General features: G+C 51.5%; 1 protein-coding gene across 4 annotated transcripts; it reads right to left on the reverse strand.

Moving 5' to 3' along the window:
- Positions 1–22,264: 22,264 nt before the first annotated feature.
- Positions 22,265–38,289, reverse strand: GLUL (glutamate-ammonia ligase). Of its 4 annotated transcripts, none has more exons than XM_085586749.1 (10): positions 38,014–38,289; positions 35,484–35,609; positions 33,049–33,254; positions 32,533–32,762; positions 27,447–27,637; positions 26,105–26,266; positions 25,699–25,845; positions 25,185–25,312; positions 24,828–25,027; positions 22,265–23,962 (listed from the first exon to the last, which is right to left on the reverse strand). In XM_085586749.1, exons 4-10 carry the CDS (start codon positions 32,664–32,666, stop codon positions 23,644–23,646), a joined length of 1,281 nt encoding a protein of 426 aa, XP_085442875.1. In that variant the 5' UTR covers positions 32,667–32,762; positions 33,049–33,254; positions 35,484–35,609; positions 38,014–38,289; the 3' UTR covers positions 22,265–23,643. The 4 variants fall into 4 exon arrangements, with proteins under 4 accessions (XP_085442875.1, XP_085442876.1, XP_021401710.1 ...); XM_085586750.1 differs by having other exon boundaries at positions 38,003–38,268; XM_021546035.4 differs by having other exon boundaries at positions 33,049–33,138; positions 38,014–38,252.
- Between the last annotated feature and the right edge of the window lie 29,615 nt (positions 38,290–67,904).

Genomic DNA, 67,904 nt, shown 5'->3' on the forward strand with positions numbered 1-67,904 from the left:
AAAAAAACCTCTCCAACACAGTGACCACAGCTCCTTGTCTCAGAAAGCTGATGGTGGAGGACTTCTCATGGATGCAGATAAAACACCTGGATCATGGAGAGCTCTGGGCTCTGCAGTGCTGTGCAGGAAATCCAGACACCAGATGTGACTGTCCCCTTGAGAAGGACAGTCTGGGGAAGGTCTGTGTCCTGCCAAAACCCAGCAAGGGGCTGGAGGTGGAAAACACCTCTTGGATCATCCAGCCCTTCCCATCCAGCTGGGTGTCCCCCACTTCCATCCAGGCCTGCTGCCAAGCTGTTCCCACTTCCAAACAACCTCCCTGCATCCCACCTCAGGATGCTTCGTGCCTGCTGGCCTCAGTTTCCCAGCTGCCTTGGCATCAGCCCATGGGCGTGAGAGCTCTCAGCAGGCATGGGGACATGTTGGAGATGCCATCACAGCAAGCCAGAAGGATTTGGTGACAGCAGAGTCCCAGGGAGGTCACTGAGACCTTCGGGGGGTGACATTGCGTGGGGGCACGTAGGGAGGCAAGGACGTGGCTGCAAACCCAGAGCTGGGACAGCCATAGGTACAGAGCCCGAGAGGGGATGTCAGAAGGAGATGTCATGGAAAATATTTACCCCGTGAGGTCAGTGCACCCTCGGCTGCTCTCTGCAGGGGACTTTGAACACAGGAGGGCAGACATTTCCCTTCTGCAGGACAGAGGCTGGGGACAGCAGGCACTTCAGATGAAAAGCACGAGTGGAAAGTTTTGTGCATAAGGTAAAGCAACTGAGCCATCAGCTGCCGGCCACTGGGTGCTTGCTTTTAGGGGAAACTTTGTGTTTTAGAAGAAAAAAAGGGTGGATCTCTGAGAAAAATAAAAACAAACCAAAAAACAGAGGAGATGTGGCAGAGCAGACCCATGAGCTGGCAGTAGGACATGGGGAAGATCAGGCACACTCTGGGTTGTGCATAGAAGGGAAAAATCATCCCAAAATTGTGTGATGGCTCAGAAAAAAAACCCAAAAAAATACCAGTCCTCATGTCTGGCTGTTTGCAGCACTAAAAATAGTTCTTGGCATCCTCTGCTCCTGGGGCTCGTCACAACCTTCCATGTTCAAGGCAAGGTTGGGGTGTTGGTCCTGCTCAATCCCATCAGTGTGTGCACCCCTGGAGGAAAGCAGTGTGGGATTGGGATTGGGATTGGTCACTGCTGGCTGCTCGGGCCACCTGAACCAGGTGAGGTCAAAGAATTTGGGTGGCTCAAGCAGAGAAAGTCATCTCCTAGAAGACCATCAGAAAAGGCAGATATTTCACACCTCGTGAGGCAGAGCTCTCAGAAGATGACTCCCAGCACATTTTGCTGGCCTAATTTCCAGGTGAAATCCATCTCCTGCCATTCCAGAGGAGAGGTTACCATGCTGATACATGGATCCCTGAGTTTTCCCTCCATCCTGGCAAGGGGCTGGCTCTGCTTGGATCGGCACAGAGAGAGGTGATGCTGATCTGGCCCTGTCCCCACCCACCAGGGACCCCTGCAGTGCCATTCCCACAGGGATTCCTGCCTGTGCCACAAAAGATCTGTGCCAGTTTTGGGTGAGCAAAACTCTTAGCAATGTTGATATCTCTGTGAAACCTACAGGACTGGGAAAACTCACTCTTTGTCCCTCATGGTTCTACTGAACCTTGGTTAAATCCCTTCCTTCTGTTGTGTCACACATCTCCAGCGTTTCAAATCATGACAGGGGAAAATCCTCCTGATGGCAAAGGTTTATACCACCATTACAAGAGACAGAAGGGGCTGAGGGCCTCGAAGCAGGGATCTGATACTCACTGCCCTTCCAGGAAGCATCTCTGGCCACCATTGCTGGCTGGGTCAGCATCCCAGGGGAGAATTTCTCTCTCTTTATTACAGGCTTCGATGATAAATTGATGATTTTTCAAGGGGACGGTGACTCAATCACCACTCACAAGTGAAAGGGACAGGAGGGCTTCCAGTGCTGCCAGAGTGACTCAAGAGGTGGGACTCCAGCCTTCCTGACTCACTCCCTGTGAGTCCAAGCCCTGCTGAGCTGCTTCCCTTGCATCAGTCACTCTGGAGATGATAAAGATATGCTTTCAAGATGTGCTGTGCTGTTTTAAGCCCCCACACATTCTCTTTTTCAAGTTTTTTTCCCCCTTTTTTCAGCTTTGGACTCACCATTTGCCAACTCATCCCTGCACTGAGCAAGCAGGGGCAGGGGTGGCCTTGTCCCCACCCTTCTCCAGTTTGTCCCAGTCTCATCTCAGCATCCCAGTGTGAGAACCCTGGGTTTGGTCAAGGGTCTCGTGTGGTGGAAAAGTCTCTCCTCCAACCGAGCCTCCAAAGAAAAACTCTGCAGCCTCTTGTTGTTCGGTCTCAAGGCAGTTTATTGAGAGTTATCTAAAAGATTTTCTTCTGGGGCTGCTGTGGTTTGCTCACAGCTCAGGCAGAGGCACACACACACCCTGACATCCTCTCTGACCCCGACTGCTTCTTCTCTCCCCCTGCCCAGGGCTGCTGCTGTCTTTTATATGGTACGTTACGTATTACATGTTTATAGTTTTCCCCCAATACCTACTATCTATGTTACAAGGTGCTTTTCTACTCTAAACCAATCTGTGAGTGCCAACATCACCGAGAACATGGAGGCAAGGAAGAGGAAGGAGGAAGAACAGGATCAGCCCACTTTCCTCCACCTTAGAACTTCTGACCCCCATGTACAAAGTAAAAACCCCCCTGTACAGGTGCTAAAACCCCCCTTGTACAATACTAAAAAAATTTCCCCTCTACTTTGTAACTACTTTTACTTTCCTATCTAACCCTTTGTGACTGCTTGTTCCACCTTCAAAGTTGGTAACTCATTCCATGGCTCAAACCCGAAATCACAGCTGTTTGCAGCTGGCTGCCAGGGTCTAAAATGCTTCTGACCAAGGCCTGGAACCTCTAAAAATGTCTGAGAGACGTTTTGAGTTCCAACATCCCAGGATGCTCGGCTCCCTTAGCACAAAGTGCCTGTTGTCCCAACAAAAGCCCCCCTGTGCCACCAGTGGGGTCTCCAGCACCAGACCCTCACTGCCCTGGGACTCTTCCAGGAGTGACAGCAGCATGGGGGCTGTCCCCTGGCCCCAGATCTCCACCCAGAGCCTGGCCCCAGCCCACCCATCCCTCTCTGGGCGCTCTGGTGGCCGGGACACTTGAGCCCCAGCTCAGCTGTTGGCCCCAGTCCATCCCCGAGCAGAGGGATGGGGATGGGGCCTTGCTCCAGGCTCCAGGGTGGAATTTCACTCACTCCAGTGACCTAGGGCCTGTGGCGTGCTCTAAAAATACAAATACAGCAGTGGGCAGCCCACCCCTGTCCCACAGAGGGCTGCTCGGCCAGGCCCTGCCTCCCTGGCTGAGGGAAGCTCAGCTGACAGCTGAAAATTAGGGCAAATTTTAGGAGATTGGATGTAGGGTGAGGAGCAGGGAGGTTCTGTGTGCCCCTCACACTCCCTGCTTTGCTAAGCCAGACTAGCCAAGCTCATCCTATCTCCCCATCCCTCTGGCCACCCCGCTGCCCCTCTCATCCTTCTGCAGCCAGGGACACAGCAGGGACACAGCCCCACCAAGAGCGTCCCCCGCCATGGTGTCCTTGTCCTCAGAAACTTCAGACAAGCCCCAGAGTGGCAGCAGGAGCTTTTCTTTCCCCTCCTCACCTGCTTGACTTCACGCTCCATAGCAACAAATTCCACCCCCATTCCTTCCTGCCCAGGTCTCCCTCTCCTCCCTCTGGGGATCGTCCATGCTCAGAACCCACATGGATGTCATCAACAGAAACCAAAATGAAAATTAAGAGGAAATGATGAGGAGCAAGAGGTGCTTGAGGGGGAGAAGGTGGGGACTGAGGGTTCCTGGAGGATGCAGGAACCTTCTGGGAGGAAGGGCATCCTCTGGTTTAATTAATGTGACATTTTGTGACTGCAAAACTCCCTTCCCACCCTGCTCCTGTCACACCTGGGGGCCCTGCCTGCATCCCCTTGTGTGCTCTGAGGACAGGGAGCCAAAGGGGACAGCAGGCAGCTGAGGTCACGGTTCTCCTTGAAATGTGGATGAAAAATTAAAATTCTACTATTTTTATACAGATTTGTACTGATGGTATGTTTTATTACAGCGCTGGATGCACGCTGGGATTTCTTATGCAGGGATTTTTCTTTAAAGGGCACGTGCACCCCTGAGAACTCTCATCCTTTTTTATTACTTTTAACTAATTTTCATATGTATAGAGTTTCACAATAGGTTTTTGCATATTTATTATGTTGATTTTGCATTACACTTATAGCTAGTTATACTTGTACTTAGTTTTTATTAGAAAGTATAGAAAGAACTCTTGGGTTGCTTTGCCTTGTCTGTTTTAAGGTTTGAGGAGTCTTTCTTCTTTTTTTAGTGCGGAAATTTGTATTCTTTTCTTTTTAGCTGGGGTAACTTTGTTAGTGTTGCTGTTACTAGACTAAACAGTATGTTTTCCTTATGTTAGCAAGCTCAAAGCGGTACATTTTACTTAAATCCAAATGGATTTCTACCTTGTTAAATTTTCACTCTGTCTCACCCTGCAGCCAGCAGCCAAGAGGAGCCTGGGGGGAGGGCAGCGAGGCAGGGGAGGTGGATTTTGGTGGGCAGGCAGACTGGGTTTTTTTTTTTCCCAGCAGAGAGCAGCCACCCCCTTCCTTGCCCCACTCCTCCTCCTCCTCTTCTTCCCTTGCTAATCTGTTTTTTTTAATTCTCCTTCCCCTCCTCTTGGCTCTGATTCTGCCCATCTCTAATGGAAGGGGATGGGTATAAGTGCTGGGTTTCCTCCAGCCCTGTGCTGTGAGGCTGCTCAGGTGACACCAGAGCCCCAGGCAGCCACTCCAGGGTGGGATATCCAGGAAAGGGATAAAGTCCTGCAGCCCAGGCTCTCCAAATGGGTTTTGGAACCCTTACCCCTGCAGGGGTGTGAGTCTGACCATCACTTGCAAAGCCAGGCATTAGGATAACAAGCCCTTTGCTTGCTCATCCTCCCTTTTCCCAAGCCCCTCCACGCCTCTGATCCCAGCAGGGCAGGCCAGAGGGAAGGGGATCCCTGCAGATGCTGCTCCAAAGCTCTCCTCCATCCTTGTGCTCTGTTTGCAGATGTTCTGAACTGGGATCCCATAACTGGCATCAAGCAATGAACCACTCCACAGCCAGGCCCTGCCCAGCCCTGTCTTTACAGCTTGGTAGAAATCATTTGTTGTCCCTCTCTTTTGGGAGCAGCATCACCCACAGCTGGGCTTTATCTGCTGCCCCACCTGAATTACCCCCATGACCTCCAGCATCGTGTCCAGCACCTCCTTGGGACTCCTGAGCGATTTTCTCTCTGATTTACTTTAAATACACCCCAAGACAGATTGTTTACACCTTTTTAGAGGGTCTTGTGTGTCCAAATCTTTCTATTTTTATTCCAGATTTCTTTCTGAGATAGACTGGAAGCTATCCTGAGCTGCCATTAGGGCAAAGGTCTCCCTGGGATAATTTTACACATTCAGGAAGACAAATTATAAGATCTAATCTTGCAAAAACCCCTGTAGTGTTTTATTGAGACAATTGCATGATTCCTTCAAGCTTCAAGCTGCAAGTTCACTCAAACCTCCTGGTTTTTTTTTTCTGGTGTACATTTTCCCCTTATAAATAAAGAGCCAAACAAAGCACCTTTGCTACCCAGTGGAAAATTCAATCTGGGCAAAGGTAAAAAAAAAAAAAAAAAAGCTTTTTAAAGAAATGGTTGGTTTTGCAAAGGGTCAGGACAGCGTCCACACCACGGGGTGGGCTCTGGAATATGGCTCTGGAATATGGGTGGCCAGTAGTGCTGCATGAAAATGAGAGGAGAAAGGGAGAAGGACGTGAGAAGGGCTGCAGGGAAATGCCAGGAGCACCCCCAGATCTCAGGTGACCCCTCCCAATGCTCAGCACTGCTGCCATGTGGGGATGGCTCAGCCTTGACGCCGTGCAGGGTCCCACACATGAGAAAACCCTGTCCCAGCCTTCCCAGCACAGGGACAGCCTGGGAGGGCCCCAGGCTGATGTCATGGCTGTGAGTAATCCCAGCCCTGCCTTTGGGATGAGGATCCCTCCCTGTGACCTCCTCAGACATCCCCAGCTCCTCCACAGGCTCTGTCTCTCTGTCACATTTATGTGTTGTCCTCCTCCTCCTCCCCCACCTCCCTCCCACCTTCCTTTAATTGCAAATATCGTGGAAGCCCTGGCAAAATCCCAATTAGCAGCCAGGCCCCTGTCAGCACCTGCTATCTCCTGCATGTGCTGTGTCCTCAGGAGCTGCTTCAAAACAAAGGCAGAAGGACATTGGCCATGGCAGGAGGAATTTTCCACTGGGTGGGTGCAGCCAGCCCGGGTCACAGGATGCAGTGCCCTGGCTTGCATCACCCACCAGCACCCTGAGAGGCATCTATGCCCACAGGCAGCCCCCTCCTGTGCTGCCCAAATCCTAGGGATTGCCCAAAAGAGGCTCAAACTGAAACATTCCCACCTCATTCCGAGGGGGACAGGCTTCAGTCTCCAGATTCACCCCACAGCAGCTCACTTGAGGCTCAGGCAGAAGGCTGTGTGGATGGGGTGGCTCCATCCTGTCCCTGGGCAGGGGACGTGTCTCTGTCCCATCAAGCTGCCTGCAGGGATTGTGACAGAGCCCAGACCTGCTGGGGATGCTCAGGAGGAAACGATGAGGAGCAAGAGGTGCTTGAGGGAGAGAAGATGGGGGCTGAGGGTTCCTTGAGGATGCAGACACGTCTGACAGGGAGGGCATCCTCACCTTTCCTGGTGGGGCATTTCCTCCCAGCAGCACACAGCATTCTCAAGCTGTTCCAAACCAGCTGAACAGATGGCAGGACACCCAAACGCCTTCCCCTCAGCCACAGGCAGTGAGATCCAGAGGGTCTCCAGGGCAAAAATCCACTGTCCACTCCTCTCTTGGTGGCAAGCAGCTGTCTCCAGCTCCCTGCCACTCCACATCTGGAAGGGAAGTGTGGGAATCCAGGGCTTCCCTCTGGCTGCCCTGGCAGGTCTGGGACCCTGGCAGGGGTCAGGAACTCCCCTGGACAGAGCCCCCAGAGACATTGGCTGTGATCTCTGTCCATGGAAAAGAGTTTTCAATCTTACAGGATGAATTACCAACTCTGAGTGTTTGATATGAGTAATAATTAAGTGAGGCACGGGTGCAAAAGTAAAATTTTAGGATTCTAGATGAGGGGTCCAAAGGGGACAAGATGGAGGAAATTGGGTGTGCCTTGTCCTTTTTCTCCTTCTTATGCCCTCCATGTCTCACTGTGGTGTTGGCATTTTTCTGTTGGTTCAGGCTGGGGACACACTGTCCAACGTAGGTGACAGATATTGGCACGTTATTGTAAATCCAGCCCAGGGAGTTTCTGGTATTTAATGTTTGTCACATCCCACTGAGGGCAGAGCCCCACACGCTGCCCTGCAGGACAGAGCTGGGCAGGGCAGCAGAACATGTGAGAGATCAACAGAATAAACAACCTTGGAACCAGCACAGACCACTTATGGCTTCTGCTTTGGCAGTGGGGCAGAAAGACAGAGACTTTCTACAATCTCAGAATCATCAATAGCTCAGATTCTGACAGGGAAGCACCAGGAAGGGCCACACTGGGCACTTCCCTCTGCACATCTGGGAATTGACAGCACTGCTTCATTGTGCTGGGGCAGGGAGGGTTTTGCTGCTGTTATTATTCCAAGCTGGCCCAGAGTCCAAGGGAAACAAAAGCTTCTTCCTTGCCAAAGGGAGCTCTGGCTGGAGGCAGCCACAGGAGACGAGGGCTGGGCTATTCCCTGGGCTCCTAACGCTGCATTTTGGTGTTTAAATTTAGCCCTAGACTGAAGCTGTGCAGGCACGAGCCCTTCTGGAGAGCCAGCAGCCTGGCCAGCATCAACAGAAACTCTGTGTGTGCCCTTCCTCTGCTGCGAGCTCAGCCCCCAAGCCTGCAGCCCCCAGATGTGCTCCATGGGGCAGATTCCTGACAGAAACACCCCAGAGAGCTCTGGAGAGCAGCATGGCTGGGCAAGGGTGCAAAAACAGCTCTTCTGGCCATCCAAACTGCAGCAAGACAAAGGAAGATGCCTGCAAGTTTTTCTCTCCTCGTTAAGCAGATGACAAAGAGAACTTCCCAGCAGTGAGAGGTCGGATGTGAAGAGCTCTGGCCATGCCCCGTGTCACCTACCTCTGTCCTGGGGCACAGAAAGCCCCTGTGTGGTGGAATCTGAGGTATTGATGATTCTGAGATTGTAGAAAGTCTCTGTCTTTCTGCCCCGCTGCCAAAGAAGAAGCCATAATTGGTCTGTGCTGGTTTCCAGGTTGTTTATTCTGTTTATCTCTAACATGTTCTGCTGCCCTGCCCAGCTCTGTCCTGCAGGGCAGCGTGTGGGGCTCTGCCCTCAGTGGGATGTGACAAACATTAAATACCAGAAACTCCCTGGGCTGGATTTACAATAACGTGCCAATATCTGTCACCTACGTTGGACAGTGTGTCCCCAGCCTGAACCAACAGAAAAATGCCAACACCACAGTGAAACATGGAGGGCATGAAGGAGAAAAAGGACAAGGCACACCCAGTTTCCTCCATCTTGTCCCCTTTGGACCCCTCATCTAGAATCCTAAAATTTTACTTTTGCACCCGTGCCACACTTAATTATTACTCATATCAAACAGTCAGAGCTTGTAATTCATCCTGTAAGGTTGAAAACTCTTTTCCATGGACAGAGATCACAGCCAGTGTCTCTGGGGGCTCTGTCCAGGGGGGTTCCTGACCCCTGCCAGGGTCCCAGACCTGCCAGGGCAGCCAGAGGGAAGCTCTGGGTTCCCACACCTGTGACTTGTGGCCTCTGGTACTTTGGGATGCCAGTGCTGGCCTGGGAAGGGAGCCAAGCCCTCTCTTCCATTTCATCACCAGGATCCATCATCCCCACCCCACTGCAGAGCACAGCAAACAGCCCCAGGGAAAAATGCTGAGCTCACAGCAGGTCCCCCTCTACATTTAGACCCCCAGATGGGAGAGGCACTGGGTTTTTACCTCCCAAATCCATAATTGGAAGGTTCCAGATGGAAGTTCTTGATATGATGCTCCATCACACCACCTGGGAAGCTGGGAATGGTCCAGAACCTTCCAAAAGCTATTGCCCCCCTGCAGCTGAGCTCTGTGGCCTCTGCCTGAACTGGCCACTGGATCAGAATGGGCAAATGAGGAATCAGGAGAAATGCTGCTTATTTGCTGGAGCTCTGCAAACAATTCATGTGGCCTTGTCCTCTGGATGAACCTGGTTTGATAAGGATCCTATTCATATTCCAGTGATTCCTGGAGAACAGAAAGTGAAGTGCAAGTGAGCCATCCTGCTCTTGTCTGCCAGGGAAATGCATCTGCTGGCTCAGAGCCCTGGGAAAAGAGAGGTGCTCCAAGCTTCTGAGGGTTTTCTGCACAAATCCTGTGTTGTAAAATATATATATGTATGTATATAAATATTTAAATATACTATATTAAAAAAAAAAAATATATATATATATATATATATATATATATATATTTCCACCCTGTAAATCAGGCAGGAGAAGGGTGGTGGGGAATCACTGGCTGAAGAGACAATCTGACATTCAAAGGGCACTAAAGGATGGGAATATCACACTAGATCTTTAGGATGAATGGCAAAAGAAAAAGAAAAAACAAATTATTATTTTACACACAGAATAGTAGAATAATGAAAACAGCTGAACACCCAATTTCACAGCTTATTACAATCCTGGGGAAGGTGATCCTCTCTCTGCACACAGCCCCCTGGGGATGAACAGTGTCTCACTGCTCTTGGGAGGGCTCAAATGCTACAGGGATGCACAGAAAGCTTTAGGCACAGTGGGAAACACAAAGGTACCTTTGGCTGGGGTGTTCCACCCTTCTTTTTTTCTAAATACTAATTAAGATTGGAAGAAAAATACATAACACTCATGGAAATACATGCTCCTCTCCAGGAAAAAGAACTGCAAGGCCACACAGCCATGCAGAGGCTGGGAAGAGCAGAAATGCTGACAGCTTTGTGCTGGAAATCTTCTCCCCACAACAACCTGTGTGTAAGGAGAATTAAGTGTAAGGAGAATTATGTGGATTCATGAGTGGCTTTAGTGAAGCTCACTGAGGAAGAGGAGTGGGAGGAAGACACTGTCTGCTGCACAAGAGAAGCATGACACACACATAATCCAGCTTAGCTGCCCTGCTGCAGTTTGGAGTGATCCTTAGGATCTGGGGAATTCAGATCAGCTGGATTTGCATCAGCTCACTGCCTCCTACAATCCCACCTTCTCCTTTGCAAACACTTTTCCTCTTAGCCACTTTCATTCCCTCCTCTCCCTGACCACTCAGTGCTGCCAGGAGCACTCACACCTGCAGATTGAAAAGGAATTCTGCTCCAAAAGAGCAGCTCTGGAAGAGCTGGGGGGGGTTGGAGCTCCATGACCTGCAGAAACCGAGCCCACGGCTGTGTCAGCTCTGCAGTGCTACTGAGGGATATTTGGGAATGCTGTCACCAAATGTGGATGCTCAGGTGGGAGCCCCATTGGGATTTTTTTCCCTGGGGAGACTGCACCAAGCCTGCCAGAGGTCAAGAAGCATTTGGACAACACTCAGGCACAGGGTGGGATTTTTGGGCTGTCCTGTGCAGGGACAGGAGCTGCACTCCATGATCCTCCTCAGGATATTCTGTGATCCTGGATTTCCCCAGGATGGGCTGTGCTCGGAGAGGAACTTGATGGTTTAACCCCTCTGATAAACCCGAAAGGAGAATCAGCAAGCTGTAAGCAGAAACAAGAACAATTTGCAGTTTTTGTTGCCCCAAATCACGTCTTTGCTTTTGTTTTGCAGGAACCCCTGGTATTTTTTGCAGACTTATTTGATAGAAAAAGGAAAGCGCTGCTGGACTCAAGGAAAGTGCCAGCCCCTCTCACTTATCTGTGTTTATACAAATACACACAACACCTCGCTGGGTTTGTACCACCCTGCTGATTTCCAGGCAGGTCTTCATGAGAACAGCTCTCCTCTGGTTCCACAAGCGCCTGAGAACTTTCTAAATAACTTACAGAAACCAGGGAAAATGCAATTGAAATGAGCAAAGGCAATCATCTGGCGTGGGGGGAAAAAAAAAAATAAAATCACATGCACACTGAGCCACATGCCTGGGGCTCTTCCCGTGGGGAAGGGGAGGCAGAAAGCCAACACTGGCCTGGACACTGAGTGTGTTCCATCCGTGGGGATGCTGCTTGGGAGGCTGGGAGGGCAGCCCAGCACTGCCTGCTGCCTCCAATCACACCACTGGCAGCTCTCGTTGCCATGGCCCTCAGGTCTGAAACTTTGGAAATTAGGTAAAAGGTCTAAACACCAAACTTTTTTTTTTTTTCTTTTTTTTTTTTTTTTTTTTTTGCTCCTCCCCCTCTGCAGTGGTGCCCCTTGCCTAGCACAATCCCTCTTCCTGCTGAGCCCAAGGAGGAAAGCAGCTGGGATGAAGAATTAACTCTCGAGGTCCCAGGGGTTTTCCAGTTAGGAGCAGCCATGGGAGACAGGAATGATGTCCCAGGGGAGGGGGAATGTGCCAGCAGATCGTGGTTCCCACCTGTCCTGGGGTGCTGAAACACCAAAGGGATTCATCCCATTCCTGGAGGGATTCATCCTCTCCTCCCCCAGCAAGAGCATGGATTTCAAGTGGGTTTCATGCTGGCGTAAAAAGCATGGCAGATCCCAAAGGATGGGATTTTTTCCATTCCCTGGGTAGAATTTGACATTTTTAAGGGTGCTAGACCTGGAGAAATCCATCTCCTCCCATTCCGGAGGATTTTTTCCATTCCCTGGGTAGAATTTGACATTTGTAAGGGTGCTAGACCCCAGAGGAATCCATCTCCTGCCATTCCAGAGGATTTTTTCCATTCCCTGGGTAGAATTTGACATTTGTAAGGGTGCTAGACCCCAGAGGAATCCATCTCCCGCCATTCCAGAGGATTTTTTCCATTCCCTGGGTAGAATTTGACATTTTTAAGGGTGCTAGACCCAGAGAAATCCATCTCCTGCCATTCCAGAGGAGAGGTTACCATGCTGATACATGGATCCCTGAGTTTTCCCTCCATCCTGGCAAGGGGCTGGCTCTGCTTGGATCAGCACAGAGAGAGGTGATGCTGATCTGGCCCTGTCCCCACCCACCAGGGACCCCTGCAGTGCCATTCCCACAGGGATTCCTGCCTGTGCCACAAAAGATCTGTGCCAGTTTTGGGTGAGCAAAACTCTTAGCAATGTTGATATCTCTGTGAAACCTACAGGACTGGGAAAACTCACTCTTTGTCCCTCATGGTTCTACTGAACCTTGGTTAAATCCCTTCCTTCTGTTGTGTCACACATCTCCAGCGTTTCAAATCATGACAGGGGAAAATCCTCCTGATGGCAAAGGTTTATACCACCATTACAAGAGACAGAAGGGGCTGAGGGCCTTATTTCAGTGTTTGTATAAAGCTGCACTTTTGCTTCCCTACAGCTGCACACAGTTTTGATGTTTCCACAGTCTTAGATCCTTCCAGCCCTGCTCGGTCCTTGCTTTTGAGTGGCAGCACTCATAAATTCCATTTTGAATTTGTGGCCATTCCCTCACCCTCCTGCCCACCGGGGCCGCTCCAGACGTGCCTCGAGGGCTACAGGAGCACCTCCAGCTCAGCCAGGTGGGCTGGGAGTGGTTTCAGGAGTTACCCCATTTATGTTGCTGCAAGGGGAGAGGTTGTTTTTGCAGGGGAGAGAGCAAGTGCCCCAAATTCCAGCTCTGGGAAGCTCTTGGCTGCTCAGCCAGCCATCCCCAGGCTTCGGGAGCGAGCCAGGCACCTCACTGGCTTGGGGCCAGCTCTTCAGGGCAGGGGAAGGGCCACAAAGGTGGCTTTGTTCCTCCTGCCTGCTCTCTGCTTCACCCCAGCCCTGCTGGGACACCTCCGAGGTGGAGTCGTCTTTCCATAAAAAAATCTTCAGCAGCATTTCCCAGATGCTGCATTGGGATCAGGCTCGTCCTCCTCCTGGAAAATTCCAGCCCAGGAGTGGTCCAGGCAGGGTTCTGACCAGGTGTTGGCATTAATCCCTCTCAGATACCCATCCCCATCTCTGCCTGTCTCCCTGGGACTCACCTCCCACCCGGTACTGTCAGGGTGAGGAGCTGTGAAAAGCACCTCACACATCTTCTCTTTCGGAATCACAGAATCTTTCAGCTCTGTTTACCCAAGAAAGGTGGATAAACTACAGGTGTCAAGTCCTTAAATCTGTAGGGAAAGGAATTATTCTCTAGCAGAACAGCTGGGGAAACCCCAAAGAGATGCTACCCCAAACCTACCTCATGTTTGAGATGGGGCGAGAGGTCTCCAAGCCAGGGCCTGGCCAGGAGCTCTCATTGCTGGTTTGAAGCTGGCCACCTGTCTGCTCACACATTTCTTGTTTTCTTTCCCTTGTGCCAGCAGCTGAACTGTTTGTTTCCCAGTGATCCCAGTGTCCAACAATGTTCTGCCTCTCCTGACAAACAGTGCCTTGCCCATCACCCAAAACCAGCCCAGCAGGCACTGGGCAGCACTGCTACAATCCCTCTTCATGAACAAATGAATCTCCATTTGGCACAGGAGCTACATTTAGGGACAGCAAAATATAACCACTTTTAGAATATCATCCTGTTCTTTATTCATGCTCTCAACTCCCTGCTTAGAAAAGCCCATCTGGAAACAACGAAAAAAAAAGCCCTTGGATATTAAGCACTGCAGCTCCTATCAAACATCAGCTGGGGCCACAGAAAAGGAAAGTAGGGGCCATATTGAGGAGGAATTTGCTGCCTCAGTCTGGTCTGGCTGCTCCCAGCACTGTTGGGTGGTTTGGGCACAGCGAGCTGGGCTGGGGTGGAATGGAAGCTCAAGGCTGTCCCACCAGAACGGGCTCCCAGGGCAGCCCAGCTCCTGCCCATCCCCATCCCTGTCCCAGGAGAGCAGCAGGAGCCAAACCAGGATCCACCAGGCTCATCCACCATGTGGCTGTTGGATCCAGGCTTCTCTGGAACTCAGGGATAGCAATAATTGCATTTTCCCTGCAAACTCTTTTGGATCCCGATGCATTTGGGATGCTAAAAACATGCATCCTGTGCCTCACTCCTGCTTCCAAATACAGAGCTGCTGTGCAGCACAGTGTTCTGCCTCACCACCTGCAACAGAGCACCAGACCAAACAAAAATGTCAAAAAACAACCCCCAAAAAATCCAGACCTGAGGGGCCCAACCTTGCTGAGGCAACAGTGAGACTGATTTTTGGGTGTGCAAAATAATGTTCCTCCCAATCTGTACCAGGGTAAAGAGTTGGGAAGGAAAAAATTAGAATTGGGAGAGCAAAAATTAATGAGGTGTCTTCCCCTCCTCCCATTCTGTCTCGGGTTTAATGGTTGGAAAGGGCTCAGCAGATGCCCACAGCTGGCAATGCAGATCCATGCCAGGGAGCCATGAGCCCAGCACACCCAAATAAACCCAGGGATGGGGCAGAAACATGCTAGACAATAAACCCTGGGTGAGAGCAACCAAGTCAGGCAGCAGAAACCATCCAGGGATGTAATTTAGTCCATGCTCCCACTGCTCCTGTGTTGAGGGGCACATCCACGTGTCTCTGGAGGAGCCACCTGGATCCCTGCAGATTTGCCAAGCTGGAAACAGCCAGCACAGGTACAGGGAACAGCATGGCCGGGACACAGGAATTTTTTTTATTCCGAGAAGGGTGCAGGGAGGTGCAAGGCAAAGGGAAATCGCTGATAAGTAGAGGGAGGATGGAGCTCTGACACCAAAGGTCCCCTCAGGACTAAGAAACAGATCTCTAGAAGGGGAGAGAAAACAAAACAAAAGAAACCTCTCCCCTCTAAACAAAACAAACCCCCAAAAACCAACCAAACAAACAAAACCCAACAAAAAACCAAAACAAACAAACAAAAACCCAAAACCCCCCAGGTTTTTCTTACAGAGAGAAGTCACATGTTTCCTCATGACTGGAATATAATGAATGGCCCAAAGAAATATTCCAAACAAACAACCCAAAACCCTCTCATCTGAGCATATTCTTTGTCTTCCAGCCTTCTCCTGTCCCCAGCATCCTTCTCATCCGTGTCCCACACTGAGCTACCCATTAGTGGGCAAACAGAGCAGAGGGACAGGAGGCTCGAGCTGAGGATCCAGAGGAGATGCAATTCTAATTAACACAACTTTTCTTCCCAAGTCCTTCTGTGCAAAGTTCAGGGCTCTGGCAGGGGGGTCCCCCAGCACAGGAACGAGTCCTGCCCATGCCAGGGAGACGGGCCAGCAGTGCCCACAGGCACATCTGCTCCTGCCTGCTGTGCTTCCCATGGCACTGACGTTGAAAACAAGCTGTTCCCAAGCCCAGAGGAAGGGCTGGCACCTGCCCAGGGGTACCTGGCAGAGGGAGGCACAGCGGATCCCACGGGACGGGCACACGGTGCCGAGAGCACTTCCCAGAACTGCGGGATGTTTTGGCAGGGCTGGGGATCTGCTCTTGCAGCATGCTCAGGCAGAGTGCAGAAATACACACACACAGCTCCTACTGCCCCTGGTTTTTTGGGTGCAGAAGAGGACTGTCCAACAACAAGTGACCCACACGACTAAAATCTCATCCAACAGCAGCCGAGCTCCTCATCCTGATGCTCCCACAGTCCCCTGAGCACACAGGATTATTTCAGCACCCCAAAATCCTCCCAAGCCCCAGTCTGGGAGCCCAGTTCAGGATTGCACCACTTTCCCCCAGCCCTAGATCTGGCCCAGCTCTGCTGAGAACACTTGATCTCCTCCCCGAGCGCTGCCAGCTGGGTGAAATACAGCTGCTGCCTCAATAGCGCTGCTGAAAAAAAAGCCTGACATTATTCACAACAAAAAGACAAGCATTGCTGTGCTTGCTTTAGATTTCATGGGAGTAGTTCCCACTGCTCCATGGGCAGGGGGAGAGAAACAGGGGGGAGATGAGCAGGGGGAGCTGCTGCATCTCAAAGAGCTCTTTGGGCAAAGCTGCCACAAGCTCCCACCCAGAACATCCCGTTCACCTGCAGAAGCCGTGTGGTATCGCTGCCATCCCCCTACCATAGAGATCCTTGCTTTGCCAAGACCATCTTGTCCAGCAGAAGCTCCCATCTTACAAGTTCCATGATTTTCTCCAGCCCAAGATCACCAGCAAGCTGAGGGAGAACTTGCCAGGAGAGTCAGCCACAAGGAGAGGTGGAAAAGATGGAGCCATTTAATCACCTTTCTTACCTTTGTTACCTGTCTGGGTGGAAAATAATCTGAAAATACCCTGTATTTCAGAGCAAGTGCATAGTTTTTGGTCATTCAGCCACCTGAAGCCTTGTCCTCCAACTTTCAGATTAAGTCTAGCTGTTCCCAGGTAGGCTCCCATTTTTCTAAACAGAAATGGCAATGGCATCTGGACAGGATAACCCTGAGCACAGCTATTCCCACCTCAAACCTGGGGGATTGCTCACAATCCCCTAAAAACAAAACCACCTGAAGCTTATTATTTCACTTTTAAGCTTCTTGCTCTGAAGTTCATCAGAAAATTACAAATTAGCATTTAAATCAGCAAGTATGTAGTGACTTTGGAACAATGCCAAAGGATCATTTGAGGGTTGAACTGGTGCCTTGACTGAAACGATCTTTTCCTGTTTGCATCAAATCCAGAGTCCAGACACTCTGACAGAACTTTTTAACACATTAAACAACTTTTCACACCACTTTCAATATAATTGTACTTACGAACCAACCACAGATTAGTTTATAATGTTACAAACAGGATTTGAGCAGAATAGAAAAGGCATCTGTAAATAAACAAGATACTTACAGGTGATAAAAGATTAGAGTGAAAAGGAAGGAAACCATCCTGAAGAGTGCAATGAATGACATGGAGAAGCACTGGGCAGATTGGGGTTTGTGGTTGAAAGAAATGGTCCCAGAATTTTTCCAAATACCTGCTGGCCACCACACTTCCCAGAATCCAGCTCAGTAGGGCAGGAGGCTCCTGTTCCCTTGCTTTCCCAGTGTTTTAGGCACTTTGGCCAGGTTATGGCTCAGGACAGAGGCAGCTGGGCAATTCAGCAGCTGCTCAGCATCTCTGCAAGATGGATGGGTTGGAGCCACAAAGCTCTGTGATGAGAAATAACAGCCTAACCCCGGGTCTGATTAATATTTCTCATTTTAACAACATGTTTGGCACTGGGAGAAGCTGCCAGCAAAAACTGTGGAGTCTGGTGCCTCACCCACCCACAGGACATGAAAACAACAGTGCTGACAGCTTCAAACCTGCCTGGAGGGTGAGGACCTTTCCTTCTGAACCCTCATGCCCAGCCAAATGGGGTCCCAAAGGTCACCAGTCCCAGCTGCAGGGGGTTAGGGCAGTTGGGGAGCCACCAAACACCCTGCCAAGCACCCATTTCTGCCCTGCACCCTGCCAGGATGGTGCCCACAGGACCCCTGGGTGCAGGATCTCTAAATCTTTTGTTACCATATTGCACTGCAGGGCTTATATTTGTAAATTTGAAGAATGGATTACTTAGAATATTAACTATTATTTGCCAAGGAGGAGGTAGCCTTCCTGCTTTGTTGTTTCCTCTCGTAGCATCAATAAAAAGATCTTTGGTGGGACAGGAACCACGTCCTCCAGATGGGACACTGGGAGGGCAGCCAGTGCTGGGACAGGTGAGAAGTTTCTTGCCACCAACGTGGTCTCCCCCAAGCTGTGTTTTCCATGCCAATCTGCCATTGTTTTCTGAGGCTGGGTTTGTGGGAGCTTCCATTCCCATTTTCCTGCCTTACCAGCATTTTTGAGCAAGTGAAAGTGAGGCCATGGAGGGCAGAGAGTTCAGCAGGGAAGGGCAAGGAGAGGCCGGGGCCACCCATCTTCCAAAGGGTTTGCTGGGAGGAGACCTGGGCACAGCCTGTTGACAAAGGAGCTCCCGAACAAACAAGCTGGCTCCACCTGGGGCAAGGGATTAGAAAACTCGGCACAGCCCTCGGATTCCTCCCAGCCTGGGGCTGGAGGCAGGGATTAAACCCTGCGCTGAGGAATGTGGCTCCTTCCCGCTGCCGAGGCCAAGTTGGCACCGCGTCCCCACTCAAGACTCGGCTTACATAATGCAGCTTATGAAAGCAAACTAGCACGGCCGTGCCAGCCTGTGGGCAGGCCAGGATGGGAGGAAGGAAAGGGAAAGAAAGACGTTTTTTGGCTGAGGTGAAGCCTTGCTGCCCCCCCGCCCCCCGCAGCGCTACCCCAACCCCAAGGGGAAGGAGAGGAAGGCGGCAGTGAGGGAGAAGGGCCAGTCCTCCTCCAAGCCTGTGAAGAGGTCCTGGTGCTCAGTCTGGAGCCACAGGATGTGGATTTTCCTCCCCAGTTTGCCTCTCTGACCCTGGGTTTCTCCTCAGTCAGGCAAGTTCACTTTGAGGTCAACCACTGCAGGTTTTTGGGGGGGATAACATGCAAGAAGCACCCCAGCCCCAAATTCCATTCCTTCTGAACACAGACACCTCCAGAGGCAGCTCGGAGATGCTCTGACCCACATCATCTCCCACTGGGAATGGAGCCCCTGGACATGATGCCTCAGTGGGGAGAGCAGTAGGGTTGTGGCTGCCCAGAACCCTCTCCACATGTTCCCACCAGAGATCAGTGCACAAAAAGGAGGAACAGTCCCCAAACACCCAGCACTGGCTCAGGGTGGAGTCATGAGGATCAGGCTGAGATCACCACTCATGAACCAGGCAGTTCACAAGTGACATCTTCAGTCATCCCTCAGTGACTGACATCCCCCAGTTCAACCTGCGTGGCCTCAGGAAGAACTGATCCTGCTGATGGGCTGGCCCCTTTGTCAGCAAGCAAAGAGTCAGGGTTCAATTTATATCCACACCAGACGTGCTGAAAGTGCAAATGGGTCATCAGTCCCAGCTGGAGAGCCTGGAGAACCACTCTGGGGGTGGAGGACCCACTCAGGAGCCAGCCCAGGTCTGCCTCTGCATCCAGCTGGCTGGGGAAGCCAGGCAGGCCTAAGGAGATCTTCCCTCTCAAGAGCTCCCACTTGTTCCCTGAGGAGCTGTCCTCAGTTAATCAGTGACTGAACAAGGGGGATGAGATCCTGCCTCAGCTGGAGCTGCATTGTGGATGTGTGTGATGGCAGGAGTCCCCTCCCAGCTCTGCCAGCTTCCTCAAAGGGCTCACACAAGAAATGACCACATCTGACCTTTCTCCAGCACCCTCCTAGAGCATGCCCTGGCCTCCTTCGAGGGCACAGAGAAGCTCCAGCCACTTCTCCCAAGGTGGAAACCTCATCACTTTTATCAGCTGATGAACTGCAAGTACAGATCTCAGCCAGGCCCCACAGCAGAGGAGCTGCTGGAGCTCCAAAAGGCATTTCAAGAGAACAAAGCTGCTCTGATAACAGCAGCTTCAAGCCCAAACAGAGGCTCTTGCAGAGCAAATCACCCCCTGAGCAGTCTGTGCCTGGGGCTATCCCTTCCCATCCTCTGTGGGCAGAAGGAGCTGCAGGACACAGCACCCCAGGACGAGGGGAAAACACAGAGTGGAGAAATAAAAGCACTTTCACCCAGCAACTTCACCCTCTGTGCCTCTCTTCTCCCCCAGGTAAGGGCATCCAAAAGACAGCTCAACAAATCCTGACCCAGCTAAAGCTGGCTGATTCTTCCTCCTCCTCCTCCAGATGTGCTCAGCCAGAGGCTGTGCCAGCCTGTGAAGGCTGACCTACCAACAAAAGGCAATCAAGGAAGATCAAATAGCACTGGAGAACTCCCACAAAATAGTAAGGGAAGTGGGATGGGGATACTGGAACAGCATCAGGGCTCTCTGGGAGTGGGAAAGGGCAGGAGAAATCCAAACAACCACGCCTGATGCACCAGGCTCTGCAGAAAGGGAAAATCCCTCGTGCCCAGGCAATAACTGAGCTGGCACAGCCTGGCACAAAAAGATGCTTCGAGTGTGATCTTGATTAGCTCTTGTGCTCCAGGCTGTGTTTGAAGGGAGCTGTGGCTAATCTTCTTTTGATTGCCTTAAAATCCAGCTGTGGGGAAAAGCCTGGCATGTGAGCAGATGTATTAATGGGTTAGGGGCAGCCTTGTCTCCTAAGCTGGTGTTTGATTAAAAGGGAGCACAACCAACAGGCACTTCAAAAAGCTGCTGCTATTTTTGGCTGCTTCATTTGGAGCAGTTCCTGATGCTTGGATGTGCCCAGCAAACCCTTTGGGACTGATCCTTGCTATATCATTATTCACATTTTAAGGATGTGTGAGTACGGAGAAAAGAGATTCGCTTCCTCCTGAGAGGCTCAGATCAAAAGTCAAAATGTTTTCTATGAATGCATAAGACATAAATTCAGCTTCTGAGGGTTTCAATCTCAATTTGTAAGAGCCCCATGGCCTTAAGAGGAGGCCTCCTTACCCTACAGAGCTGGGAAATGGTGTTTGGGTAACTACAAAGCATATTCAGCAAGCAGGCTTTAGGCAAAAAAAGTCAGAAAACAATGTCTGGAGGGAATAAATTATTTTTACCCCCCTTCTAATTCATTATAATATTTTTTTTTTCCCTTATACTTTTAATAATGATATGAAAAGCCATTTCCCAGCACACTGTTTTTCTGACCTTGTTTTCAGCCGGGTAATTGTGCAGTGAGTGGATAAATGCTTTCTCAGCTGAGAACAAGAGGAACCATTAAGCATCAAGCTCCTGACCTAAATTTATGTTCAGGGCAGCTGGAGGAGCACAGGACTGATGCCTGCTCCCCTTATCAGCCTGAGGGACACCCCAATGGCACAGGGAGATGCTGTTTGTCCCAGAGCAACCCAAGGAAGGTGCCCCTGCCCGTGGCAGGTGGTTGGAACGAGATATTTAAGGTCCCTTCCAAATCAAAGCATTCCATGATTCTATGGCAAAACACAAAAGCTGTTGCCCATAGGCTGCTCCTGTCTTGCTGATGCTTAGTGGCCAGAACTGAGCTATGTCTCCTTTTCCCAGTTTTTTTATTCCCCAGGAGAAAGGGTCTCTGGAGGGAGATTTAGCCTCAATGATTCACAGTGTTTGGAAGCACAGGATCTTTAAGAAAAACAAACAGAAAACCAAACTGTGTCTTTTCCTTCCTTCTGTGCCAACGCTTGTCGGAAAGTTCCCTGACTTCAGGTGAAATCTGATTCTTTGCTCTGTAACATTTTCTTGGAATGCATAAGAAACAGCAGCTGCCTTGCCCCTGAGCCCAAATCAGAACAGAAGTTCAAGATTTCCAGGCTCCTGAGTTACCCCTGGGTTTGTTTTGGCTGCGGCACCCCAGCTCCCAAGTCCTTGTGGCTGTGCCAGGGTGGGAGGAAAGGAAAGGTGTTCACTGTGCTTCTGCTCCTGTCACACCAAGCACAGGGACAGGCTAATTCTGGGACTGTGCTGAGGAGGGTACTGCCTTCAATGTTCCCCAGGAGGGACATGCAGGAAAACAGCTGGTCCACAAAAAACCCGATGGCAGGAATGGCCTCATCAGCCCAGCAGGATGCTCAGGTGCAGTTAGTCCAGATTTAAAGGTGGGAATGGTTAAAGCATCCTCTCCTGAGGCAGGCACCTCCTGGGGAGCTGGGGAGTGGCACCACAGGCTAAAAAAAAGGACCAAGGGAGCAAAGTGACACGTTTCTACTGCTTGGGTTATTTCCCCAAATGACTGGGTTTATGTCAAAGGAGGACGAGCAGCATTTTCTCATTTATCTCAGGGAGAATGGGAAAGTTTCTTCTTCAACAAAGCTCCCTTTTAAATTAAGTCTGCTGGAGTTTTGTTTTCCATAGGATTTCTATATCCTGTAGAACTTGTGAGGAGGAGGCTGGGAAATGCACAAACATCTGTAGCAACCCCATAACCCTCCCTATGGACACTCACAAGCCCAGGCCCTTTCCCATCCAAAAGAATCCCATTCAAGCCACAGAACCAACCACTGCTGACGAATTCCCATTTTCTGGAGAGCACACATGGATTTAAAGACCCCTGACCCCTCCAAAAAAAAAAAAAAAAAAAAAACAAAAACAAAAAAAACCCACAAATGAAAAGCCACATCTACCCCCTATCAGAGTCAAAATCCTTTCAAATGGTGAAGGCAACACACGTACAAAAAGAGGCTGCAGAGGTCATATTGAAGGTTTTGTTCTTTTTTTCTTTTTTTATTACAAAAAAAAAAAAATACCCAACAACAAACCTATTCAGAAGAAGTCCAAATGCAACGGAATATAACTGGCACCATCTAAGATACCCAAGTGTAAAATCCTGGAACGTCTGAACCCCCCAGCAGCAGCTGGGAGTGCCAGGTCTGGCTGGGAGGGACAGGTGGCCTCTCCCTTCCCTTCTCCTAGCCCCCATCATCCTGGCTGGGTGGCAGGCAGCCCGAGAGAGCCAGGACACAACAGTGGCATCAACGGTCTCTGTAAAACCATTCAGTCGGAGAAACTAAGAACATGATGAAAAAAAAAAATCTAAAACTTCTTTTTTTTTGTTGTCTTTTTTTTATAATCTTTATCCAAAGCCCTGCTTTAGTGACATGCTAGCCCTGCTGGACAGGTGACACAGCCACAGCTCCGTCCAGAACGCTGTTGACCAGTCAACTCTTGGTTCAGGACACCTTCCTCCCGCTGCGAGGGTGCCACGGCCACCTGAATTACAGTAACAAATGCTTCTGCAGGCTTCCTGCTCTGGGAACCCCCTCCTGCAAGCTCCACGCCACGCTGGAACAATCTCATCCCAGTCTCCCTCCGAGCTCACCCTCAGTCCCACCTGCATCCGACTGCATCCGCAGGAGCTCTGCCCGCTCCGGCTGGATGAGGCGCTGGAACATCATCTCTTCAAGAAAGAAACGCTTTCATATATAATTTTTTTTTTTTTTTTGCTGTTTTTATATTTAAATACAAAAATACTACTTCACTCTGTGTTATGAGCCAGAGATGGGTTGACTTCCAGTGACAGAACCAAGAGTTCTCCTCCATGCCAGAAGATTCCCAGAAACCTCAGAGTGGCCGGAGGGCGACAGTGTTCCCGTCATGTCCCCATACAGGCAGGAGCAAACACACAGCTCCCATCACCACAGCTCCCATCTTCCCTTCTCCACAGAGAGGCACCAACCTCAGACATCCATCAGTCTGCAGAGAACCAGCAGCGGGGCTGGCCCCCCAAATCTGGCTCCGTTTTAAGCTTTCTCCTCTCCTACAGGCTTTCTGTGTGTGCAGTCTGTCCCTGGAAGCCACCGGATCCCATCGGATGTACACATGAATTAGACAAAAAAAAATAAAACAGTGGTTAAAAGCTCTCTAACACCCCGTCCTCCTCCCGTCTTCTGAAGAGTCAACGACAAACAGACACGGATAAAACTAAACCTGCCCTCCTCCCCACCTCAAGACAACAGGAGTTACTGAGACACGGAACATGTTATCTTGTACCCTCGGGATTACAGCTAGAAGGGAACTTTAGGGGCGCGGGGAGCGCGGGGGGAGGCAGCGGCGGCGTCCGCGGGGCGCAGTCTGCTTAGTTCTTGTACTCAAAAGGCTCGTCCCCGGTTTCGTTGAGGAGACATGTGCGGACCAGGGCCTCTGTCACGGCGTAGGGGTCGCAGTTGGCGGAGGGCCGGCGGTCCTCGAAGTAGCCCTTCTTCTCGTGGCCCACGTTGCGCGGGATGCGGATGCTGGCGCCGCGGTTGGCCACGCCGGCCGAGAACTCGTTGATGTTGGAGGTCTCGTGGAAGCCCGTCAGGCGCCTGGCATTGTCCAGCCCCCCCTTGGGGTCGTAGGCACGGATGTGGTACTGGTGGCGCTTGCTCAGCTTCTCGATGGCCTCCTCGATGTGCCTGCAGACGGAGGGAGGGAAGGGCGGGGGTGGCACAGTGAGGGATGGGACGAGCTGAACGCCTCTGGATCGTCGTGTCCAAGCGACAACGAGATTAATGGTTGTCCCCGAGGCACTTTGTGCCCCACGGCCCGCTTGGCTGCACATCCCAACACAGGGTTTCTCTCCGCTCCCGCTGCTGACCCAGAAAAAGGGTCCACATGGCCCCAAATCCCACAGGTTACCTAGGGACTGCCATCTGTGAGACCAGTCAAACTTCCCTCTTCCACCTGCTCTCAACACTGGCGTTTTTATTCATGAAGCTCACAGAGCCATGGGCTGTCCCGTTATCTCAGGGCAGCACTAAGATTAAGGCAAAAAACCAGAACAGCCAGGATGGATCCCTCCACACAGCTCCAGGGACACAGGGTCCCTGAGTGCACTCAGCACAGCAGTCCCGTGCAGGAACTCACAGTTTGCATTTTTAGCATGTTCATCTTTTAAGAAAACATGGCAGCCTTGCCCAGAAGAAGCAAATGATCTTTCTCTTTCATCACGTCTATAAAAATATCATTTAAAAAGCCCTGTGCTGAGCTGGTTTGTTTGTTTGTTCCCAGCACTGGGAGGTCAGGAGCTGGATAGGCTGTTAGGGATAGCTGCATCCTGTAGTTCCAGCAGCATTGTACTGCTGGCTGAATTGCCCAGCAAGCATCAAGACAAGAATGTGTCATTATTAAAAAAAAAAAAGATACATACTAAGAAAAAAAGAAACCACAAAAACAAAACGACCAAAAAAACCCTATCCAGAAGACTCAGATGTCACACCAAGCACCAAACTCCCGTGTCATCCAAAATCCTGCTGCGCAGTAAACAAGCTAAACACTTACTTGAGACCCCCTTCTTCCCTCATGCTCTTGGTGCTGAAGTTGGTGTGGCAGCCAGCACCGTTCCAGTTCCCAGGGATGGGTTTGGGATCGAAGGACACCACGACCCCGAAGTCTTCGCACACCCGGTGCAGGATGAAGCGCGCGATCCAGAGGTGATCCCCCATCTCAATCCCTTCGCATGGTCCCACCTGGAACTCCCACTGCAAGGAGGAGGCGTCAGGGGCTCAGTGGGGTGGAGACAGGCACCTCCCACCCCGTGATGCTGGGCACAGCTCAGAGCAGGCAGACACGGCTCCTGCTGCCTGGGCTTTTTCCACGCTACTCTCTCGCTCCCTGAGGCATCCCAGAATGATTTACCTGGGCTGGCATCACTTCTGCGTTGGTTCCTCCGATTTTCACACCGGCATAAAGGCACGCTCGGTAGTGGGCCTCGACAATGTCCCTGCCATAGGCTTTGTCTGCCCCTACACCGCAGTAGTAAGGACCTGCAGCAGCACAGGGAAAAATCCAGTGAAGACCCAGACCCAGCACACACAGAGAACTCTTCAAAAGCCCCAAGATGTGTTCTCCATGGAAGAACTGGCAGGTTAGAACACCGACAGAGAGCAAATTCCCCCCGAGTTTAAGTTTGCCCCTGAGTTTAAGTCCTCTGCAGACCAACAAGCCAAGCAGCAAATCTGGACGTGGCCAATCCCCACCTCAGCCTTTCTGTGACAGATTTAATCTTGTGGTTAGTTTTTGCCAATATTCCGCTTTCTACCGTCCACCTTTGGTTCTAGGAGCACCTTGGATCCCTCAACTCGCCTGAAGCTGTGGCACACAGATTTCAGTTCAAACACTCCTGACTTGGTCCAGGCTCCCAAAAGATTACCTTGGGGTCCAGGGAAGCCATTGGAAGGCCAGCCAAAGGGATGTCCATCTGTCCCCAGGAGAGTGTACTCCTGCTCCATCCCAAACCAGGGGTGCTGGTTGGACACCATGTCCATAATCCTCCTGCAGGTGTGCCGGAGATTTGACTCTGGAACGGAAAAGTGACACAAGGCTCACGAGTGATGCCACCTCCACTCCCCATTTCCACTTATTTTACAGTTTGAGTCCCAGCAGCGTTGAAGAATCCCAAGCCCAGCCCTTTGTCCATCACCAGCACTTTGTTTGCCCTCTATTTCAAGTTATTTCTGTGTCATGCTAAGGGCACAGACAGCATTGGGCAGGTCTCCCATTCCCCTTCCTGGGAAAACCACCTCCACCAGGAGAAGGGAGAAGGTCCGTTCATTCACCTGCAGACTGACGGTTGTATTTGAAGACCTCACAGAGAACAAGTTTATTGGGGTCCTTGCGGAAAGGGTCCCGAAACATGGCAGCAGGTCGCAGGTACATGTCACTGTTGGAGCCTTCGGACTGGTAGGTGCTGGAGCCATCAAAATTCCACTCAGGGAGATCTGGAGCAAAGAGAGGAACCAGCCACAGTGACCCGGGGTCCCAGGATGGGCTCCCTGCTGCCCTCCAGTAAGACAGAGGTGAAGATGCTCATAGAGAATGGGTTTAGTCCCAGCTCAGCCGATTTCATTCCAAGTGGGGGAAGCAAAAAAAATTTTAAGAAAAGAAAAAACAAAACCCAAAACAAGCAAAAAAAAATCACGAGAGTGCAAGTCCCCAGCCACCCTGGAAAATAACGAGTTGCTGGGCTTCTGGCCAAGCCCGAGTGAACAGAGTAGCACTGAGGACATTTCCTATGTCACAACAACTACAGGGATGAGCAAAGCACCCAGTCCCCTCGGCTGGGAGAGGGCAGACCACGAGCCATCTTCCAGCTGTGGGAGTGAAGGGAGCCATGCAATACTCTCCATCACACTACGAGGCCTTAAGAAGGCAAATCATAGAGAGGTGGAATCTCCTATGGAAGGGGAGCGTGGCCCCTTGCCCACCCCTCCATCCTGAGCACTGCCCTCCACGTCAAAGGCCAGAACTCCACCGGGGCAATGTTATCTCCCCCATATCCCACGGGGAAAGAGGGAGGAGGGGAAGCACAAAGATTTCAAAGGAGCTGTGCCAACCACTCCCTCAGAGGGAAAAGGGGAAAGGAGAGAGGGGGAAAAAAAAAAAAAAAAAAAGAAAAGAAAAAAGATAATTCTGCTCAGTCACACACAGTATTTTCATTTCATAACTGTCTCCAGCCAGCTCCATGGCAACCTGGGGAAAATCCTAATGCTATTATTGTGTAAGCTGGGACTGTTTGTTCTGAGGGACACAAGCTCTTAATTACACCGGATAGCTCCATTCTTTCCCCTGCACTTTCTTCTGCCAAACTACTTCCGGCCAAATCGAGTACTCAAGAGTCAATGGGCAGCCAAGCCCCTGCCAACAGCCCCCAGCCCCTGCCAACAGCCCCTCCACGGCAGGGACAGCACCAAGGACAGGCTCCCAGCCCCAGGCATCTCCCTGAAACTCCACATCTGGAGAGCTGGGAACATTCTCCTGCGGTATCTGGGGAAAGAGGTAACTGGAAGGGCGCAAGGAGGAACGTCTTCCCTAAAAACCATCCTTCTGCCACGGGAAGAGAGAAATGGCATCCTTCCTCCACCCAGGGAGGGGCTAGGAGCGCTGCACCTGCCCTCTCACCTTCCAGGCTCTTGGGCTCGTGGTCCAGCGTGCGGGTTTTGCAGCGGAGGTGCTCCCCCGTGCCGTCGATCCAGATGTACATGGCCTGGACCTTCTCCCCCTGCGGCAGCTTCATGTACATGTGCTTGATGGCTTTGCTCAGGTGGGAGCTCGCTGAGGTGGCCATGGCTGCAGTCCTGATGAGGGGGTTCCTGCAGGGGGGAAACACAAACAGCCCCAACTGTGAGCCCTTTCTTTCATGCCCACATTTTTCAGCCCCCCTTCCCCACCCGAGGCCAGGGAGGAGCACGGGACAGCTCGGCCGCAGGGCTGGCTGCCATCTCCAGTGGTTCCCTGTCATTCCTTAGGGAGAGCACAGCAGCTCAGGCTAGCCCTGCTCCAGAAACCCTTCATTAATACCCAAACTCCTGCTAACAAACCAGAGCAACAGACTTCTAAAGGGCTCCTTAGCCCCACATGAACTTTTCACCTCCACACTCTGCTCAAGAGCAAAGTTAATGCAAGGAGAGCTTAGCTGGGGCTTTCTTAATAAATCTGCATCATCGAGGAGGGCTTTTCTGCCCTTCTCAGCCCAGCTGAGGTTATCCAAGCCCGGTCCTGTGGGTCCCAGGCTTCTGCCCGGACAGAAACTCTCCGTTTCTCTCTTTGACTGAATCTGAGACCCACACGGTCCCAGGGCAGCAGGAAAAGCAACAGGCAGCACACGCGAGCCCTGAGCAGCCCAGGCAGCAATGGGGGGGGGGGTGGGATGTGCTGGAGCGGCTCTGGAACCAGCGGGTGGGAGCTGCAGCATCCCCAGAGCCCTGCGAGCCAGGCTCCTAACGCCAGCCAGCCCACTCGTGTCCGACCCACAGCACCGGGCGTTTTCCAGGAGGCCTGGAAACGCCAACAGCTTGGAAATGCGGACTGACTTGGCAAGTCTCTCCAGCACGCCGCTGTCCTGCGGGGGGGCTCGGGATGAGCCGGCCCCAGCCCACCCCGCCGCCCTGCCAGAAGCATCTCCCACGCGTGCACCTCCCGCGAGCAGCTGAGGAGCCTCGTGGGGTTAAAAAAACCCAAAACACCCACAAAAACTGCAAAGGGAATGTTTTCAACACAAAACTCAAGCTGCCACTTCCCTCCCCCCACTCCCCCCCTTCTCCTAGAGGAGGAATTTTCCCTTGGAAGATCTGCCCGCCGGGCATCCCGGGGCCGCCTCCCCGGCGCTGCCGTGGCCGGGGGGTGTCGGGCAGCGGCAGCCCCGTGTCCCCGCGTCCCCCCGGGCCGGTACCTGCGCTCGGCGGCGGCTTGGGCGGGCGCGGGGCTCCCACGCTCGGCTCCCGGGGCCGCGCCCGCCGCCCCTTTATGGCGGAGCAGCGCCGGCCCCGCCGCACCGATTGGGCAGCGGGCGGGACGGGAGGGACACGGCGAAAGGGGGGACAGGGCCACCACCCCGCCTCCCTCCTCCTCCTCCTCCTCCTCCTCCTGCGGCCGCCCCCCCAAAGGGGCGCCCGGGTGGAAGGGGAGGGTGCGTGCGGGAAAGGGAGGGGAGAGAGGGCAGAAAGCGGAGAGGTGGTCTGGGTTTGGGGTCTTTTGAGCAATGCTCCCGGGACCGGAAAAACAACCCCTCGTCCCCCTTGGGCAGGCGGGAGCGGATCCAGGGCTCTCGGCGGCGTTTACATTAGCCTGCCTTGGCACAGCTCGCAGGGATGGAAACCGGCCGCCCCGGGAGGCACCGCAGCTGCACCGAGCCCCGGGCACAGGCTTTGGGACAAACGCCTCGGTGCCCCGCTTCCCCTCGGAGGAGCAGGTCACAGCCTCCAGCAGCTGGATTTGCAGAGCCTCGCTGCAAGGATGGCTCACTGTCACTCGAAGGGGGAGAAATCCCCCAGCCCCACCATGGCAGCACCCAGCAAACCGCAGGCAGTGCCCAGTATTTTTCCACAAATCGCTTGTCCCATCTCCCGCAGCTCGGTGCAAGTCCCAGCCCGGATCCAAGGGGCAGGAGAGCCACGCCAGCAGGAGCAGACAGAGCTGTCACCCCTGTGTGCACATGGCGAGGCCACACGCAGGTCCCAGGGTGGGCACACGCCACCCACACGCCTGCCACGGAGCCACAGGATCCTGCTCTGCCCCGTGCCAGCCCCAGGGAGATGGCACCAACCCTGCCATTCCTCCAGAAGCTGGAGCCTCCTGGCCATCACAGCCACTGTACAGCCAGAGTCCAGAGGGAAAGTGGCCAGGGAGAGCCGGATCCTCGGGCGGGAGGAGGTGGAAGTGCTGGCCGAAACCAGGCTTTGATTTCTCGCCCATCTCAAGAGCCAGATCCTCACCCTCCCTGCGGGAACAACTTGGCTCAATCCTCAGCAGCACCTTGGAGCAGCCATCAGTGTGTGGCAATCGCCCGAGGCTGTCCAGAACAAGGTGAAATTCAGGTGCTTTTCTCCTGGAATTGCTTGGGCAAGGCAGAGCCACCGAGCATTGCAACAGCCTCCCCTCGGCACCCCAGAAAGTGCCTCCTGCCAGCAGCCCAGCTCCCGCACCCTGTGCACAGAGAAATGGCTCCAGCACGCAAACAAACGTGGTGTTTTACCCACGGAAATGAGCTCAGGAACTCACGTTCAGCTGTGGTCACCCAAATGTAACAGCTCAGCTGGAGTAAAAGGAAGCAGAGCAGGAGCTGGTGCCCAAAATAGCTCCCATAAAGGGGATAAAGCAGTGTCCAGCCCTCTTTCCTAGACTTAATCTGAGAGCTCTGATAGCTCCAAATTCTTGGAATTACGGTTGCTACCTGTTAATTTCCCAGTAACTTTATCCACTTCTGGCTTCGAACACACCCAGATGTTTACAAGAGGAGGCCCCTGAGCGGTGGGGTGACCCCTGTGCCCTGCAAGACTCGGGGCTGGGCAGTTCCAACCAACCCTGAAGGCAAGCAGGGAGCAAAAACCCACGGCGGGGCAGCAAAGCCCAGCCGGGGAGAGCCCGGCAGGGTGGGCAGGGCTGTGATGGCGGGGATGGGAGGATGGAGCTGCCAGCCCGGGAGGGTTTGCTGGCTGGCTGATGCCCAAGCCCCTGCGCTCGCCCCGCTCGGGTTCAGGAGCCCGCGGGGAAGCGGCAGCCGCGGACCCAGCGCCCTCTCCCGGGAAGCGTTCCGGGGCTTCCTCGCTGGGCTCACCCGCCTTGTTTACCGCCTGCCTTCCTTCCCCTCCTCCCCTTCCAGCCTGGCTTATTTTTTTTTTTTTTAATATTTTTTTGGGGAAAGCCTGCTGGGCTGTGCTTTGTCCCAGCTGCGTGTTCCAGTGACCCGCGGTGTCGCCAACAAAACCCTGCTCGGGGGGGAGCTGGGCAGGGCTCGGTGCCAACAGGTGACACCCAGGGCTGGACTGAAATCCGCCTTCAAAGGGCCACAGGCACAGACAATGTCCTCCCCTTGCAGGGGCGAGTCCCAACTGGCACAGGTTTTTCCTTCTTCCTCCTGTTATTCGTGGGAACACCTTTATTGGCCTGGCCCGGCGCTTCCCGCCGGCACAGTTTGATATCCTGAAAGAAGTGCCAAGGTTGGAAAGTGGCTGCTGAGTTATAAGGGGTGGGCAGTCCATGCCTGGGCTTTGCAGCCTCCAGCTTCCAAGGCAGCTGGGCAAACCCTCAGGGACAGGGCACAGCCGTGTCCCTGTGCTCTCCAAGGAAGATTTGGGGACCAGGATGAGTTTCTCTCAGGTAGCATGAGACATGCCTCTCCTTTTCCAGCTCCAGCCAGCAGCCAGGCAGTAAAGGATCGAGGCTTCCCTCTGCACTGTGCCTTGCTGAGGCTACTGTGACCCATCCCTTGTCCATGTGTCCCCATCCATCCCTGCCTTCCATTTGGGAACACCTTAAAATGCAGAAATGTCACACCACTGGGGGCTAGGGGGGTGGGTGGGAAGAGGAGGGTGGCAACTTGATGATTAAATAGACAGGATATGAAAATTCCCTGTGGCTCCCTGCCCTCAGGGGCAGGTGGCTGATGGCTTTTGGGGACTTCCCCAGCACCGTGATCCTCACCACAGACCCTGGGATCTCAAGCCCAACAAGACTGCAGCCCCTGAATGCTAAGCCCAGGTACCCATTGGTTTTTCACCAGCACTAAAGAAAAATTCCGAAATAGAAAGGAATGCTGTTATTTTGGGTTTTTTTGTGTTTTGTTGTTTTTGGTTTTTTTTCCCAACAGAGATGTCACACAAGGAGGAGGAATTGCCCATTCTGTTGTGATGGTTAGGTCCCAGGAGGAGGCTGCACACACCCAAAATGCCCCAGCCTCCAGCAGTGACACAGCTGGTAGGAAAGAGGGGTGGGCATAACAATATGGAATCACAGAATGCTTTGGTTTAGTTTGCAAGGCACCTGAAGGTCATCAAGTCCAACCCCCTGCAATGAGCAGGAACATCTTCAGCATCTCTCCTCTCCCCATGCTCAACAGTCAAGACACTCCTAAACTGAGCTAAGTAAGGTGGTTGTAGTCAGGTAGGGTTGGGCTCTTTCTCCACTGACAGAACCAGAGGACACAGTCTCAAGCTGCACCAAGGGAAATACAGGCTGGATATTAGGAAGAAGATTTTACAGAAAGAGTGATAAAGTTCTGGAATGGGGAGGTGGTGGAGTCACCATCCCTGGATGTTTTTAAAAACAGACTGGATGTGGCACTGGGTGCCAGTTGAGGTGTTGGGGCTGGGTTGGACTTGATGATCTTGAAGGTCCCTTCCAACCCAGTGATTCTGTGAATTCTGTGACTTTCAGATGCATCCAGGGAAGTGCTTTGGGCTGGGAGGTGCTGCACGAGGAGCCGAACTGCACCCAAGTGACCTCAGCCACGGGCTGCCTGTCCTGGCATCACCTCCATCCCTGCCCACCCCTGGGCACATCTGGACCCACGACAGTGGCTCCTGGTGGCCTCCCGAGGTGCTCCCAGGCTGGGACGCCTGGAGATGAGGCACGTTTCACCCAGACTAGCAACAGCAGGGCTGGAAAAACCAACCCAACAGCCGAGCAAGCGCTTAGCTCGGAAGCGAGCTCACACAGGGAGCTCACCCTGGGGTGTGGTGGGTGCGTGCCCGGGGAGGGGGACACTGACCTTGTGCAAGCAGCGGTGGCCGAGCGGTCTCCCCCGGAGCGCTGCAGGAGGCTGACGAAACCCCCCAAGGCAGGCAGGCAGCAGCTGCTGGCCCTGGCTGTGAGCAAACATTGCACGCTGCGCAGCAGGCCCATGCTCCCTTTGAAGATGCTGCCAGGGTCAAGGGTGGCCGCGGGCTGGTGGCCAGAGGGCTTTCAGCCTTTCCAGAGCAGCAGATCACCTGGGCTGCGCTAAAGGGCAGTTTAGGAAAGCAAATGAATCGGTGCGGAGGCACACGTGGAGTGAAAAAAAAAAAACAAAACCTCCCTCCCCATTCCGCTCCCTGGACCACGCACAGAGGGAAGAGGGAGCTTGGGGCACGGCCCCCGGGACAGCCCAGGTGCTGCCATCTCCCTGCCCACCCCGTCCCCGTGCCCACCGCTGGGCTTGGCACCCTCCCAGGAAGCCATGGCAACGCTCCGTGCCCCAGCAGCCCCTTGCCCAGCTCCAGGGGCATTCCCAGCGGGCATTCCCTACCTGCTGTGCTCCGCAGAGCTTGCCGGGGCCCCAGCGCCTTCCCCCAGCACGTGCTGCTGTGCTCGCCTTCAGCAGCGGCCCGGGGGGAAGCTGGAAGATGAGAACATCAGGGGCAGGCGGGATTTGAGACCCAGGAATTGCTTGGCTCAGTTTGCTCTGTCCAAGGGTGGAGAATATCCCAGGGAGCGCTCAGCACATGCCTTTCCCTGCAGTTGGAAATCGGTCACACTGTGCATTGGCTGGGTTGTTTTTGTTGGGATTCTTTCCCCCCACCCACGCTGAGTTTTCTTTTTTTATTATTGTTCACACTGTTAAAAGCACTCCCAGCCAGGTTGGGGCCGTGTTAGCTGTGGCTGGCACCATTAATTTCAGCCTAACGCGCTTCACATCTCTATAAGTGAGAGTGCAGAAATCCTCAAACTGCTGCCTAAGTGGATGGAATGGTGGATCCGGGCCTGGCATTGTAAATTATAAAAGAAAAAAAAAGTTTATATATATAAATAAATTAATATTAATTAATTATAAAATAATTATAAAAATAATTATTAAATGTATAAATTATTAATTATAACAGCAAAGTGCCACTGCCCATGTCCCTCCCTTGTGGCTGAATCAGGTCCCTGTCCTGCCACAACACAAATTTAACCCGGGCTGCTGAAGTCAACAGCCCCAGAGGCTGGGGTAAGGTTACACCAGTGGTTCTGCTTCAGCTGGAGGGGAGACAAGTGAAGGCAGAGCCTGCCACAGGGGCTGTCAGGTGTAAGGGACAGTCCCAAGCAAGGAAACCACAGACAGATGGCAACAGGCTGCAAAATACTCCCCAGGGAAACACCAGTGGTGTGCTTGCTGAGCAAACAGACTATGCACTCAGGAGACTGAGCATGGAAATCACATGTGAAAAATCATTTTAGTGTGTTCAAGAAAGGAATTCATATTTAAGGCTGAGCTGGAATTCCTCAGCCTTGGGCAACTCCAGTTTTAAGGCACTGTGGGCCTAATGTCCTATAAACTATTTATATGAAAATAGCATGAGGCTATATAGCGGGAAAAAATCCCAAATCTTGCCCCAAAAGCTCATGGTGGGGATATAATACTTATGCCAGAGGGGAGAGCAGGTTTGTGCACTCAGGCTGGAGTTGCTCAGATTTCTGGCTCTCCAAACCATCACCCAGAGCCAGAAGCAATGCTGAGAAGTTCGGGGTGTGTGGGAAACAACCCCCACCCTCCTGATGGCACCCAGAGGGACAGGCTGGGCTGCTGGGGGGGCTGTGAGTGGCCACTGACCCCAGGCTGACATTGTGTTTGGGCAGCCTTGGACTTTGCCACGGAGGGGAGCAGTGCCAGTGGTGTTGGGCAAGGAGAAAAACCCAGCCCATCCCCTCTGGGAACACGAGGCTCTGCCCCTTGGCACCTCAGGGCTGCCAGGGGAGGGCTGCTCCCCACGTCAGGGCCAGGGGACAGGGGTGATTCAGGCTGGGGCAGGGGGCAGTGAAGCCTTCCTGACCTGTTGTGTGTTGCAACCCTGCCCTTATCTTCTTATGGAGCCCAGCCACCCCCAGCTTCCTTCTAAATCTGGGCTGTGCTCATGTGTCCGCTTCTTTTTTTCAGACCATTCTGTTTTTTTTTTCCTAAACAGCCACCCAGCTCACGTGAGCTCCTCATGTGAGGAGACCATGTGCCCTGGGAAAACCTGGGAAGCTGCAGCCAGGAGAGGAGAGCCCCACCCTGGCAGACCTCTTGGGGGTCTTCTCTTGGGGAGAAACTCGGTGGGAATGGCTCTGTGCCCTCCCACAGCGACCAAGTTAGCTAATTCCTGCTCACAACCTTATTTATTTTCCTGGCAGAAGCCATCACAGTCCCACTGAGGCCAGTTCAGAGCTGGATGAGCACCCAAGGAGCCACCCCAGCCTCTGAGGATCCTACTGGGCATCTGCTCAGTTGCCAACTGGAAAATGTGATTTTTTTTTTTTTAAAGTTTTGATCTTTCTCTGAGGATTTCAGAGTCTTTTAGGTGTGAAACAGCCACCACTGCAGTTCATTCCTAACCCACGCCCCTCCTCATCTCTTGGGCTCAGCAGCAGAAATCTGTATGGATCCCTGGTAGGAGCTGCTCCTCCCCAGGGTGTTCCATAACTCCATCCCACAGCTCTGCCTGGCACCACTGGGACCAGCAGGTGTTTTGTGGCTCACAGCTGCCCCCTGCCCACAGCAGGTTGGGTTTTGGCACAGGGAGCAGCCCCAGAGTCCCTTCGGAGCTGTCCCTGCTCTCGCTGGCGGTGGCTGAGATGCAGAGCCCTGCTGCTGCTGCTGGGATCAGCTCCGCGTTCCTGATGCCACAGCGCCACCTCCTGAGGTGGCCTCGCTCCTGGGGACACTGTGGGACACTGTCCTGCCCCCAGGTCTGGTTACAAAGAGCAGGATCATCAAATACCCACCTGGGGAGCGGATTCTGCCTCCTGCCAGGGAACAGGTCACTCCTGCTGCAGGACGGGTTCCTTCTTTTTCTCCTCCTTCTCCTCTTCCAGCTGGAGGGTCTCCAAAATCAGGTCTCAGATCTAGATCTGATGAAGAAAGACAGCTGATAAGAAACGTGGGCCTGGTCTGTTTGGGGCAGACACAGTGGGGTGTCCTGTGAAATTCTCATCCCGAGCTGAGCAGACCACACCCAGCGACAGCGACCACACCCAGAGCTGAGGTGTCACCTGGAACCTGCTTTGAAGGCAAGAAGTTTGCCCCAACAGGGACAGGGGAAGGGTTTCATTTCAGGACTGCCCGAGTGCAGGGCTGGTGATTTAAAAAGTGACATTTCACAGCATCACGGGATGGGTGAGGTCAGATGGGATCACCTGGTCCAACATCTCAGCTCAAGCAGGGTCCCCTGAGCTCAGCACTGAGGATTGTGCCCAGGTGGTTCATGAATATCTCCACTAAGGGAGGCTCCACAACCTCTCAGGGCAACTTGTTCCAGTGCTCAGTCACCATCACAGTAAAGAAGTTTTGCCTCATGTTCAGGTGGGAATTCCTCCGTTCCAATTTCTGCTCATACCATTGCTCAGCACCACTGAGAAGAGCCTGGCTCCCAGCCTCTGGAAGCCTGTTCCATCCCTGTTCAGGCACATACAGACACTGCTCAGATCCTCTCTCAGTGTTCTCCTCTGCAGGATAAGCAGGCCTGGAGGGAGCTGCCCTGAGAGCCCTGGAGCCCCCCAGGATCACCCCAACAAGCACGTCACAATCGGGGTGGCACTTTGGAACACAGCACTGGAACACTGCAGCACCACGATGACTGCTGGCGAGTTACCCTTTGCTGGGGGCTTCAGCCCCTCTAAACACACTCCAAAACGTGAAAAAAGGGGGAAGAAAAGCAATATTAAGCTTTGAAATCTAGGTCCTCCCTGTAACAACAACTGTGCCTTGGTGGAAGAGGGCATTTCCAGGGGCATCCACTCAGCAGCAGGCTGAGGCCAGCCCACCTTCTTGCATCCAGATCTTTCAGACGTGAATAAAACTTCACAGGGTGGTGGGAGGTGTTGGGCACTGACACTTGCACTGAGTCCTGGGTGGATAAACTGTGTTATGCCCAATGTAAGGCAGAGGAGCTCAGCTTGTGCCCTGAAGCCACAGCACCTCCCTTCTCCTGTCCTAGGGATGCCACCACGTTTGTGCCCAGCCTCTGTGAACCACATACCTTTGCTGTTTGGGTGCTCCTGAACCTGGTGCTTTCCAAACAGCCTGTGGCACCCATCCCAAAACACATTTCACAGAATGTCTCAGCTCCAAATCCTCCCCCTGCACAAGGACAAGCTTGTACCACACATCCCCTAAAGCGGATTCCCCCCCAAAACTCCTCCTTTGGCTCACAGCTGGCGACACAAAGCCCAGGTAACTTTCTCTGCTCCCCCTGTAGTGTTCACAGCCTTCACAGACATGGGGCTGCTGCTGCAAGATTATGTTTTTGTTGATTTTTTCAACATCTTTCTGAACCTTCCCGTAAGCCCACTCTGCACCATAAAACCTGGAGCCTTTCAGAGCTCTCCTCAGGTGAACTTTTTGTGGCATTAGAGGAAAACTGGGAGTACACTGCATTCAGACTGGGAAATGAGGGAAACCTGAGGATCTCAACTTGGAAATAGAGGTCTAAAAGGGAATTTGATGCGCTTTTGTGTAGTGGGAACTAACCAGAACAGCTGGGCTCCGGGCTCCTCTGCCACCCTCCATCTCTTTCAGCTCTCCCTTTCCTTTTGGATCCAGGTTTTTGGGCAGACACTCCTTTACATCAGTGGCACGGGCCGGTGGTGCCTGTGGCCAGCGCTGCCGAGCCAGCTGGTGAAAACGAAACGTGCCCCTTGTTAGAACGGAGGAGTGGGAGGAAGGGGGAGGAAGGGCACAGGGCAGGCGAGGGAAGGAGCCGGCTCGGCACTGCCGAGGCCCCTCTCGGGCTCTTCTCTTCGTGCCGCTGGGCGATCATTTCACTGCCGGGCGTCATTTCGCTTTTAAGCCCTGGGCGGAGCGCAATCCATTTAAAGTCCTGCTGCACTTTATGGGGTCTATCTATAAACAGCGAGAGCTGGAGCGAAGGAGACCGTGTGTGGCGGCACAGAAGGACACAAACATCAGCCCCTTGTCCTGGATTCCTCCTGAATTCAACAGCAGCAAAGCCCTGGTGCTCACCGGGCTGGCTCAGCCCTCCCTCCCCACGCGTTCCCCGAGCCCCCCAGCCGCTTGCAGCGCTCGGATCCCAAAACAAAAAGGAAACCCCACTGCTCTGGAAGCCCCCGGGGAGCTGCCATGCCTGGGCTCTGGGGAGGCGGGCGAGGAGAGGCAGGGGAAGGAATCCCCGCGGGCAGCCGCGTTCGTTCTGGCGGTAACTCGAGTATCCCCCTTGTGCCTCAGCACCAGCACCGCCATAAAGCAACAGGGCGCCTTCCCCACCTCCTTCCCCTGCAGCACGGACCTGCTACTCACCCTCACGGGCAGGCAGGCTCCTTGCTCACGGCTAATCCTCTCCTTGGGCAACGCAGGATGCTCTCCCGGCTTGGCTGGAAAAGCGTCGTCTGCCTGCCTTCTGCAAATCCAGCCTGTGCCCCCACGTCGTCCCCTGCCAGAAGCTGCTGGCTTTCAGTGGCTCGGGGGGAGCAGGAGAATCATCGCGGCACGGAGGGAAGCGGGGCGGCTTCTCCTCCGCGCCGGGTTCCTCTCCCTGCGGGGCTGCCGCTGCCTGCCCAGCCGCGCCTCTGCTAAGGGTTAGGAAGGCGTTGCTCATCCCATTTTTAGCGATGCAGCAGGTCCCGATGGGATGTGAAGGATTTACTCCACCACGGGGATTGCTAAGTACCTGCCTAGCAGGGTTTACCGAGAGGTCCGGGGGTGGAGAGCATCCTGGGGCACGGGAATCCCAGGTGCCGATGGTTTGGGTTTGCTGCTGGGCAGGAATGCCCTGGGAAAACAGGCTGTGGTCTCTCTTACTGGCAACAACCCTGGATTGTGCTCACTTTGCCCCTCAAATGAGCGTTCTCGGTCCAGCCAGATACTTCCTCAGCCTGTGTGTGAACTGCCACTGGAAAGAAAGCTGTGGCAGCAGGAATACAGGTTCTCATTTCATTAAAATAAGCAAGTCACCAAGTCTTTTCCCGAGTATATTGCTGCTGCTTCTCCAGTCGGGTTGAAACTCAAAGCTGGAGGAAGTTGAGGGCGAGCCCCAAACTCAGGCAAGAAAAGATGGGCATTTGCAAGGAAGGGAGGCACAAGAGCTGAACAAACTGTCCTTGACAGGAGCGAGTTATCCCTGCAAACACCCCGTGTGCATCCCACAACCTGTCTGAAACTCCCAGCTCTGGGTGATTTGCTGGTCTGCCTCCAGCAGCCTCTTTCAGGGTGGGAGCTGGAGAGTTTCCTTGGGATCTGGCAGGCAACCCCTGATGCCATCGGTGCTCTGTGACCCACCCAGAGCTCCTGAACTGGCAGAGTGCTGGGCAGTGCCTGCTGGAGAGGTGCATCAGTGGGAGCCAGGGCATGCAGCACTTCTGTGCCTTCATCCAAGGAATGCCAGGTGGGCACGGGATGCTCCACACCCCCCTCCCCGCCAGCCACGGGCCACCTGCCTGGCAGGACGCTGGCATAGAGCTGGGGGCATGGATAAGATCCCAGAGAAAGCTTTGGAAGATGAGCCAGCAGCAGAGCTGGGAAGGAGATGTGTCGCCCTGATCCTTAAGATTTTCTAAAGCCTTCTGAGTTTACATTCTGTTAGAGAACTTTCTCACACAACTTTCTGCAAACAACCTATTGTTTTGCATTCCTTCATAGAGATGGAGAAATTTGATGTACTGGTAGTTTGTCCTGTGTCATTGGAGAGGTGGCACCTTCACCCTTCAATCCACTGTCACCTTTGGAAAAGTATAAATGCTGGAGTCAGAAAATAAACTTCCTCTTTTTTACCTTTGCAATAGCAGCAGCTCGTGTCGTGCTTTCATGTGTCCTGTAGTGACAGAGATGCACAACCGTGGCTTTGCTCTGCTCTGTTCCCTCAGTTCATCCAGGTGATGTTTCCTTCTGCTTCATCCACCCAACTTCATCCCAACTCCCATGGTGATACTTATCTCTTCGAGCCAGGTCTCATGAGCACTCAGAGAAAAGTACCACACCTGAGGTAGCTCAGGTGGCATAAAAGTAGCAGGATGGCTTCTGTGACAGTGTTGGAAGCATAAAAGTTTTAAATAAAGGCAAAATAACAAAGCTCTTTACAGAGAAAAACCGAGCCAGGGCAAGAGGTTCTTGCTCCTGCTAAAACACTTCGCAAAAGCGATTACTTCATTTGTTTTCTTCTTTTTTCTAGTGAATTGGTTAGGTGGGACTTTTTGGCTTCTGTTCAGTTGGCTATCCTTAAGTTTGAGGTGAAGTCCTCAAAGTCTGATAAGGTGTCTTTTAACCAAATTATGGAGAGAACTTCTGGGCTTTTTTCCTTTTTAAGGGGACAAAGGGTAATTTCTTCACTCCATCAACAAGGGGCACATTCCTACACACATCCCTGGTCTGATCTGTAGGGGAAGAACTGATCGACTTCTGGCTCCTCACTGAAAGGCTCCTGGGTCTGCACGAGTCAGAGGGAGCTGTTCTTGTCCCTGGTGCACAGGCTGAGAGCCACTCAGCTGCGTGAAGCTCCAGTTTTGTCACCTTCTGCACTACCATCCATGGTGAGAGACACAGGAGCTGGGATGAACCCTGCTCTACAAGAGAGGGGGTCTTTCCTGGCTGCTCCCAGGGGGATGGGATGCCATCCCCTGCCTGGGGAACAGCCTGCTCGGAGCCATCTCCCCGTTGTAATTCCCTGCATCCATCTCAGGATCTCTTCTAAAATCCAGGCACATCCAGTCCATCAGCAGCAGGAGGGAGATCCTAAGCAAGATGCAGGAGCAGGTGCTTTTTATCATTCAGAGTAACTAAATTCTCCCTAAATTCTTCGTGTACTGCAAGATGGGAATGGAGGAAGAGGAATGGTGCTGGCCTTTGCTCCAGGAATATCAGGAACGTTTATCACAGGCCGGCTGGCAGGAGCCCCCAGGCCTGGCAGAGCCCCTCCCCACCATGCACATCAAAAGGAGCCAGGGTGAGTCAGGGCTCTACTGCAGCCAGAAGGCCAAAGCAGAGGTCTGGGCTTTGGTCAGGAAGGGGAGAGGCACCCAAGAATTGAAAATGGCCACTTTTCAGGTGAAAGCAGAGAAGCAGCCAGGGCCAGCTGGAAGCAGGGAGGAATTGTGTCTGTATAAGGATGCTTTGGGATCAATACCCCAGCAGTCACAGCATCCTTTGGAGCATGCCTTTGGAGGCAGAAGAGGAGCAACATTTCCTGGAAGACCTCAGTCCAGTGTAGAGCAGGATCTAGGAAACCTCTGTAAGGAGAAAATCCTCTCTGGCCTGCCTCCCTGTGCATCCCCTGCCTGGCTGCCATCCCTGAAAAAGCCATTCAAGACCTTGGATTTCCTTCCCTGGGCCCTGAGTGCTGAGGCCTATGCAGGAAGACCCTTCAGAGATTCCCTACAGCACCAGAACCAGCCCATGGAGACTCATCTTTTGGACCTGTGGCATGACCTGGAGGAGTTTCTGCCCGTGGTGCTGGTCTGCAACAGAGAAAACAGCTTCTTCCTGCACCATTTGATTGGTGAAAAGATCTGCAAGACCTGCCTGGAGGACAACAACATTGAAAAGCTTCCCTTGGAGGGCAGGGCTCTCGTGACTTTGTGGAACCATCTGATGTGTGGAGAATTCTCCCCCTGGATATTCAGAGCCCAGAAGGAGATTTTCAAGGTTCACAGGGGTGCTGGCAGAGGTCAGGCTGGGGGGTACAGCTGGCATTGGCACCCCTGTGGTGGTGTGAGGGCTGTGGGGGTGTTTAAGAAGTGAAGTATTTGGAAAATTAAGAGGAGGAGGGATTAGGAAGGGAACAACTTGCTGTGGACCAGGCCAGTGGAAAGGAGCATCCCCACTGGGCAGCAGAGCAGGGCTGAGCAGCCACTGAACATCCCTGGTGACCCTGGCTAGGTGCACATGCCAGGGGCTGGGGATGACAGGGCAGTGTCCATCCTTTTGCACCCATCACTGGTTCCAGCACAAGCCCAGTAAAACCCATTTAGAGTCCCAGCCCTTCTGGGCAGCCCAGTGGACCGAGCTGGATGTGCAGGTGTGTCCTGGGCACGCCAACAAGTTGTGAGCCATCCGTGGCACCAGCACTGTGACCATGCCCGAGGACAATCCCCCTTTGCTCCTCCCCAGGTGCTCTGTGGCCTCTATGAGGAATTTCTGGCCTCTGATGACAAGACATTCCTGCAGTTTATGGTAAGGGAATGCACAGGGGCATGCTTGGGGGGTGTGCAGGCTCCAGTGGGGATGTGAAAGGTTGGAGAGGGAGTGAGGGAGGGAGGAGAAGCCCAGAATTAGCTGCAGTGGTCTGGCATCCCACGATATCCCCAGTCAGTGCTGCCACAGGGTGACACAGCAGATCCTACCCTGCCCCAGCTGCCTGGAGCAATGATCCTTAACTCTTCCAGCACAGCATCCCACTCAGCTGGCAGCACTGCAGGCACAACCTGCAAGAGCTCCCCTGGGACAAGCTGTGACCCTGCCTAAAAGCTGGGAGAAACATAATTGCAGGCTTTTATGGTAGGCACCGGTGAGCCCAGCACTTCTGGGAATTTATCTCCCCTTTTTTTCCTTGCCCACACTATTAATGTGTAATTATTACTGCTATTAATGTGATTCATGTGCATGACACACATGGGATGACCCTGCCCCAGCACCAGTGCCTAGCCAGCACAGGGAGGAAGAGGCCATGTAGCCTTTTAGCCTGTGACTCAACCACCCTCAAATTTTCCATATATTTTTTTTCCACCAAAAAGGATGAGATAAGAAATCAGAGTCACACAAGCTCTCTTCTCAGACTATTATTCCTCCTGGCATCAGAAATCCCATAAAACCTCCCCAAATTCCAGCATTACACCCAGAAACCTCCTTGCAGGCAGAACCCTCTGAGCATCCCACCTGCACTGGTACCTGCACAACCTGTCACGGAAATTTCTCACTGCAGATGATGTTCTTCAAACCAACTGTGTAAAACCAGCAGCTGATCCTGACAATGTTAAGGAGAGGCTGCCAGGGCTTGGTATCCTGAAAGACCTGGCTCCCAGAGCCTCAGCCAGGGAGAGCTGAGCATTTTGGAAAAGTCAGCTGGCAGCTCCTGACCCTGACTCATTAAACTGCTCTTAGTGGGAAGTTAATTAGCTGCCCAGGCTTTTAAGCACCTCTTGTCAGGGAAATCTCCCCTCGGAGGCCAGAGCTGGTCTGGGAGTGCAATTAGCACTTCAGCAGGCACCAGGGCCCTGCTGTCTGTGGGCACCATCCCCTGAGCCAAACTCCTCCTGGCGCTCCTGCTCCGCTCTCAGGGGAGCTGCTGGCGGCTTTGCAGCGTTATTTAGGGTTATTTTTGGTGCCTGCTCTCAGCTCCCAGCCAGGAACCAGCCACTCTACCCCTGCTGCTTGGCGAGCTGTGTGAACTGTCCGTGGGGAGAGGCAAAACCTGCAGCAGGGTTTTGGGGGGAATGAGGGAGGTCCTCCCAGGGCACCAGATGGAGCCAGCCCTGGTGACAAAAGCCAACAAAACAGCACACGAGGCTGCCAGGCTGCTGGGGACACCTTCAGGGTAGTTTCAGCCCTCCTGAGGGGATGCTGAGCCCTTCAGCAAAGCTGCAAGGCCGTGTCTGGCCCACCTCTGGCTGCCTGTACATCCCAGCCTGCTGGAGCTGAGCTTTGTGCTCTCACAGATTCCTCCCAGACGGCTTCAAGCTCAAGCAGAGGTCTGAGCTGGGCAGGTTTGCATTCTGAGGCACAGTAAAACACGTGGGTGATGCCTTGTGAAGGCTGACCTGGGACAGAGACTAGAGTGAGTTAAAGAATAAAGCTGGGATTTATTAAGAGGCCTCAAATAGATCCACCTTGGGCAGCACAACGTAAAATGGCCACAAAATGGACAACTGGTCACAGGGTATGACCCTTTTTTAACTTCTGGTCCATTTGCACATTGGAGTTTATTGTCCAATTCCAGCTTTAGCCCAGGCAGTCCCACTTGTTTGTTTTTCTCTCTTCAGCCCACGTTGTTTGTGCTCTTGGGCCTGAGATTTGGATCATTTGTCCTTGGTCCCCATCCAGAGAAGGAATTGTTTTGTCTTCCTACTTTGTGCAGAGAGAGCTCAACATCCCCTCATATGAAACTCAGATCCACACACTAAAGCAGCCCAGAATCTGAAAAACATAAAAGCTGAACCCTGAGGCATGATGGGCGCAGTGCTGGAGATGGAGAAGGTGCTGAAGGTGCTCTGTGCCATCACCCTGCCCTGTTCTCACCACCAGGCAGGGATGTCCCCATGGCCGAGGTGCCAGGCCAAGGGGGACATTTCCACCTGTCCCAGAGGATGAACCAGTCCTTGCAGCTGAGCCAGGCCTTGCATGGCACAAGGAGCTTGGAGGGGGTGTCTTGGTTTGAAAAGACAGGAGTCTGAAGGAAGGCAAGAGCCTCCTGTGAAATGGAAAAGGTAAACCCCCTCCTTCTGAATTACCACAATTTTAAAAAAGGCTCTCAGGCAAAGATATGGGAATAACAGTTCTTTATGAGGAGAAAAACTAAATAAAAAAAAAAATAATACTAAAAACATGTTATTAGTACAAACAAAACTAGTGATAGAGTCAGAAACCTGACACCCTGAAGAGTCAGGGTGTTGGTAGTAGTCCAGTTAAATGGTGGCTGCTCCTCCTGGAGTGGCAGATGAAATGCTGCTGGAGTGGGGATCTCTAGAAGGGTGGAGTTTTCTCTGAAGGTCTGGTAGTAGTTGGGCCTCATCTTCCACTGGGAATTCAGCAGAGAAGAAGCTGCTTCTTTGGAAATTAGGCTAAGTGTCTGACCAGTGTCTCAAAAATGCTGATTTTATGCAGGTAGGAATGCTTGGCTCCTCCCTCTGGGTGGAGCATCTCACAATGGGATGATGTAACTTTACCAGTCATGCAGTGAGTCAGTCATTCAATGGCCATTAACAGAAGATATCTCCTCGGAGTGAGACGTTCTTGGAAGAGATAAGAAAACTGCCCAACCTCCAACAGATGGCAATAGAATACCTGTTTGTCTTACAAGCCAGGACAGGGGGTTTCCTCCAAGCACTGGCAATTGTTTGCTGCTGGGGACCTGCAGAAAGGGGGCTCCATCCAGGCAGAGCTGGAGCAGCTCCTGGGCAGCGCTGGTGAGAGGGGGTCTCCATTCCTGGTGGGGCTCACATTGGCTGAAGGCAGTAAAGCATGTTTTATGCTCTGGTGGTAGAACTATACAGGTGATGGACATCGTGGGGTGGGTTGGTACAGTGGGGCTGGGAGCCTTTGTGTGTAATGAAAGCTTTGGCAGCTTTTCTTTCCTGTCAAAATCAGTCAAAACTATCCAGCAGGATTTTGGACAAGGGCCAGATTCCCTCCTGCCAGTACCAGGGGCACCAAATGCCACAGCCCTGCACTGACCTGGATCACCAGGTCAAATGAAGGCTGCAGCAAAGTGGCTGAAGCCCAAAGCCAGCAGTGGCTCCTGCGCACATTTTGGCCTTCTGAGGCTGCTGGGACTCACCATGCTGGTGCTATGGCCCTCAGCTTTGTTCTGTCATGCAATCTTTTGGGAATTACACCAATTTTCTGCACTGAGGGTGACAGCAGTCACCTGTAGCACCCCTGTAGCTTGTGGGCCCTCAGTTTTACCCAAGAAATGCAGTGTCAGGGGTAGATCATGGAGCAGGACACACAAGGGGACAGGGAAAATGCAGCCCTCAGAGCCAGTGCTGAAGGACTGTTGTAACCAGAGGTAATGGACACGGGGTCTGTCCCCTCTCCTCTCTGATGCAGAGTTCCAGAGGATGACAGCAGGTGAGCTGGCTGTGGGCAGCCCAAGTGTCAGAATCTGAGGTATTGATGATTCTGAGATTGTAGAAAGTCTCTGTCTGTCAGCCCCCTGCCAAAGCAGAAGCCATAATTGGTCTGTGCTGGTTTCCAGGTTGTTTATTCTGTTTATCTCTCACATGTTCTGCTGCCCTGCCCAGCTCTGTCCTGCAGGGCAGCGTGTGGGGCTCTGCCCTCAGTGGGATGTTACAAACATTAAATACCAGAAACTCCCTGGGCTGGATTTACAAGAACGTGCCAATATCTGTCACCTACGTTGGACAGTGTGTCCCCAGCCTGAACCAACAGAAAAATGCCAACACCACAGTGAGACATGGAGGGCATGAAGAAGGAGAAAAAGGACAAGGCACACCCAATTTCCTCCATCTTGTCCCCTTTGGACCCCGAATCTAGAATCCTAAAATTTTACTTTTGCACCCGTGCCACACTTAATTATTACTCATACCAAACACTCAGAGCTTGTAATTCATCCTGTAAGATTGAAAACTCTTTTCCATAGCCAGAGATCACAGCCAGTGTCTCTGGGGGCTCTGTCCAGGGGGGTTCCTGAACCCTGCCAGGGTCCCAGACCTGCCAGGGCAGCCAGAGGGAAGCTCTGCATTTCCACACCGAAGCAAGGCAGAGGAGCTTCTGCAGCTGTTGAGTGCAGCACTCAGTGAGCCCAGGCTGGGCAGGCAAGAGCCCAGGTGGGCTCCCAAACATCCATCACCTTGGGGAGCTTGTCCAGAAGGAAAGGCCTATCCACCCCCCACAGGCTGTGCTCTGGGGCATTGGTGCAGCCAGGGAGGGTGGTACTGGGGCGTTTCTCTGAAGCAGATGCTGAGGAGGTCAGACCATGAGAGGTCAAGTATCTGCGATGATGAGAGAGATGGGGAGACTGTGAGGTGGTCAAAGAATCCAATTTTATTGTGGACTATAGAAGCTTATATACCATTTTAGGAAGACTAGTAATACTAGAGTGATTGTGTTAATCATCACATAAACAAACTTATACATTTTAAGCATCTCTTGCTTGCAGAAGTCTGATGTAATTTTCTTTTTCCACTAAACCCATCTGACTGAATCTTCTTTGCAATCTTGATTTAACCCTCAAAGTTCTGTTTGCTCTTGCCAAGGCATCCTGTTACCAAATCTCTCCTGCCAACTAGGTCCAAAGTCCATCATCTGTCTTATGTGTCCCAATATCCCAGTAGTGGAGAGCTCCCACAGTGTCTCCTGGGCCAGAGGCACCACATGGAGGCTCCAGGGTCCAGCTGTCTGGAGGGTCTGGCTGTCACCTGAGGAAGATGCCAGCCCTGTTTCTGTCACCACAGCTGTTGCATCTGAGAGGATTGCTCGAGAGAATGCTGCTGATGATGATGATGCAAGGAAGAAGGCAGCTAGAAAACACAGGTCTGGCACCTGGCAGCTCACAGCTTTGCTCCTTCCACTCTTTCAGGCTTTTCCCAGAGCTCCCCTGTAGTGCCACTGCTCCCTGTTTGCTCATTTGGCCCTCTCAGATGTAGGGTGGCCTGTGGATCTAAACTGCAGAATTACCAGGGAAAGGAGAAAAATTAGCACACCCCCAGTTCAGATTTACTCTTCACACCTTGTGCAAATTTCATGCACTTCATCCTCAATCAGCCCATGGAATGGCACCTGAGCAGTGCTTAGATTCCCAGAAAAATCACTTAAAATCACACTGTAGCCATCCTTAAATCTCTGGACTCATGTCTCACCTCCTGGGAATACTCCAGCCATGAGTGCTTGCAGCTTCACACTGGGATATAAAGCAAATGGAAAAATTATGCTGAGCACCTGGGCTGATTTCTTCAGCCCAGTTATACAAATGCACCCTGTCCAACATCCATCCCACCCCAAGGAGCCAGACAGCAGCTGCTAAAAATGCGTTTTCCTGAGACCCATCAGCACTGATATTCCATCCAGACCCTCACCCCAAACCTACCAAATCACTTCTGGACTGGAGGAGGAAACACTGCAGATAAGCAGGACAGACACTCCCAAGGCTACCACGTGCAAGAAGAGAGTCCAGGGGAGGGTACCTAGTGCCCTCTACCATTGTCCAGCCTCCTCCAGAACAGAAATCCAGTGGGACCCCAACCCTGGGGCTATCCCTTATCAGCTGCTCCCCACCTTAGCCCCCCTTCCATCAAACCAGTGCCCTCCTCATGCCTCTGGCTGCCCTTGATGGTTCCCATCCTCTCCCATCTGTCAGGTTTGAGGAGGAGGACGAGGAGGAAGAGGAAGAGAAGAAAAATGGAGAAAACCTGTCCCTTACCTCCCACCACCATGACTTAGAGCCCTGTTATGCTGTTGCATCTCTCTCAAACAATGTTGTATATGCAAGTTTGCATCCCTGCCTCAAAAAAAAAAAAAAAAAAAAAAAAAAAAAATTCCAACAAAAAAACAACCACCCAAAACAGGAAACACTAAATGGAGCTAAGGTGAGACAGGCCAGAAAAACAAGCAAAAGGAAATTGTTTTCTAGGTAACAGGGAGCTGACCTGAACAGAAAGTTTACACACAGTTTTGAGAGAAGGCAGGAAGAGCAGTTAGAAAAATAATCTACTAAACACACAGAAACCCTATTTAGATCAAGAGAATTTTGTATATGAGGCAAACAGATTTTTTTCCCTTTCATCCTCACTCATTATCTGCTTGTGGGCTGTATCAGAGCCAGGGCCAACAGCTAGACAGACAAGCAGGAAACGGTGAACATAAACTCTCTGTGGGTGCAAAGAGGGGGAGGGAAGGAGGAGATCACTGAGCTAGAGGGAGGATGCAGTTCACAGAGGTAGAAAGGCCCCCAGAGAATTGCATGCAGCCCAGGTGAGGTGAAGCAGCAAACCCAGTGCTGGGCAGCAGCACACAGCATCTCCTCCCCTGCCTCAGACTTGCCTGTCAAGGAGAAGAAGAGCAGAAGTCCTGCCAAGAGTCCCCATTCCCACAAGGGCAAGGGCAAAGGCCAGCTGCAGAAGGTGAGGCCACATTTTGGACAAACAGCTTATTGTTGTCACCTTCCTTGTTGATAACCTCCACTTTTACCTGGAGATGGACAAGTGAGTTCTTGTTCCACCGGCTGCTCGGGTACCACTACAGAATCCCAGAATGGTTTGGGTTGGAAAGGACCTTAAAGGTTATCTCATTCCTACTCCCTGCCTTGGGCACGGACGTGTCCCTCTGGATCAGGTTGCTCAGAGCTTCACCCAACTTGGCCTTGGCACCAGCCTGCCTTGGCTCTGGCCTGAACCTATTTCTGATGGAGACCTCCAAAGCCCCCATTTCAGCCTGCAGTCATGCCCTGCCTCGGGGTTCCTGTTTGAAATCCTTTTGATTTGGTAGTCCCAAGCGATTTGGCTACACTGTTCTGGATGTCCCAGTTGTGGTGGCATTTCTCCCTTGACTTTGTCCACATTCCCATCAAACATGGAAGACCAATCCATGGCCATTGGGCACCAACCCTGCAGCCAACACCCCCACAACAGGCAAATCCCCATCTTTCAGTCCTCTTTTTCCAAAAAGGGGAGAATACCACCTGCCCCAGGTGAACCCTGTGACCATGAAGGTGGCAGAAGAGGGAGGTGGCTTTTCATACCTCCTGTGTCACTCTTCCACACTTTGAGGACTGCTTTCCCTGGCCAAGCAAACACCAAATTGTCAGATTAAACCCTTTTCTGACCCAAAGATGGGGCAACTGAGAGGTGTTTTAAACATTTTTATTCCATTTTCAGTCTCATGTGAAGAGTGAGACAATACAGATGTTATCATTCACACCATCACAATCAGAAGCCAACTAATTCTTAATTACAATATAAGTGTTTCTTGGCCTATCAGCTTTTGCCACACCATACTGCAAATGCCTTTAAGCCAGTCATCTAAAACTACCCCTGGTGGGTCCTACTACAGTGGATCTTTCATAATTCTGTTTCTCTAAAGTACTTCACCTTTTTTGCAAGGCCAAAGGAATTTAAGAATTTTCTACAAATCCATTTCCCACACCAAATTAAGCAATAACAAGACTGTCCAGCCTAGCAGTTGAGCAGCACTTGTCTCAGAGCAAGACCCCAGATGCCTTTGCAGGTTTTCCAGGTTGGCTGACTGTGAGGAAGCTGCAGCACCCTGCAACATGTGGTCAGAAAAGCACGTTGCCTTTCTCAAAAGGAAACTTGGCATCATCAGCAAACTTTTCCTGAATTCTGACATCCCCCCCAAGTTGTGGGTGAGACCCCAGGGCTGCCCAGGAAGGCTGGAGGCTGCTCATTGCTCAAGGCCATTGCAGCACAGCTGGGAACAGTGGTGAAGAAAGAGGAGCAGGCTCGGTTCTGGATCTGCTGGGGGGGCTTTGGGGTGTGCTCTGGAGCCTGGGGCTCCCACATGGGCTGGGAGGGGTGGGAAGAAACCCTCCAGAAGCCCTGATAAATTGAGAACGAGCTTGTGGATAAGGATGGGAGAGATGGGGATGATTCTCCAGCATTATCTGCTGGAGGAACGCTAAGCCTGGAGTGCCAGGATCATCCTGCACACCATCAGTCCACTCCTTTCACTCCTCAGAGGCCAGTGTCACCATCATCCCCTCCCACTGCACACACCCCATCTCCTCCCAGTAGCTCTGCCATCTCCCCTTTGGAGGGCACAATGCTTCCCCCAGAAATCCAGGTGGGATCCTGCCCTTGTGCCTGGGGCAAGCAGCCAGGATGGAATTTGGGTCTCTGCTTAGAGACTGCTGAGGTGGGGTCAGGGAGAGAAACCTGGCCCCATCAGGACTGCTGCAAAGTGCTTTGTTCTCTTCTGGGCCCAGGTGAACATCTCTGAGAAAGGCAGGGATTTAATCTGCCGTTCATCTTCCAAGGGGCCACTGACCCGGGCCGTCTACCACAACGCCAAGGTCACCCTCTTCCCCATCCTGATGTTCTTCTGGAGAAGGTACCTATCCATCCCCTCTCTCCCAAGGCAGAGGAGGCCCTGGGGATGCCACCCTTTCTCTCCAGCCACTTGTTCCTTTGCCATGCTGAAAATGCAGACCAGACGCTCCCTAGGACCTCAGCTGGAATTGTCTCCTTGGAGCTTCGCTGTCCCCGGTGTTTCTCATGCAGGTTCTGCACCTGGAAGGTGATGAGGAGCTTTGGGGCCTACCGAGGTCAGGAGATCAGGAGCTCTGGGATCCATCAGGAGCTTTCAGCTCACCAAGGGGGACTGGAGCTCCTGGTTCCAACAGGAGGAGAGGAGCTCCTGGGGCCACAAGGAGGGCAGGGTTCCAGCCTCTTCACCCCCTCCAAAACACGCAAGATCCCCGGTCCCAAGAAGCTGGTGCCCATTCCCTCTACTACACATTATACTCTAGATTTGTTCTTCCAGTGCAGAAACACCCAGACCTGACATCTTTTAAATTCCTCTGAAAAGATCCCCTCCTTCACACGTCTTTGAGGGTGTATGTGGTGCAGGCCTGCTGGGAAAATGGACTGGAATATTTTTTTTCCTGTCAAGATCAGTCAAAACTGTCCAGCAGGATTTTAGAAATTTTCTTTGGTGAATAGGGAAATGAGTACAGAGACTTCCAAAGCAAAGAACTGTTGCATAATTCCTATTTATTTCAATAGCCAAGTTAAAAATACTCAAGCACACCCCCTGAAACAGAAATAAAACCCCCCAATCTTTCAGGCTGCAAGCCAAATGGGAGCAGGAAAAAGAGAGCAACTGTGCAGCCAAACACCAGGCACACTGGCATTCCATGGAGGGTGCTTTGAATATTTGGAATGGAGAATAAGCTCCATCAGGGTTTGAGATGACATCTCCAGGGAAAGAGATGTTTTTTCTTCCTCATCCCCTTGTTTAGTTTCAATACACTGAAAAACTCTAAACTGGAAAACACACAGTGATGCTGAGCGCTGTCAGTCTGCCTGACAGCCTGCTCCTTGGCTGAATATTCATTTGGAAATTGTCTAATTGATTTTTGATTAAAGGGGAAACCAAAATAGGCACATACTAATCTCGCTTTGACGGATGAGTGGGCGTCAGCAAGCTGCTGTTCTGCTCCCTCTCATTTATCACTGTCAAGTTCTGGCTAAAAAGCAGCAGAGTTCAAGGATTTGGATGCCTCCAGGCAGGTGTCTGAGCTCCTGCTCTGCAGCAGGGCTGAGGTGACAGAGCCCTGTGCCCCAGCAATGCCAAGCCATGCCTGTAGCTCAAACCACCTCACCCCTTGGCTATTCCCATGGGCAGCATCCAGCCTTCAGCTTGGCTCTCCACCTTGTTACAGAGCCTCACTGCTCTTCCAGGACCTCCTCAAACATAGTTGTTTTAATGCAAAAGTCACCAAAAAAAAAAAAAAAATCAAACAGAAAAACCTCATGTATCACACATGTATTCCAAGCTGGTGATAAGCCAGAAACCTTGTGTTACAGTGGAGTTATCCAGGACAAGGACAGTGTTTGCCAGGGTCTTCATGGAGCAGAGAGTGACATTTAAACCAATTCAGATTAGAGATAGGAAGCCGTTTTTTACACTAGAGGGTGGTAAAACACTGGTATAAGTTTTCCAAAGAAGCCGTGGCATCCCCATCCCTGGAAATATTCAGGATCAGGTTGGATGGGGCTCTGATCAGCCTGTTCTAGTGGAAGGTGTTGGGGGCTGCACTCGATGGCTTTGAAAGGTCCCTTCCAACACAAATTATTGTGTGTTTATATCAGTGCAAACTGCTGCAAGGTTTGGGAGAGTCCCAGGCAGCACAGCCTGTGTTTAACTGCACTCAGAGGGTGACTGCACTGGGAGTTGCTCTGGCCAGGTAGAAAAGACCCTGATCTCTCCAGAATGGACATTAAACCCACAGGCAGTGTCCCTGGGACAGCACTTCCCAATCCCCCACTGCTTGCTGCATCTCGCAGGGACAAGTGAGACATGGGGTCAGAAAAAACAAGAAAATTTTTAACAGGAGCCAGGCAGAAAAAAAAAAAAATCCCTCAGCTTACCTGGCATGTGGGGGAAAAGATGTGTGACCCAAAATAGCTGCTTCTGTCTGTGCTGATGTCCACACCAGCTCCCAAGACACTTTTCTGCACCTTATGCATTCACCAATGACCTTTGCCTAAAGGTCTTGCTTTTTAAACCTTCAGGTAAAAACTTGCTTTTGAGCTGTCAAAAAAAAAATTGTTTTGTTGCCTTTTAAAAAGCACTGAAATTGGCGAGGAAAACACCTGTATATGCAGAAAAAACCTCCTCTCCTACTGCTTTATTTTGAGGGATGTACAGACACGGTTTGAGAAGGGCTGGGTGGTGGCAGGCAGGGACCATCTGCCATCACCAGGCATCACTGTGGCACTGTCCACAGGGAACTCCTGGGACAAGCTGCCCAGGCAGGCACAAAGCCTGGCACACCTCATTTTTTCTAGAAAAAAACCAAAATTTCCACTTTGTTTTCTCAGTGATCCATGGATGTGGTTGAGAATGCTTCAGCTTGGCAGGTGAGAAATGCATAAGCTGAACTAGTAAAGAGTGTCCAAAGAAATTTGAGGACAAACCTCATAATGAGCCTGTATTAAAAAAAAAAAAAAAAATCTCCCATTTCTGCCACCCTGCCTTGCCACAGAACCATAGTGGGACATGTCACCCCTACTCTGCAGCCCCCAAACTGTTTCAACATCGAGGAGATCTCAAGTCCTCACTCAGCCATCCTTCCCTGTGCTCTGGGCAAGCCCCAAATGATTTTGGGGGTGGGCAGCACTGCTTTCCCCCATCATTTGCCATCAGTGCACTTCTCATGTCTCTTCCCTCACCAGTGTGAAAAACTCCAGTCACTTGGTTTTTAAAATTTTTAGAGTTTAATAATAATAAAATGGTTATAAAAATAATAATACAATTAGAGTAATGAAGTTTAGAGTTAGGACAATTACAAGACAATAAAAAGCAAAGAATTACAGATGTCGGGATGCTCTTGGACACTAAGTCAAAGCATGACTTGTGAACAAAGGAATCACCCTTAAACCAATACACTTGTTGCATATTCATATATCCTTCATGGTTATGCATACATTCTATTCTAAACAAGAAACTCTGTCTGTTGTATGTCAGCTGTTTCCTTTAATCCCCTGGTGTCTTCGGGTCTGAGCAAGGTCCGAAGAAATTAGCTTCTTTTGATAAGAAAACCATAAATTCCTCTCCTTTGGAAGATTTAGGTGTTCCTCAAAGAGAGTATCTCATTCCTAAAAAAAAACCAAAACTTCTCCCACATACATAGTCTCTATTTTAACATTATATTGGAACCTAAAACTATATTCAACACACTACTTAAGAGAATTAATACAGCATAACTTTCTAACATTACACATATAATATTCATTGTAACATTTGCAAAAAGCCAATCATAAAATACGCATTTTTCACACCAGGTAAAAAGGCTGTCCTTATCTTCATGCTGAAAGAAGGCCTTGAGCTCCTGCTACCACGACTCCAGAAGAAAACTGAGTCTCCAGAGGAGCAAAAAGGTGGGAAAGCACAGAATGGAGCAGCCTCAGCCTCCTGAGGGCTGCAGGGATGGGAGCTGGGCTGGAGGGCTCCCTGCAGCAGCCGTGGTGGGAACTTTGTGTTTTCCCTCAGCTGCAGACCCCAGTGGGGAGAATAGGCTCTTGTTCAGTGTCTTGGTTTGAAAAGACAGGAGTCTGTGAAGGAAGGCAAGAGCCTCCTGTGCAATGGAAAAGGTAAACCCCCTCCCTCCGAATTACCAATATTTCAAAATTAAAAGGCTCTCGGGCAAAGATATGGGAATGGGAATAACAGTTCTTTACTAAGAAATAAACGAACTAAATTTAAAAAATGTAATTAGTGCCAACAAAACTAGTGATGGAGTCAGAAAGCTGACACCCTGAGGAGTCAGGATGTTGGTAATAGTCCAGTTAAATGGTGGCTGCTCCTCCTGGAGTGGCAGATGAAATGCTGCTGAAGGGGTGATCTCTAGAAGGGTGGAGTTTTCTCTGAAGGTCTGGTGTGGAGTAGATGGACCTGGTCTTCCTCTGGGGATCCAGCAGGGAAGAAGCTGATTCTCTGGGAATCCAGCAAAGGGCTGCCCTGGTGTCCCAAAAAGTGCTGATTTTATGCAGGTAGGAATGCTTGCCTTGTCCATCTGGGTGGAGCATCTCACCATGGGATGATGTAACTTTACCAATCATGCAGTGAGTCATTCAATGGTCTATCAGCAGAAGATACCTCCCCGGAGGAAGACATTGTTCTTGAAAGAGATAAGAAAACTGCCCCACCTCCAACAGATGGCAATAGAATACATGCTTATCTTACAAGCCAGGACACTCAGTGAGCTTGCCCCGCAGGGCAGGTAGGTGGTCCCAGAGGTGCTCACCTCCTCCAGACCCCACCAGCACAGCCTGTGGCTCCCTCCAGCCACAGGGGTTTGTGCAGGATGCTGGGCAGCCCCACCATCTCCAGTAATAGTCACAGAAAGTCCTGCTGCATTTTCCATGCCCAGAACTCTTCCCTGGGAGCATCCCTGATTCCTCTCCATGCCCAGAACACCTCCCTGAGAGCCTCCCTGATCCTTCCCTATGCCCAGAACTCCTCTCTGGGAGCACACAGCCATGTGCTCACCCCTGCTCACCCTTTCTATGCCCAGAACTCCTCTTTGGAAGCATCTCTGATCCCTCTCCATGCCCAGAACTCCTCCTTGGAAGCATCCCTGATCCCTCTCCATGCTCAGAATTCCTCCCTGATCCCTCTCCATGCCCAGAACTCCTCCCTGGGCACACACAGCCCTGTGCTGTTCCCTGATCACCCTCACCCTACCTTCAGCAACAGCAGCCACTGATGCAGCATCTCTTCCTTCCCTGCAGGAACTAAGGGAAGCTCAGCCCTCCCAAAACAACACGCACACAGGTGTGATCCAAGGAAGCTGAGCAGCCTGGACACAGGGAATAGTTTGCACTCAGCAATAAGACCTAAAAATAAAGCAACTCACAGCATCCTTCAGTTTACCTGGTGACAGCACAGCAGCTCACAGCTCTCAGCCGTGGCAGGGACATGCTGTGACACAGGTTTCCAGCTGAAACACCACACAAATCTCCTTCCTCACATGGATCTGTAAAATGCACCTCAGCTCCCCACCTTCCCACACAAATGAAATACTTCCTGTGGGTAGCAAGGCTGAGAGAGCCCGTTTGGTTCATTTAGCTGGGTGCTGAAATGGGGCCTGTTTTGCCAAAGCCTTTCTGATTTTCCAGAAAAAATCAGCTCATGCCTGACTGGGGCTTCAGCATGCTTTCTTTTTTTGATGAGGTTTGGTTGTTTTGGTTTTTGTTTTTTTTTTTTTTTAAGCCAGTGTGTGTTTACAAAGCACTAACCAAATCATAGCAAGGGCCTTAATTTTCCCCAGGTGAAACTGGGTCACAGTGACTTTGCCAAGTCACCAGAAAGCTGCAGAAATCACAAATATTCTTTGGACCTCATGAAGAAAAGACCACAACATTTATCAGTTTGTCAGAGGCAAGCTTTGTCATTTTGAGTTATTTTTATCCACCCTTAAATCCCAGATCCCATCCTGGGAATAACACCAGGTGCATTTTAAGGCAGAGGACAACATGTTTCATATTTGTCAGTTATGATTTGTCAGTTATGATCAACACTTTGCCTCTGGAAGATCAAAAATGCCCAAACCCAAGAACATTTATTTAACTGAAGGGCCTGGGAAGCTGATACCATTCCTACAACATGTAATATGACCAACTCTCAGAACTGCTGTGCTGGAAGTTGATTTTTCCCTGAAAGCTTTCCCGCACAAAGTCTTGCTGTGCTTTTGTGAGCTTTTCACCAACACTCCCGAGCCCAGCTGAGCCCAGGCTCTCTAAGGCCTCACAGATGTGCCTGAAGCTCAGCACAGCAAAAACAAAGCCTAAGAACAGCCTTCACTCCACTGCTTCTGTGGGCTGCTTTGTGGGTTTGTTTCTCAGAGCAGCAGATGAGCCACGGTGAGCTGGGAGCATCCCTGTGCACACAAGCATGTACATCCTCAGCATTCCAGAGCCAGGATAGGGAGCACCTCCTCCCATCACTCTGGGCTGAGCCAGCTGTCCTGGGGAGCCCCAGCAGAGGGAAAAGGCAGAGGCACAGCAAAAGCAGGCAGGACAGCAGGGCAGTGAAGCATGTGGGGCCAAATCACACCCTTGGGTACTGTTCATGGGCTGCAAACCTGCCCGAGGCAAAGGCAGGCAGCACCTCCCAGGTGGGCACTGATGTGGGGCATCCCACAGCACTAATTTTGGCAGCTGCTTCTGCCCTCAGCTCCCCAGGACACCTCCATGCTTGGGCTGTGCCCCAGACATTGCCACACCACCCAGCTGCAGCAGCACCCAGCAGTTTCCCATCCTGCCTGGCATCTCACAGCATGACCAGGTTGGAAGAGACCTTAAAGATCATTGAGTCCAACCCAGCCCAAACATCTCAATTCAACCCTGGCACCCAAAACCACATCCAGGCTTTGTTAAACACACCAGGGATGGTGACTCCACCACCTCCCTGGGCAGCCATTCCAGAACTTTATCACCCTTTGTGTAAAATCTTCTTCCTAATATCCAACCTGTATTTCCCTTGGTGCAGCTTGAGGCTGTGTGCTCTGGTTCTGTCAGTGCTGCCTGGAGACCAACAGCCCTGCATTCCTTCCTCCCATGGGCCATGTGTGAAAGAGGCCACACTCCTCCTCTGGAGGGGAAAACCCTCCAGCCATAACCGCATTGTTAGGGTGAGGGAAAAGGCTTCTCCCAGCATGCCTTGCTGTGACATGCAGATTCAGTGTATCCCATTGGCCCTTCCACCCCTGTGCCCTCATGCCATTGGCCCTGGTGTTCTGCCCCGCCTCTCAAAATCCATATATAAACCCCTGCTGTGTGGCTCTTTTTTCCCGGATCCTTTTGAGGAAGAGGCTCAACAAAGCTCATTGGAACCCCACACAAAGAGCTGAGATCACCTGGCATGAGCACAGATCTGCCTGTGCCACCCAGGTGCATTTTTCAAGACGCTTTTTTGGGAAGGCCGCAGCATGGATGCTCCAGGAGCAGTTTGCTCTGCAGATGCTGTACATGGATCAGGTTTTGTTCGGAAGGATGGCTAAATATAATTGCCTGGCAAAAGATTCACAATAGTACAGCCAGGATGAAAACAATCCCCCCTACTGGCTGGACAATGCCCTTACCTACAGATAGTTCCAAAAGTCAAATGGACTGTTCGATCTCACCCCAATGTATGGTTCATCCCACACCTGTAACCCTCCCCTGAAACATCAGGTGTCTGTGACCCCATTGGCCTAAGTCTTGTTCCAGCCCACCCTGAAGCCCCCTGATAAGGGGTCTCTGAGGGGCCAGACGCTCTCTTGGAACCCCCACCCTCTCCTGGAGCATCCTCTCTACCCCTTGTCTCTCCCCCCCCCATCCCCTCAGGCCTTGCCACGTGCTGTGTCTGGCAGCTCCAAGCAAGACCTTTCACCATCCCTAATAAACCTGATATCCTAAGAGCAGCATTCAGAGATCTCTCATCTCTATTCATCTAAGCTGTCCTGGAGCCCAGCGTTCCTTACAAGGTTTCTTCTCTGACACCAGAACAGAGCACAGGAGCCATCTCTGGAAATTCTTCCCAGCAGCCAGAGAGGTAAGTCACAGCCTCGCTGGGTTTAATCACTGCTCTGTTTCGGGTACACCTTTTGAGGCTGCTTGTTGTGTAACAGCAGGAACAACAGAAATCTTGTGCCAACTTTTAGTGTGTCCCCAGCCATAGTGCCCTTTTGCACCTGCCTGCTGCCACAGAAGGATTCTCCCCACAGTGGGGTGGGGACAGGGCTCAGGAATGGAATCACTTTAAAAATAGCTCAGGTGCTGTTCTTGAAGGATTTTATTTGGGATGGATTCTACGTAGGACCAAAATTAAGCGTAGATGTCCCACAAGGGAAAATTCTGATCAAAACAGAGCCCTGACATTATTTCTTCATACTGGGACAATATGCAGTGATGTTTAAAGCATGTTAATTAAATATTTGTATGGATCTCTTTTAAACACAGCATATTTTGTAGATGACGATGACAACAAGAAGTCATAGTAGAAAACTCACTTCTCACCATTAAGGAAAGTGCCTCAGCCAAAGCGCAGGTTCATTTGCTTATCCTGACCCAACCATTCACTGGAACAGCAGAGTGATGGAAGAAGTTGCAAAGGTCACAGAAAGACAGAAATGTGGCAGTTTACAGGAGGCTGGAGGACCCCAGCCCTTGGCCTCACTTCTCTTCATGCAAGAGCAGAAATGCAGCCATGGCACAGGGCATGCCATAGCCCCCTGCTCCCCCCACTGCTGAGACCCGAGCACAAATCTCTGGGTGTCCTCCTGCCAACCGGGCATGAGAAAGGCACAGTGAGCAAGAAAAAAAGAAAAAAAAAAAAAAAAAAAAAAAAGAGCAGGGAGAAAAGCTAAAAAAACCAAAAATATTGGCAAAAGAGGAGCCAGCGACCTCCATGTTGCATTTTCACATCAACAGATCTGTAGTCAAACTTCCGTAATGTATTAGAAAGATTCCCAGGACCCTCAGAAGGACCCTTGCTCTATCAGGGGCACTGATGCAGGTGGTGCTTTGGCAGTGCTGCAGAACCTCTGTTCACGTGCAACGTGCCATTTGGATTTTTTGGAGACAACTGCCCATTGAAGGCAACAGGTCCCTGAACATGAACACTGGCCATTTTCCCTGTGAAACAAATCTCACCACCCCAGTTCCTGATAACAGTTTGTAGAATGCACTTGGGACTGTCAGCACAACTTTAAAGCGGTGGCAGATTGTGTCTGGGACATATTCTGTGCCATTTGGATTTTTTGGAGGCTGCTGCTCACTCAGGGCCACAGGCCTCTGAACACAAAGACCTCCCCTTTACCCTGGGAAAGAAATCTTGCAGGGTGTGCTTGGAACTGTCACAGCACACCGAGTCCAAAGTGGTGGCAGGTTGGGTCTGGGAAACACCTTGCGTGTTTTGGAAGTTTTGCAGGCAACTATCCACTCAGGACCACAGGTCCCTGAACACAAACACCGACCCTTTTCCTTGTGGAAGAAAACTGGCCACCCCCAGTTCCTGATGTCAGTTTGCATGATGCTCATTGGACTCTCAGGGCAGCCCAAGTTCAAAGTAGTGGCAGGTTGGATCTGGCACACATCCTGCACCGTTTGGATTTTTTGGAGGCAATCACCATTCAAGGCCAGAGGCTCCTGAACACGAACACTGGCCCTTTTCCCTGTGAAACAAAGCTCAGCACCCCAGGTTTCTGATGGCAGTTTGCAGGCTGTGCTTGAGACATGCTGGGCAGCCCAAGTTCAAAGTGGTGGCAGGTTGGTTCTAGGACACATCCTGCGCTGTTTGGATAATTAGGAGGTGGCTGCCCATTCAGGGCCACACAGGAAAAACACTGCCCCTTTTCCCTGTGAAACAAAGCCCAGCACCCCAGGTTTCTGATGGCAGTTTGCAGGGTGCGCTTGGACCTGTCAGGGCAGCCCAAGTTCAAAGTGGTGGCAGGTTGGGGCTGGGACAGATTCTAAGCCACTCTAATATTTAGATTCTGGCCGCCCATTCAGGCCCTCAGGCCACTCAATAAGAGCGCTGGCCATTTTCCCTGTGAAAGAAAGCTCACCATCCCATATTCCTGATGTCAGTGTGCAGGATGCACGAGGGACTCTCAGGGTTGCTGTGGTGTGCTTCTGTTGTTAGGAGTGAAAAGGGAAAAGGCTGTTGTTAGGGGGGTTGCTTAGGGCTGTGGTGAGGGATGGTGCACCGATACACCAACTGGCCTCCTAAGCTGTACCCTGTAGCCCTGATCTCCACCTCCTTTGTGCAGCTTGGCTTTCTCCTCGCTGGTCTTCCTCCTCAAATTCACCTTTGCCCCTCTGCTGTACAGGAATCTCAAGGCTTCCTCCTTCCCATACCACGCAGTCTTCATGGAAGCTGTGAAGCCATTGATGTCTTGCTCATTAATGTCTGACCCACGTTCCAGGGGGAGCTTCAGGAGCTCCCTGCTGTCCCTGCCTCACTAAATGCAGTGCCACCATTGTCCTTCCTGGTGTGCAGAGAAGCTCTGCTGCTCAGCAGAAGCCAGACCAGCTCCTCATCAATTCTCACTGCAGTCTGCAGTGGTGCCCAGCCACTGTCTACCTTGGAATTCACATCTGCCCCTTGCTCCAGCAGCTCCAGCACAGCTTCTTTATCTTGGAATTCACTGTCTACCTTGGAATTCACATCTGCCCCTTGCTCCAGCAGCTCCAGCACAGCTTCTTTATCCTTGTTGTATTTCAACCTCGAGTTAAGGACTTCTGCTGCCTTCGTTCCGGGAGGTGCAGAGCCCTTCTCCCGGCAGTGAGCTGGGAGCTCCACGGTGGTCAGAGGAGGGCTCTGGGTTCACCACCAGAACCCAGGGGTCCACAGAAGGATGGGAGAGGTGCAGTGCTCAGCACCTTCAGAGTGGGGGATGTGCCAGGCGTGGCCCATGAAACCCACTGGGGGCAATTTTAAGGGCCCTGTGGTCTTCACCTGATTAATGAACAGAAAATTCCATTTCATTAGCCTGTGAAACCTCACCATTTACACTCCATATGTCCTGTGCGAGGTGCAGCTGAGGACAGCAGTGCCAGTGCCAGCTGGGAGAGCCAAGGGCTGGGGAGAAGCACAGCTTTAGCACTCATGGGCTCCTTGTTTCCTTGCCTGGCCCCAGCCCCTCCCACGGCCCAGGGAGGTGTCCCCGCTGCTTTTGCTGTAAATGTCATCTCAGACTCATCACAGCTTACCTGATAAGCCAGCAGTGTCAGGTGGAGATGGGCATTCCCCTTCAGTTTTGGATGACAGCCACACACAGTCCTGCCTGCCCCAGATCCAAAACCTGGAGTGAGACAAAGCCAACCTTAATCCCTCCTGCTTCTACGGGTCATGAGGAGACCCTGCCTGACAGGAAGCTTCTCCTAAGCTTTTCACCACGATAGGAAATTGATCAGGCAGGATTTAATTTGCCTTTATCTATCTGCTATCTAGAAAAAGTGGGGCTCCAATACCCATTTTCTGATCAGCACTTTCAGGAGTTACTGCCCGACAAGCTGAACTGGAAATAAATTACCTAAGTAAATCAGGAACGGGATAGAGAAGTCTTAAAGTATAAAAGCAATGTATAAATTTATACAAATTTACCCTCAGGAAAGCCAAAGATTGTTTTTTGGATGGTTAATTTCCCTGCTCAGCAGGAAATAAAGACAATAGTTCATTGATTTTGATGCATTTCACTTCCTTGCATTAATTTCTATACCTTTTGCCAAACAGAAAAGAAAAAAAAGTTACTCTCGTGGCCAGAAAAGCAGCACAGCATCCCTTGGGCATGTTGGGGCTCAAGTTCCTCACCTCTGTCAGGACAGCAGAACCCTGGGGAGGAGGAAGAGAGGGGCTGAGCACCTTCCTCCTCCTCCTCTGAGCAGCAGAGCCACAAGATCTGCACTCCAGGAAATGTCTGAATATTTCTATCCCTGCCCCACTGACTTTTAATCATGCCCACATGTGCCACCCAACCCTGCCTGCTGCCACCCACGACGACACGGCCACCAAGGTGCCCCCAGATATGTGGTGGCTCCTGCCAGCAGGGAAGGTTTTATCCACTGGCAGGAGGATGCTGGGGTCCTGGGGGAGTGCTGGGCAGCATTTTTTTCATCATGCAGCAGAGAAATCATGAGCAAAGTGCTCTCCCCATGCACCCAGACCCTGTTCAGAACCATCTGCTCAGCAGTGCTTCAGGAGCTGAAGTGTGGAGGCATTGAATGCATCAGGGCTGTGGACTGGGGGACATTTGGGGGTTCATTTTAAGCCTTTCCTGACCTTTTTAGTAAATCCATCCGCGTGAGGGGACTAAATGCTGCTAAATTACACTTGGGGAATCGCTGAGCTACACATTGTGGGTTCCTCCTGGCATCACCCTGGCACCCTGGCAGCTCTGTGTAAACATCCAGCCTGCTCCTCTAGTCCCTCCTTATCTGCCTGGAAAGCCTGTGCAGGAAATACACAGAAGGAGCCCAGGCTGTGATGTCCTACCCAGTTTCCTTCACTGCCCTGTGAGGTGAGATGAGCTCAGCAGAGCCTGTGCAGCTCCCCCAGCCATCTCCACTGCGCTGTGCCAGCAGCAGGATGCAGCTCACACCTGAAACGGGGCTGGAATTGTATCAGTCCAATAATTCCTGACTTGCCATGGTGCCTGGGCACGTGTACAAACTGGGAATCTGCGTGTGCACATGGAGGCATGGCCTGATACAGGCACAGAAAAGCCATTAAAGGGCGGGGTGGATGCAGCCCTGTGTGTGTTTTCCGTGGATATCCCAATCCTTTGCTCACATCTCCACGCCAGCTCTCACTAAATTCTGCCTCTGCAGGAGTCACATCCCTGTACCTCATCGTGGTGTTGGGCATTCTGCTTCCCACAGCATCCACAGGCTCTGGGAACATCCCACGGTCTCTGCATGGAATTCTGCAGGGTTTGTGCTGCCACAGGAGACCTTGACACAGCCCCAAAGGGACAGAGACTGCAAAAACTCAGGGGCAATCTCCAGTCTGTCCCATGGCTGTCTGGATCTCATTTTAATTCACAGGAAATTTCTCTCCCAGTTTGACCAGGGCTGTAGCTGCAGCTGCTGGTGTTTAAGCACCCATTTGCAGGCTGCAAAACAGACAAACAACCAGAGGAAGGGCACATCTCAGCTTCAAAGCCAGTAAAGACATCCAAAAAAAGCCGAAAGACACACGCACAAAAAAAAAGCCAATATAACAACATCACATCGCCCACCCACCCAAGTACAAGAGCCTTCTTCAGCTTGCTGGTTTAATTAAAGTCATTTATTATCTTATGGTGGGAAGATGAAAATCCCTAGGATGGTAGGAATCCCAGCCCTACAGTGGTGGGAACGAGGTGTTTGCAACCAGCAGGGCTGTGGCAGGAGTGTCCTGTGCCTGCATCCCAGTGAAGAAAGGTTTGCTGCTAGTGCTTTCCTGATCCAAACTGTTTCTCACAGAGCCATAAGTTTGAACTCTGAGTCCATCCAACAGGTAGTTTCCAGGGAATGAAAAGGTCTCAAAGGTTTTCCAAAGCATGGGAGTAACAGAGCTCTTCTCCACCACCATTTTGTAGTCTCTGGGTTATGGAGTTTGTGCTGTATTTGTGCATCTGCAGAGTCATTATTTGCCCTCACACACCCAGGGACTCAGGAGATGAGCTGCTGAGACACAGACAGCAGGGAAATCAAGGGCACAGCTAAGCAAATCTCCTTTTTCCTCCATTCTGATGGACTTACATCCATTTTTGCATCCCATCCCCTGAGATGACATCTCCCGAGAATCCTTGTCCTCCCAGCAGCCACAAATAAACACGGAGCAAAATGTGGCAACAAAAACTGCCTGCCAAGGGCAAAATCATTTTTTAAAGGAGCTATGAATAGTAGGATGAGGTTTTTCCTCTTCATGTTCCCTTCATGTGCTTTCTTATTATATTTCCAAGTGGGAATATCCCAGGCTTTATGTGCTTGGCCATGCTGATGTGACTTTCAGTGCTGGGACACAACCCTGGAAAATAGTCCACAGAAGGATGGCAGGTGATGCTACCCATGGAGGAGCATCAACCACTTCTCACAGAACCATTTAGGTTTGGAAAGACCTCCAAGGTCATTGAATCCAACCTCGAAGATCATTGAGTCCAACCATCATCCATCACTGCCAAGTGCAGCACTGAACCACATCCCACATATCTATGCCTTTTCTGGAGTATTTTTACATTTTTTAAACTTCATTTTCTAGTTTTTTAGACTGCTGCTCAATCCTCATCACCACTAAAAAAGGAATTTTTGCCAGCTGGAAAGGAGAGGTGAGGGCAACAAGGAGGTAGTCAGGGACGTCACCATGCAGGGCAGCACATCCCAGTCCTGGGCAAAGAGAGCAGGGCAGATCCATTTAAAACAGCCCAGGGCAGCCAAAACAAGTCAGAAAAGGAGCTGGGCTGAGCACCTGAGCTTAGATGCCTTTCCCAAGAAGGGCTGGTGGATCTCCAGCAGGATTTTTCCCAGCTGTTTCTCATCCCCATCCTTCCCCAAGGCTGTGGCTGTGCCATGTCCCAGCTCCCCTCCAGCACAGGCAGCCCAGCCCTGGAGAAGCAGGAAGGCTGTTGGATTAAGCCCTTTTCTGACCCAAAGATGGGGCAACTGAGGGACATTTTAAAAACTTTTATTCTATTTTCACTCTCATGTGAAGGATGAGACAATACAGATGTTATAATTCACGCCATCACAATCAGAAGCCAATTATTTCTTAATTACAATGCATTATAAGCGTTTCTTGGCCTATCAGCTTTTTGCTACACCATGCTGTAAAAGCCTTAAAGCCAATAATTTAAAATTACCCCCTGGTGGGTCCTACTACAGTGCATCTTTCATAGTTCTATTTCTCTAAAATATTTAGTCTTTTTTGCAAGGCCATCCTTTGAAATTTGTTTCTAGCTCCATTTCTCTCTCAGCAATGTCTGTCCCATTCCAGGGCATTTCTAAGCCAGCATTTCTTATCTCAAGGTTTGCATACAGATGTGAGCCTTCTGCCAGGTTTTGAGAATCCCCTACAAATCCATTCCCCACATTCACTGCAGACCCCAGCCCTGCCCTCGGTGCCCCAGCAGCAGCAGAAAGCTTGAAAATCACCTCTCATTCTTCCTCAGCTCCCGAGGCAGCCCAAGGGCACAAACCCTTGTGCGCAGCTGGAGTGGATTGGCAACCTTGGCATTCAGCTGCCTGTTCAGGGGAGGGCGAGCCAAGGGGGGGCACATCAGCTGAGAGTTCTGGCACCTCATTCAGGCAAAGGCCTTGAAGTGGGAGCTGCAGAGCGATGCCATCCAGCTGCTCCCTCCCTGCTGCTGGCCCGGGGGCTGGCAGGGTGCTGCAGGACGCGGGGCGAGGCGTTCGCCGTGTTTGAAATGGCTCCGTGCATCCTCTCTGCTGCTGAGCTTCCTTCAAAATATACCCAGACACCATTTTACAGCCTTCCTGCATGGCCTTTCTTGAAAAAGAGAAATAAATCATGGATGTATGTCAGAATCTGAGGTATTGATGATCCTGAGGTTGTAGAAAGTCTCTGTCTTTCAGCCCCACTGCCAAAGCAGAAGCCATAATTGGTCTGTGCTGATTTCAAGGTTGTTTATTCTGTTTATCTCTAACATGTTCTGCTGCCCTGCCCAGCTCTGTCCTGCAGGGCAGCGTGTGGGGCTCTGCCCTCAGTGGGATGTGACAAACATTAAATACCAGAAACTCCCTGGGCTGGATTTACAATAACGTGCCAATATCTGTCACCTACGTTGGACAGTGTGTCCCCAGCCTGAACCAACAGAAAAATGCCAACACCACAGTGAGACATGGAGGGCATGAAGAAGGAGAAAAAGGACAAGACACACCCAATTTCCTCCATCTTGTCCCCTTTGGACCCCTCATCTAGAATCCTGAAATTTTACTTTTGCACCCGTGCCACACTTAATTATTACTCATATCAAACACTCAGAGCTTGTAATTCATGCTGTAAGATTGAAAACTCTTTTCCATGGACAGAGATCACAGCCAGTGTCTCTGGGGGCTCTGTCCAGGGGGGTTCCTGAGCCCTGCCAGGGTCCCAGACCTGCCAGGGCAGCCAGAGGGAAGCTCTGGATTCCCACAAATGTACACCCATGCAGCTGAGCTTCCTCCAAAAACATACCCAGATAATATTTTATAGCCTTCCTTCATGGCCTTTCTTGAAAAAGGGAAGTAAATGATGGATGTACACACATGCAGCTAAGCTTCTCCAGAAACATATCCAAACAACACCTTACAGTGTTCCTACACAGCCGTTCTTTAAAAAGAGAAGTAAATCAGGGATGTACACACATGTAGCCTGTTGTCAGATGGGTGTATCCATGGAAAAATTAAAAGCTCAGAATCCCTAATTTAAATATCTGCACATTTGCCTGCCTAAATCCTTGTCTGAGTGCACTCCTGCATCCATGTCCATGTCCTAAGACCACCCCAAAGCTGCCTGGTCCCACTGGAGCAGGGATCTTCTGGCTGCAGGAGTCCCTGAGCTGCTGCTGGGAATGCTCCAGCTCCCAGGGCACAGGGAAACAGCTTTTTTTTCCACCAAATAAATCCACCCCTCTCCATCCTGGCTCATGGAAACCTGGCCCAGGAGCAAGTTCATGTTCACAGCCTGTGGGGCAGGGCAGTGCCAGCCCCCACGGTGGCTTCCCAGAGCTCCAATCCCCTCAGCTGCTTCCAAATTTGCAGCCTCCTCCCTGGGAAACTTCAGCCTGGGTTTATTGGGAGTAACCACAGCTGGATGAGGGAAGCTTTGGCTCCTCTGTCTCAAATGTGGTTTTTTGGGTTGGGTTTTTTATTTTATTCCTCCCCGAGGCTTTAAGGTTTTGTTGTATGACCGCTGGGTTTTGGCAGCAGGCAAAGCTGGATGCAGGGCTGGCTTTTAGTGATTGGGTTTTCTCTTTGGGAAGCATCTCGGAGGAAACTGGGCTGCAAATGGGATTGTCAGGATCAGCTGTGGGGTCTGAGAGCTGCCACCGAGGCTGAGGCTCAGCTTGGGCCATGCATGATGCAGCAAGAAGGCACACAGCCTCACATTTCCTTCTAAAGAAAGCTCAAAAAGGTTTTAATTCTATATTTTTACTTCTTCTTAATTTTGTTGTTGTCATTGTTTGCCTGTTTAATTTAATTTTTTAAATGGAGAATCAGTTTTAAATTAACTTCAAGGTGTGCAAGACAAAGTATTCATATTTTTCATTCAGAAGCTGCAGTTAAAAAAAAAAAAAGTTAACAACAATGTTATTTTTGATTTTGACTGCTTCTAGTCTGCTTTACTGCTCTTTCCTAACAAGTAATTGAAATATTTCCTGGATACTTTCCAGATCATTTCTTCCCTCTGACACTGACAAAGATCAGCTAGAGATGCAAACTGCTACGATCCCAAATCACCTGGCTTGTAAGACGACAGGGCCGTGCTTAATTTAAAAGGAGATGAAAGGTGAGGGGAAGCTCATCCTGCTTTTCCCTGGATATGTGGGCATGGAGCAGAATCCATGTGTTTTACAGTGCCTGCTGATCCTTGGGCCCTGCATGGCTGTGCCACAGGGCTCAGGGGCTTCTGCTGCAGCTGCAGCTGCCTGTAAAATGCATTTGAGTGGCAGGGGGTGGCTTGTGCTCGTAGTGACACCTTGGAACGTGCACATTCCAAGTTATTCCCTGTAATCCCAGCTCCTCCTTCTCGATCCCCTCGCACTCTCCTCTGCTGACGCAGGCCAGTTAATTTTGGCTTCTAGAACATGCAATAAATAG

The sequence above is a fragment of the Lonchura striata genome, chromosome 8 (assembly GCF_050655825.1).
Source record: "Lonchura striata isolate lonStrDom1 chromosome 8, ASM5065582v1, whole genome shotgun sequence".
Taxonomy (NCBI): Eukaryota; Metazoa; Chordata; class Aves; order Passeriformes; family Estrildidae; genus Lonchura; species Lonchura striata.

What these genes read in the sequence shown, in the direction of transcription:
- GLUL (XM_085586749.1), bottom strand. Translation starts at nt 32,666, where the DNA reads ATGGGCCTGCTGCGCAGCGTGCAATGTTTGCTCACAGCCAGGGCCAGC. An exon ending in TGGCTTCCCTGGACCCCAAG is followed by an intron (nt 25,313 to 25,698) that starts GTAATCTTTTGG and finishes GTGCTGCTGCAG; the next exon opens with GTCCTTACTACTGCGGTGTA. An exon ending in CAGAAGTGATGCCAGCCCAG is followed by an intron (nt 25,028 to 25,184) that starts GTAAATCATTCT and finishes TCCTCCTTGCAG; the next exon opens with TGGGAGTTCCAGGTGGGACC.